Consider the following 72089-nt stretch of genomic DNA (forward strand, 5'->3'; position numbering starts at 1 on the left):
CCATCTGCTTGGAAATCTGCCAACATCACTGCCCTGCATAAAAAAGGTGCAAAAACAGATCCCTATAACTACAGACCAATCAGCCTTCTCCCAATCATCAGCAAGGTGATGGAATCCATCATCGCTTCAGACATGAAATCCTTCCTCTTCTCCAATGGCTTGATTTCCAATCATCAATTTGGTTTCAGACCAGGTCACTCTACCCTGGATATGCTGCTTCTGCTCTCCCATCAATGGATGGAGGTCCTCAATGCCAGACAGGAAATCCGAGCCGTATCCCTGGACATATCACGTGCTTTTGACACAGTCTGGCACCCTGCCCTACTCACCAAACTCTCTTCCCATGGTATTCAAGGCCATCTCCACTCATGGCTCGCAGACTTCCTCTCCTGTCGCAGTCAACGTGTGGCCCTAAATGGAGTTCTTTCATCCCCTCTTCCTGTGCAGGCTGGAGTTCCTCAAGGTAGCGTTCTGGGCCCTGTTCTTTTCTGGTTTTCATCAATGATCTCTCGGACTCTCTGGAAAATCCTCTATTTCTCTTTGCCGACGACTCCACCCTCTGCCGTACCATCTGTCATCCCTCAGACCGGCAAGCAGCAGCTTCTTCGCTCACTGCAGATCTGGATAAAATCACAAACTGGTCCAACACGTGGAACATGTCTTTCAATCCAGACAAATCTCACACTCTCACTATGTCTCTTCGAAAGGACCATTTACAAAACCCCCCATCCACTTTCTCAACAATCCTCTGGAAGAAGTCTTTTCTTTCAAGCTTCTAGGTCTCACTATCTGCCATGACCTTTCCTGGGAAAGTCACATTTCCAACCTCGCCTCAAAAGCCAGTCGCCGACTGGGAATCCTCCATCGTGCTAAGTCCTTCCTCGGCCCTCTTGAGCTCCTGACCACTTACAAAGCTTTTGTCCGTAGCCTGATGGAGTACTGCTCTCCCCTCTGGGCTGGTGCTCCTGCCTCCCACCTTTCTCGGCTTCACGCTGTCGAAACCAGGGCATTTAAGATCATCGGCATCTCCCGCAATGAAGCTGAGTCTTTGGGCCTCTCACTCAATCACCGCAGGTTGGTCGGTGGTCTTTCTGTCTTCTACCGACTCCTCTCCAGCCTTGCCCCCCTGCTGTCTCTGCGATTTGTCCCCACCACATTTCCACAGGGCGCTCAAGGTCCGCCAACAACCCCCTTCTGGTAAAACTACCAAAATCACGAATCACTGCTCATCTTCACTCTTTCATTCCTCTTTTTTCCCGCCTTTGGAATAAACTTCCTCACTCTATTCTTTCCCATTCTTCCCTCCAGGCTTTCAAAACAGCTGTTCACCACCACCTCTTATCTTCCCCCATCCAAATCCTCGATCTTTTCTACCCCCGATAATCCACCCAAGCCCACTTCCTTCATTTCTCCTGCTTTCCTTCCTGAAAGTCCCTGAAATGTCCATCTTCTCTTCACCATGTTCCCCGTCCCATCCCCATCCCTCTCCCTTCCACAGCTCACCTAATGTGTCTGTTCCCCACTGTTTTGTCCCTTCCACTCCCGCCCCTCTTGTCTCATGCCTCCTTGCTGTGAGTTGTGTGTTTGCTCTCATGCGAGCCTCGACCAAGGTATACAAAAAAAAAAAAAAAAAAAAAAAACACACTTGGTCCATTTTAATGCCCTTAACCCGACGATAGAGAACCTTTAATCCCAGATATACTGTAGCTCCCTTGCAATATTTTGTATCCATCTAGTCTCCTGTAAACATGCACCCTCTCCACCCCTCCTTCACCAATACTCCTCTTACAATCAGAGCATCTTCCTCTTAAGCTACCAACAGACCAAGACTCAAATTTCAACCTTCTCCTTTCCCCCGAGCTGCTTGAACAGTTGCCAAATGAAAAGGCTGTGCCTGCCCACCCACTTCAGCTATGCTTGCAGTCATTGGACCTCATAGTGGCAATACCTACTCTACCATACCAACCGTGCTAGCACAAAGCCCAGCCCGCACCTCCCATTTGGAATGGTGCCATTAATGCTGTTCACTCTTTCTTGTGAACAACTCGTGTTCATGATTGTTAATTAACCTGAGTGTTTTACATCCTGGAGGCCAGCCCTAATGATAATCCCCAACCAAGGACTGATGAATTGAAATTGGAGTTCCATGTCCAAGCCACCTGTTGAACAAGCTTTTTTGGCATAGAGTCCTCACTCCAGTTATTTTATTTTTTTAATCAGAATTTCTTTTTCTTAGTTCTTCCAAACTCATGCAGCATAACAGGTTCAGCACACACGTTTTAGGACAGACTCGGATAATGGAACTGTCCCTGGGATCTGGGGACCAGTGTCCAAGGAACAGCTCTATTTTTGCTATACTCAAAAGGTGTTACTGCTTGAAAGGTGCTACCACTACAGAGCCCTTGAGCCCAAGCCTTTTATGGGACCAATAAGCTAATAAATGATTTTTTTCCAAATTTATTTCCACAATAAATTTAACTGATCTTTACATCAATCAAAGGTTTATGCCGATGCAGCAACGTGCTGCTCTGGCGCATGCTCCCATACCTGACCTAACCTGAAGGTTTATAGAGTCTGTGTCCAACAGGATGGTGCAGATGCAGTGCACTTACATTTGAGATGTTTGTAGTTTGGATTCGATTCCTGACCCAACAATAAACTGTCAGATTGGTGTTTCCCAAGCAGGGCGTTGCATCACAAAGTGCATCATCCCTCAGAGGGTGTCCCATATGCTAATAGGAGTTGGTGAATGTAAAACATCCATGGCAAATATTTATCCCGAGCACATTGAACGAGTAGCATTAACTCATAGTGGAACTTCCACAAAAATAGCATGCAGGACAAAGACATGAGTAGACATCAATATACTTTTCACAACAACCACGACACTACTGTATGGGACCCAAGATTTGAAATAGGGTTCCATGTCCCATGATGTAAGGATTCAGATGGGAAGATTAACATGCCAAGCTACCCATTTGTTTTTCACAATAATTGTTTTTTTTTTTAAACTGAACAATCTTTAACTTTATTTTGACTGCAATGTGATGATTTATATTGGACTAGCAGAAGTACTGCCAGTTGTTACCTGGTCTATTTTTTTATTTTTTTGTGGGGGCCAAAAAAAACACTTCTCCACACGCACGAAGGAATGGGGTCGGGGATCATTTAATATTACCTTTCACATAGTGACAAAGGTTAGGCACGACAAAGCGATTTTAAAAACAATCCAAAAAAAAATCCAACTTTTTTTTTTCAAAATTGTTTGCTTAAAACACTCCCTGGCACTCACTGATGAACCTCTCAAAGTTTGATGACAATCTATTTGACCATCTCTGAGAAAAATGGTGACACACACAGACAAACACATACACAAACAGCTCTCGAAAAGTGGATTTATTTACTGACATTTCATATAAAAAATATTTTTTTAAATGAATGATTGAAAGGCAAATGGAATAAGTGGCCTCAGGTAAAGAGTTGGCGAAGTTGAAATACTTCACAGTACATAATAAACACCATGTATATCTCCATATATCATAATATATAATTCCTTTAATCTTTTATTCAACCTTTCGACATCTCCATAACGGGAACAACATCCAAAAGATGAAGAAGGGGGAAGAAGCTCGAAGGGAGGAGCAAGGTTTTGTAACCGAGGCAATTCATCAGCATTAGAGCATGTGTTTGCTCAATCAAGAGCACAGTGACAAGACCTGTGTTTTCAATCCTTTAAATGACAAATAGTCCTTCGTTCAGAGTACAACCACGGAGGTGAGAACAAATCATCTCTGTGCCTGTGGTGGTGGTGTGGATGTTACACCGTTGAAGAAGCAATATTCTCTCATTGAATGTGTGAAACAAAGACGAATGATGGTTGAGTAGGAATTGCGATATAAAGTCGTTTCTCACAGTCACACGCCATCATGGTGTTGAATTAACCCAAGATCCAGCACTTATAACTTTCAGGAATACCATCGCTGGGAGTTTGAAACCCAGCCACGTGTGAAAGTCCCTCGAAGGAGAAACACGAGCCATTTTACAGTGAATAGGATGCCCAGGATGAATGTGTGTGTGTGTGTGTGTGTGTGTGTGTGTGTGTGTGTGTGTGTGTGTGTGTGTGTGTGTGTGTGTGTGTGTGTGTGTGTGTGTGTGTGTGTAATCGTATATACATGCATAAATATATATATATATATATATATATATATATATATATATATATATATATACATAAACATACATATACTGTATATACATATGTATAAATTTATATGTATATACATATGTATACATGTATAATATATACATACATATATATATATATATATATATATATATATATATATATATATAGACACATATATAAATATACACATATTGTTACGGGCCGGGGATACCGGGCGTAGTGGCGTGCACCTGTAATCCGGCTACTCGGAGGCTTGGGTTGGAGGATCGCTTGAGGACGGGAGCTCTGCATTGGGCCGCGCTATGAGAGGGTATAGGACAGCCCGGAGTCATGGCGAAACCCAATCCATATCCCTGTGTCGTAAGAGGTGACCAGGGTTGCGTCAGGAAGGGCATCCGGAGTAAAACCTGTGCCAAATCAGTATGCGGATCATAACGGATGATCCGCTGTGGCGACCCCTAACGGGAGCAGCCGAAAGACGAACAACATATTGTTGCGGGCCGGGGTCCGGTAACGAGAACGACCACGAGGTGGGGGAAGTTACGTCGTCTCCCAACAGACTCCTGGAATTGTGGGCCGTCACTCACGGATAATTCCATGACACGGCGGTTGCTTAACCGACCGTGGATGCCAATACCTCAACCGTAGCGTAGGGTCTTCCTTCCAGGTGTAATCAGTTTACCGAATTAACCACGCGGTTTCGACTACTGGGGGATCACGCCCTTGGTACGCCTTGCCCGAACTGGATCACTCTACCAACTATGATAGAGTACCAATCACCAACTACCAACTCTGGATCGGATGCAGCCGAGAGGAACTGCCAAGGACGTACCGGCTCGAATGAACAGATTATCGGGGATAAAGACCTGGCTAAACTCAGATCCGAACCATGCTGGACCAATGAAGGAAAAGACAAAAACGAGCTGGGAACATTTCTACAATGATTTATTTACATCAGGCGAGGAAAAACATGTGGCACATAAAAAGGTTTATTGGTTATGTTATGCAGGGGGAAGATGAGAGAGATGTAGTGCAACAATTATACAGCAACTTAACAAAGTGGACACAGAGCAGACTTAAAGCGAGAATAATAAAAGCAAGAATTCCAATAATCAAAGAACTTATACAGTTTACTTATAAGACAGGCGCCACACACTCAGACAAAATAAACCCAATTAAAAGAAAAGGGGACCTTTTGCAGCCAGGAAGGGAGGGAGCTGAGGTCGCAGTTCTCGGGACCTGAGAGTTTCAGGGGAAGGGATGCTCTGTGGTGCGGCACCTGACAAAGGTTGAGTTGTTCAGCCACAACCGTACGTGTGGAGTTCGTGTCCGTGAAGGAACTTGAGTGGAGAGCGCGGGCTGCCAAGGCGAGAAGTGGGTTGACACTTCGCAACAACGCCAACGAACCCACCGGACTCTCCGACCACCAAAGAACCAACGACCTTACCTCTTTCTTACTCAAGACCATTCCACCAACTCAACCACCCACCCTACTCTGAGGATCACTTTGTACTTTATAGATCCCCTGGGCGGGGAGGGGCCTTGGCGAAGCTGACGTCATCGTCCGTCCCGATTGGAGAGGGCCTTCATGGGGTCCGCCCTTTCTGGGCAGGGTTTCGACCAGGCCGGCAAGCCTGCCCACTCTACGCTAGAGTACCTATATATAGAGAGTAGCGACATAGGGGGACCAGAATTTGATGGTCACGTGACACATGGGCGCCATTTTGTTTCACACTCTAGCGCCAAGCTACGCATCGAATCCAGATCTTCACCGAGTGAGCTCGGAGAGACCGAGTTTGAAACTGAGTGAAACTTTATTAGTCAAAATGACGGGTTGTTGCGCCTTTGAGTGCAGCAACAAATCTGAGAAGGGGTACAGGATGTATAGGTTTCCAACCGATGCAAAAAGACGGAAGATATGGGAGCAAAAAGTGAGCAGAGTGGGATGGAAGCCTACTTCTTCATCATGTTTGTGCGAGGTAAGAGAAGGGCTGTATCAGTCCCATGTATTAATATCAGCGTATGTATGAAGGAAGTGACTGTGTCTGCGCACCTTATTCATTGGAATTCCATTATTATTAATCATTATGACATTGTTATGAAAATCCAATTCTTTGTAATACATAAAAATAATTCAAAAAACATTCCTTCATATGTTGTGAAATTGTGTTTGAAGGTCATTCATCAATGTTGGCCGTGGGTCTCAAAAACTAATGGAGTCTAGATCTACTAGTAGTAGATCTAGAACTTTTGCAGCATTTTTATTTTTGGTTCAAACTCAAAGTTGGTCCAAAATGTCAAATTTGGCTTCAAATTTCCACTCATACTTTCATAGGCCCATTACTATCTTGGTGTATAGCGAAAATGGTGCATGCCGTGGCTCGACAAGTACCAATCTTAAGTTAGAATACAGTTATTTTTCTAATCTAGCAGCATAGTAGAGAGTAGCATACAATGATGAAATGTGTAAACTAGATCTTAGAAATGAATTTTGAGAACTATTCTATTTTGTTATAATAATGTTTTCTACTTCTATAATTTATTATTAGGACTAAGAAATATTCAAGATTAGAAATATTGTATCTTTTCTTCTGCAGGTTCACTTTGATGAGTCCCAGTTTGAAAACAAGAGAGTAGATGGGAAGAAAAAACTGAAGTGGCAGGCAGTACCAACCATATTCTGTCATCGCAGTGTGCCAAAACCCAGGAGGCCTCTAAAACGCCTTTCCTGTACACCAAATACTGCTAGTGCTACCAAGAGATTCAAGTTAAGCAGAGTTACCTGTACTTATAATTTGTAGCATTTCTTTATCGGTCATCATCTTGCAAATTTATGGAACACTGTTGACAGAAATAAAATAGCAAGTCAAACCTACTGCGATTTTTCATGGACTGTTTCTTCACAAGATTGTACCAGTTGAATACTTAACATAAGCATTTTGACATGAACGTGCTTCATACATTCATCCAATAATTGCATAGCAGGCCTGTGCAATTAACTATTATTTGCCCATAAAAAAGGGTCATTTCAATTGTTAAGATATTTTTGAAATCTGATACAATCATTTTGGCATAGTCACTTTTTGGTGTGTTTGAGAGCATGTTGGGTGGTAACTATGATGATAAATTACATGTAGGTATCGGTGTTTGTTGTTTTTGTTTGTTATGGGTGAGATGATAATGTGGTGAGATGAAAAAAGTAAAGATGGGTGAGGTGGGGAGGGATGGGTAGGGGCAGGTATGGATCAAATTGAGGCCCCAACTTAGGCCTATGGACTCGAGATTTTTATTTGGCTCGACTTCATGTCATAAGCCTACACAGGCCGAGTTTCTCCCAAATGTCTCGTTCTCTGGCAAACTTACTCTGAGTTTCCCGTGTAATGAGTACATGCATTTTAACATTTTATCACTTTCAACCCCATTGATTCTATAATCAAGATCTTTGGCCAAGTAAAACATGAGAATAAATATATATGTCCAGTGATGTATCCCACCCTCCTGATGTATTGCTTCATTCATGCATGCTGCTACAGCGGTCGCGCACGCACCGCGCGTTATCCAGAGTGAAACAAAATGGCGCCTATAGCTGAGTTGTCGCTACTCTCTATATATAGGTACTCTACTCTACGCCTGCCCACTGGACCCGCCAAGAAGGAACTACTGCAAAATTTTGCCTCTAAAAACGACTCTCTGGTTTGGCGAGAAGGCGGTAAAGCGCTTGTCCAGCCCAAACGAGAGTAGCAAGCGAGAGGAAGTTACTGCAGCTCCAACAACAGGGGATCATGCCATTAGATTTTGGACTCGGTCCAAAATCCAATATGGCCGCTATGGTGGCCATTTTGAAAAATATTTGAATTTTTTTTTTTTTTTGCATTTCTACATGTTTTAAGTGATTTCCAACCCCCCCCTAAAAAAAATTGTTTGAGAACATTTTTTTTGCAGCTTTTCTTTCAACAAAATTTCAAATTTTTTTTGCATTTCTACATGTTATAAGTGATTTCCAACAAAAAACATGCCAAAATTATAATTGCGGCTGATTTTGGAACTTCAGGTGGATATACCCACGTAAAATCAATTTCTGTCTCAAGGAATCTAGTTATGACGAATTGAGTATGTAAAAGTTTAAAGTAAAAGGGAAAGTTGCAAACTATAACTCTGTGAGCACTGTTGACGTCAAATTGAATGAATAGGATATCAGGTTCACTTAAGTGGCCCAGCAGTATTGGCGGCGGAGGTTTTGCACTCTACCGAGTGCTCCCCCTCTAGTTTTCTTTGTGTTTTCTATTCCACCGTCTCTCATGTTCTTCATTCTCCAATCTCATCATTTCCTTCATTTTGTTGATTTCCTTTTCCTGTTTCATTTCTTGTTCTTTCACTATCTCCTTGTACTCCAACCTTGCTTTTTCTTTCAATTGGTCAACCTCAAATTCATGTTCTTTTTGTTTTCTATCCCACTGTCTCTCACGGTCTTCCTTCTCCAATCTCATAGTTTCCCTCAATTGGTTAATCTCCCTTTCCTGTTTCATTCCTTTTTCTGTCACTATCTCCTCGTACTACAACCTTGTTTTTTCCTTTTGTTGTTCAGTTTCAAATTCATACTCTTTTTGCTTTTTATTCCACTGTCTCTCTTGTTCCTCATTCTCCAATCTCGCTGTTTCCTTCATTTTGTTAATCTCCCTTTCCTGTTTCACTCGTTCTTCTTTCACTACTCTTTCTTGCATCTCATTCTTTAATCTGGCCTTGGCTTCCAGCTGTTCAATCTGCACAGTGTGGTTCTTTAATGTTTCATTCTCCGTTCTTGTTCTTTCCTCTCTTAACATCCTCAGTTCGTTTTGTAGTTCCCTCTCTTTGCTTTGGTGTTTCTGTAACTCAGAAGCTTTTTCCCATAATTCCCCTCTGGCCTCCTCACCTCTTTCGCATGCTTCCTTACACAATTCGTCCATTTTCTTACCGTATTCCTTTAGTTTTTCCTGCCATTCCTTTTCTATTCCTATCTTCCGTTCTAGGCTCTTTCCCGATTTCCTGTTCTTACCTCTTCCTTCAGTTGTCTCAATTCCAAATCGTGTTCCCGTTTTTCCCTTTTTAGCTTCATTTTCCATTCTTCTTCCAAGTTCTCTCTATCCCAGGAATTACTAATTTGCTCTTCCTCTATTCTTTCGTTCAGCTCGCTCTTCTCTTGTTCCAGATTTTTCTCTCCTCTCTTTATCGTCTCTTTTCGGATTTCTATTATCTTTTTTCCTGATCTTAACTCTTCCTTCAATTTTTTTAATTCCAAGTCGTGTTCACCTTTTTTCCTTTTTTACCTTTTTTCCCCATTCTTCCTCCAAGTTCTTCCTATCCCGAGAATTACTAATTTGCTCCTCCTCTTTCCTTTTGTTCAGTTTACTCTTCTCTTGTTCGAACCTTCGGGTATTCCCCTCTACTTTCCTCATTTCTTCCTGTAGTTCCTGAACTGTCTCGACTTTTCCAACAATTCTTCCTTCCTTTCCTCCAGATATTTCTCTCCTCTTTTTATCTTCTGTTCGAGGCTTTCTTTTATCTGTTTGCCTGATCTTACCTCTTCCTTTAGTTGTTTTAATTCCAAATCGTGTTTCCGTTTTTCCTCTTCTAGCTTTGTTTGCCTTTGTTCTTCCTCCCTCCTTTCTTCCTGTACATCGGCCAATCGTTGTGACGCCGTTCACACGTAATCCTCATGAACCCTGTGTACGTGCTGCCGTGCCTCGTCCAATTCAAAGGAAAACAAATGCAATTCCCCTATACAGTTGTCACCATTCCTCCACCGCTGCAAGGACTTCGACACTTGTCTCCGAAGCCCGTCAATGCACGCTCCGGCATCCTGCCACGCCTGCCATGGCGCCTGCCATGACCACGTGGTCTGAATCGGTAGCTGGGAGCCCACGCCTCGTGTCGTGCCATTTGTTGTACCATTAATAGCAGCCCGTTCCGTGTTGCGCTGAGATGCGGCAGCGCCGCTATTTTGCGACTTCGAGTTCGTTTGCCGGCAAAGTTCATGCTCAGTGTATGAGGGTGAGCGACCCCACTGATTGCAATTAGCGGTGGGGTTATAAAAAGAAGAACCGTCCAGGACCAGGGATTCTACTTCAAAACACAATCCTAAACCATCCTGCACCCGTTCACCTTGAAACGCCATCTTGCTTCTCGGAACAAATTTAAACCGCTCGAAATTTAATGGAAATCGAGGGTCGCTCCACACACCTTTGGTCCGATTCCCATTAATTTAGTTTGGAGGGGAATGAATCCGTTTCCCACTCCTTGACAACAGTGTTACGAATTCGCGCCCGCCGGCGTGCGAACAACCGCTTTAGCAAATGGCGGCCGTCTCGCCCACCGGACGGACAATTCAGTCGCGATTTTCTGGAACAACGCCGAAAACCAGTCACGGATGTGCTCCAAGCGCACACCATGGCCTAGTCAACACTCTACCCGCGCGCGACAGGGTCAATCGCCGAATTATCGATATACCTAAGTATTCGCGCGGGCAGATTACCAAGAGACGTACCTCAACGAAGGCCTGCTTGGACACGAACCGCTTAATCGGTTCGTTCCGTTCTGGGATAACCGAGCGGTATATTATCGCCAGGCCTCGTTGGACCCGATTCTATTATCGGCTATTTAAAAGCCCGCTAAATTCCGAGAGCAATACGGAGGTTCAATGGGGAAAGAGGACACAACGAACGGGTTAACATTTAAACACGCACATTTATTCACACACGTATGCAGTCAGGTATGCAAAACACTAACATGCACGTATACAGGAAAGGAATGGAATTGGCGGGAAGGGACAAGACATGAACAAGACAAAGCACCACAACCGTCTATTATTATTATTCACAAGCACTTACACAGTTCAACTTGAGGGACACGGCGCCACAACATTCACACAAATAAAACCAAGGAAAAGACCCCCTCACAGACAAGGGGGTCAGACTGGGCCCGCAGGCCTTTATTTTGTGGAGCTTGGCGGACCGAAGGAGTTCCACGAGACCGTTGCAGGTTACCTCCACCCTCATGGTGCCTCGATGGGGCTACCCGTGACGCTCCTTCCCGACGGCAGCTAGCGTAACCGCGGTTGCACCCAGGCCTTGCCAAGCGGCCGGGTGAGTCGGGCCTCAGCCGGCGACGCGCTGAGAGGAACAAACGGGTTTTGATGCTCTTTCAAAGTTGATGCTCTTTGTAAGAACGCGTCCGTTCCTCAGCGACGCTCGGACTGTCCCGAAGCCCGATCACCTCAGACCGTTTGGCGCTGGCTGGCGAGCTCTCTCCGGCTCTCCCCACACGAACGCGCAGGTCTGCGCGGCGCAGCAGGCTCAGCCACGCTCTCCGTCTCGCGTGTCCTCCGCTCCCCTGGACTTCGCCCCAGGCTGTGTTCTCCCGACTGCAGACTTCAGCGACTGACTCCACCGACCGCCTCCAGACTCGAACTGGCGCTCTGCGCGCCTTTTATAGGGTTCGAGAGACGAGATCTGACCTCCGCTCTCTGACCTCCACAGGCCCCGCCCCTTTTTCTCCTGTGATCCGAATTCCGAGGCGAAGCTTCCACAGAGCGGACGTGCGCGAAATCACCCAAACTTGCTCAGAGAGCGGACGTGCGTGAAATCACCGTCACTGGGCCAACTAAGAAACCCCCGCGTCTGTTTGCAGCGACGCTGTTCGCTGGGAATTCGCCATGGCTGGCGCAAAGATGGCGGCTTCGGGGATGAAGGTGAGGCGATGTTATTCGGTTGGGGGAGATGCGGTTTAGGAGATGGTGGAGAGATGTCGTCGTTATGAAGGCGGTATGGAGAGGGTGGTTGACGTGGTAGTTGGTGGGTGGCGTGGAGAAGGTGGTTGGTGGGTGGCGTGGAGAAGGTGGTTGGTGGGTGGCATGCAGAAGGTGGTTGGTGGGTGGCGTGGAGAAGGTGGTTGGTGGGTGGCGTGCAGAAGGTGGTTGGTGGGTGGCGTGGAGAAGGTGGTTGGTGAGTGGCGTGGTGAAGGTGGTTGGTGGGTGGCGTGGTGAAGGTGGTTGGTGGGTGGTGTGGTGGAGAAGGTGGTTGGTGGCTGGCGTTGTGGTTGGTCCAAAATAACGATAGTAAAGAAAAACGGCGAACTCAAAGTTCACAGCCAGGGTGACACGAATAATTCCCATTAGACAACGGTGGGGAAATCTATCTGAACACACACTTAGCGATATAACTGATCTTGGGGATATCCTTTATGGTGTCCTGCGAATTTCCACAGCCGTAACACTATATATATAATATATTATATATACAATTATACATATTATATTATACTGTATATACAATATATATATATATATATATATATATATATATATATATATATATATATATATATATATATATATATATATATATATATATATATATGTATATACTAGCCGAAACCCCGTCACAGACGGATTCCGTTCATTCAACCACCCTCACCAGCTCACCCACACTCGAGGGACATGGACTGAACAGGGCGTGCTTGTCCCCGCCTACTCATCCCCGCCCCTGCCCCACTCCCCCCGCCTTCAACTTGCGTAACCCCGCCCAAATATATAATTACCCCGGCCCCGCCTCTTCACTCCGCGCCCCACTTGCCCCTGCCCCCTGTCCACCCCTCACACTCAACCCCGCCTAATTCACCCCAGCCCCCGCCCCATCCCCCCCATCTCCCGCTTTCAATTTGCTTACCCCCGCCCAAAAATTTGCTTACCTTGCCCCCCCCCCGCCTCTTCACTCCCTGCCCCCGTCTCTTCATCCCCCGCCCCCGTCTCAACGAAAAGTGTTTATTCTGCTTCAGAGTTGAAAGTTGACTGTTGCCACTATGTGCGACGCACTCTTATAGGTACGAAGTGTCTTTCAGTCCAGGTCCCAGGACCGAGAAAAAACGTGACTCGACCGCTAGGAGGAACACAAAATTGATACTTCAGTATTAATATTTAGAAGATACAATGTTTATTGTGACATTTTTTGTGTCAAATTCACATTCTGAGGAAGTCAGCATGTGCAGAAGAGGGTTTTACATTGCAGACGCTATTTTCGAGGAGTGGAATTGCACCTCTCAGCGGTAACGGTCTGTCGACGACAGACGTAATAACGTCAGCGAATGACCGATGATGTCATGACGTCCTGACGCCTCTCAGCGGTGACGTCACACGTCGCCATGTAAACGAATGTAAAACGAAAAGTGTTTATTCTGCTTCAGAGTTGAAAGTTCACTATTGCCACGATGTGCGATGCACTCTTACAGGTACGAAGTTTCTTTCAGTCCAGGTCACAGTACCGAGAAAAACATGACGCGATCGCTCGGAGGAGCACAAAATTGGTCCTTCAGTATTATAATATATATATATATATATATATATATATATATATATATATATATATATATATATATATATATATATATATATATATATATATATATATATATAATACTGTTGCGGATCCGGGGTGGCGGGAACCTGACCCGGTCCTCGGTGCCACCATCGCCACCGCAGTCTCAGGGAGTCTACAACGCCAGCCGGCTCGGCACAGGCCTCGGGTCACACGTCTTCAATCGCGATACCAACGTAATCCTGCAACTTACCAGTTGGGGAAATAGAACCCCTAGTTACAGACTGGCTTTGTCAGTGACCGAGCGAAGTCTACCAGCCTGTAACTAAATAAGACTGTCGTAATCCTCTAGTAACCATTTTTTGTCTTGTATGCCAATCGAACGGATCGTTCCTCGACGCGACACGCATTAATCCATCACGGCAACTGCATAAAAATTAACCAGATTTATTGGGGAACATTAGGGATCACAACACAAGCAATAAACACTACAATGGTTATACTAACTATCACTAACCCGTTCTTACCTAGGGAACCACGGTCTGAAGGTTTCGAGGGGATTCTACGAAATATGCCTTATACAACACGTTCAAACAAACAGCATGCAGGACAAGACAGAGTGCTTGGTGATGGCTCATGGACGAGAGGACCGTGTCCCAAAAGCACGAATATCGCTCGTAACAAGCGGTGGTGTCCACGGGTTCGAACTCCCACTCGAACGTGCTGCGCGGCAAGATGGCGGCGCGGTGTTCTCCCTCCTTCAGTCTCCGCGCGTTTTGACCTCGCGTAGGGTCGAACATGGGCCTCAGCCGATCTCTCACGGTCCAGCACACAAATCCCGGCCTGGCCTGTTCTCCATACAAGGCCCAAGTCGAGGTCCGAGTTCCACAGGCGGATCGGCAAACGTGACGCGCCGTTGCCGTTGGTAAGGACCGTCCGAAGGTCCGGCGTCTCCTCTCCGGCCTTCCCGCCTCGAAGCCCGACTCCAGCTTCGTCCCCTCAGTTCCTCTCTCGGTCGAATCACCAACGTGCAGGTCGGGTTAGCGTCTCTCCCGGCAGATCCAACACGGTGCCTCCTCCGTTCGCTCGCCTCGAGAACCCAGCCGTTCCTCACACACAGCTCTCCTTTGTTTGCTCGTCTCGAGACGCGAGTACTCCTCTCAACCGCCTGCAGTCTTCAAAACCGCCAAAACTGACTTGATGCTTCCCTTCTTTCCTTTCGTTCGGCTCTCTTTTCCAACTGAGAACTCCTTTTTCTCTCGTTTCCTTTTTGCCAACCCCCTGTCCAGGCGACTCAGTGACCAAAGGCCCCGCCCCTTCGTGTCACTTCCTGTCAAGGCCACACCTCTCTCTCTAGGCCACACCCCTTCCTCTCTTGCAGGAGAGGAAAAAGCATCATCTCTCGTTTCACCACCGTATGAACAGAAAACCCAGTCTTCTACACCTCCCGACACACACATACCGTCCCTTACACCACACAACCCATCTATACATGAATTTAATGGGGGAACTGAGCTAATCCTATTTAGTTGTCCCTTAAGGGCCATTTCTGTAACAATGCAAACATATTGTACTGAGCAAGAGTTTGGGTTATTTTCACTTTTGTGGAGCTATTCCCCATTAAACATTTGTGGGAAGTTCGAAGTATGCAATATGGGTGGTTATTAATTCAAATTTCTGTGAAAGTCAATTAAAAAAAAATCACAGTTACCTTTAAAATAAATCAGGAAATTTAACAATTTAGTTTTTGTTAAACATATTATTTTATCATGTGTTCATAATTTCCACTTACAAATAAAATGTGCAGGAAACAGTTTGTGGATAATTGTACAGTAGATAATAATACATTATTGAAATAATCAATACTAGTTGCAAAAGCAAATTACAAGAAACCACAATAAAAGTTGCACATTGGTGAATAAGTGAAATTAGTTTTCATCTGCTTGTTCCCTTGTTTGAAAGTCAATGTGTGTCAGTTGAAAATGACACCAAGAAAGCAACTTTCATCAGGAGTGTGTGAAGATCCAAACTCTGCGAGAAGGGCACAATATGAAGAAAATAACAGAAAAGTTGAATATTTTTTTTACAACGTTGGGAGGTACACTTTGCAACGCCTGAAAGAAACTGGCTCGGGACAAGAAAAGAAAAGACTACGAAGACCCAGAAAAAACCAGAACCTCCCCAAGGCCAAAAAAGCACTGGAAGTTTCTCAGTTTATGCAAGAGGATAAAATCAAGTGATCAGCTGACAAATGATATGAGAGCAAGCCTGAATATTATCCTCACCAAATATCATTTCGATTGCTCCAATTTTGATGGTCTTCAGCTTCCAGGATCTTTTCACATCATTTTTGAGATAATATTTGGTCATTTTCTTGATTTCTGCATTGTTTAGTCCAAAATCACTGGGTACTGAAACCTCAATTAACAATGCCTTAATTTCTTTGTAGAATCTGAGTACTATGTCTGGTCATAGTCATTTGTTGCGTGTGTATATGTATCAATGCAAAACCTTAAACATAGGAGGGACTCCCCGTGGACAATATTTTTTGATAACTCTGACATCATAAGTCACACATGTTATGGCAGTCAGATTGAAAAAAAGGGAAGAGATTGGACATAATTTTCTCAGAAATCGCTCAACAAACAAAATTGAAACTTGGCATATGACATCAACTCCCTTTGGGGTATATAGGGTGATGACAATGACGTCATCAGTGAAGTGGTATACCAGCCATAATTTGGTGAATTGAAATCCTAATTAAAAAAAAAAATGTGAACACTGGCATATATCTAATCCATGACCCTATGTGAGTGAAGAATTAAATTTATGATGTTCATAACCCATGCCAAGAAACTATATAGCTGTGGGTCATAATATTCACATGTTCAGTTACCAATGGTATTTTTGTTCAGAATAAACGTGCGAGGTGAGACTATGTGCTCTACAAATGCCGTCCAGTTGTGTTTTGATATCCACTCCAAACAGCACACAAAACCTGCATGAAAGTGAGGTTGACCTTTCATTTACCAGAAGGCAGATAATGACGATTGGATGTGCTCGAGCATGCACGCATTTATACCAAGAGTCCTGCAAAGCCAAAGGAAGTTTATTGTCGAGGGTGAGACGTTTGAAGTTTGCAGCACAGGCTGACATGCTGGCATTGCTTTGAGGAGCCTCTGGCATATGATCCAGTCCACTTACCACTGGGCCTGCAGTCAAAGAGATGCAAACAAAAGGTTTAGACTGAAGGCTTGGCATGTACAGGCATGCTAGGAATAGTTGATGAACTTGCAATTGGCTTATATACTATAGTCCTGCACCCTCCAGACACCAGTGTTCCAAATAGTGGATCATGCAGCTGGTGCCGGTGGCTTGATCTCTGCATATTTTTTTTTTCCTTTTTGACCATGATGGGCCATTTGGAAGCAAGCTTGTCTGTCCCTGGATTGCTCAGTTCTGAGTCTGATGTAGTGCCCGCACAAGTGTGCATCATAAAACTCACTCTTATGGAGCAGGTGTAAAGCTGGCTATCCCATCCACAGTTAGACGTGATATTCAGGTCTACAACCGCTGCAGTGATTCCGTGAGGAGATTAGATAAGACTGCTGAGGAATTTGTTTAGTTGTAAAACTGAACAAATTGCTCTTGAGATATTCCACCATCCTGTAAAGTTAGATATCATTATATTGAAATTTTAGAAAACTGTCTCATTTTCAATGAGCAGCAAGCGTTACCTTGTTGTAAAAGTCAAATTTACACTCTCAGCGGAAATTCATTCCAAAAATAAGTGCATTAGAGTATAAATATGAAGATATTTCGAGCAAAAAAAAAATAATTAAAAAAAAGGTCGGAAAAATAAATAATTAACCAGACTCAGTGGTGTAATGAATGGTTAAAGCGCCTGGTCCGAGTCTGGGAGGTCCAAACCCGACCATGGCCCAATCAGAGCAAACACTAAATATGGTATGTGCTGCTTCCTTCCTTGATGCTTAACATTAAAAAAGGGAAGCAAAAAACAAACGACCATAGGTTGGCAACCATTGTGCAGGCTTTATGGGCATAATGGTCTTCTGTGTTTAAATTCCTTACAAGGAAACCGACATTTATGACCTCCGCCACCAAAGGTTATGTTTTCACCCATTTGTCTGTCTGTGTCTGTGAGCAGGATATCTCAAAAAGTTATGGACAGGCTGGGATGAAACTTGGTGGACAGGTTGGGTGTGTGAAAAGAACGAATTGATTCGATTTTGGTGAAGATCCGGATCCGGATTTTTTGTTTTATTATTTTTAAAGTGATTCTTTTGATCACCAGTGAGAGATGGGGCCCAAAAAAAGAGAAGATACATAGCACGACATTTAAAAAGGTTCTGGACTGGACAGATTGTAACAAAATTTGGTGGATGAGTTGGGTAGGTGACAGAACAAGGCGATGAGATTCTGGTTCAGGTCCGGAGCAGATCCAGCCTATCGGTGGGAAACAAAACGTAAACTGTTCAGCCTGGCGGAGGTATTTGCTCTTGCGAGTGCCATTCTACAGGGTGGCCACAATGTCCGGTCACCCCCTTGTAGAAATTGTGGCATTGCCTTTGTGTGCAGTGTTCATTTGTTTCCTTTTTCCAGATTGAATGAATGCAATTCATGGGTGATTTCAGCAATTACACCATTGAACAATGGATTGTTGTCAGTGTCAGTGTCAGTGTTCCGGAAAATGTCGCACAGAACATGCAGCACAAAATTATTCTCCAAGATGACAATAATAGAGTACAAACAGATCCAGTGGACACTTATGGCTTGTGTCATGTGCTGAAAAATGTGTAAAAAGTAAAAGAGTACTGCAAAAGTATGTGGTATAACTTGTAGAACCCTTCAGTGTCGTCAGCTAATATGATAAAAGGCAATGTCACAATTATTACAAGGGGTGACAATAAGACATTGTGGCCACCCTGCAGTTTCTTTGATGTAGTGCAGACAAAAGGGACATTAAAAGAGGACATTGAAACAGAAATGACCAACGCAACACGACGAGTTAAGAAAGGAACCAAAATCGTGTGATACAAGCAATTATAGGTCTTGTTAAGGCCTTGGCATGGATACAAACCCAAACAAAGCAACAGGAGAGAGAAGAGGGCACAATATTTCAAAAATGATTTTTCTTTTTATTTCGAAGTGGAAATACTTCACAACATCAAGAAATATTTACAGTTGAACACATGCAAGAAAAGAAAAATTAAAATAAAACAAACAAGCAAACTCACAAAATGCAAACAGGCAAAAGTCTCAGTAAAAAACAACTCGGATTCACCGAGGCCTTCAATGCCAGGCTATGTAATGCTCTTTGACGAAGCGGACATTTTGAGAGCCATTTTGTTGTTGAAAACCCAATATTGCTAAGAGGTCGCTCCTTCCGCATAAACGGAACCATATATATAATACTCTGTAGCAACGGTGGTAAGTTTGTTTGCAAATCTCTGTGATGAATTGCGTGGAAAGCAAGCTGATGGTCATCAACTGCCGAGAACAAATTCGGGCCGAGTTGCGATCCGGCGGCGAGCTCGCAGGCGAGTGGCGACATGCCCAAAGCACAACCGATACGAATCGCCTATGGAGAAGCAGCAGGCTATTTTATTGTTTTTTTTTATTCTTGAAGGCACCTGCTGGCTGTTGCTGTTGGAAATTACAACAGAAATATCCCTACCCCACCCCTCCAAAAAGGTTTGTTCCACAAATTGTGGGGAAAGCTGGTATTCAATAACAACAGCTCCATCGTAATGATTTCATCACATAGCTAGACTCTACCCCAAAGGTCAGACATCCCATAGAGTATCCGCAAAATACAAATCGAGAAGAACCTGACAGTGATCCATCAGGGCTGTATCTAATGTGGAAGAAAAGGTCTGAGATGAACGTGACGGGAGCTCGTTGAAAGTCCCCCAGGGTGAACATAGCCGTGGAATCGATGAACATTTCTGGCTCCCAGGTCACTGTCGAGCAAGATTTGGGTGTTATCAGGCCCGGGCAGTTGGATAAAGCTTGGGATTTCATAACTAGATATCGAGGTTAGGAGAGTGTTTCGCCGCGGATGCTGATAAAAATGACATGGCAAAAGTAAAAATGATCAGGTCAGGTCTGAATTCAATTTGTTCAATGACTACACTTCTGTATAATGTTGTAGATTGCATATTAATAACTACTTCAAAATAACTCTACAACCCCCCATCCCCCCCCCATTCCCTCCCCTCCCCCATTCCCACGACAGTCAGGCAACAGTTCCCAAGAGGATTTTTTTTTAAGTTTCTGACCATCTGCTTGAAATGATATTTGAAAAGATTCCTTAGCAGATTCAATTATATAAAGAGCAATCTCAGTAAAACGGCAACTTCAACTACTGCCAGAAGACTCCCTGGTGTTTGATAAAATGCAATTTCACGCTACAATCGAGTTCAATCAAAGCTGCAGGACCTGCGGTCCTATCATGGAAGGATAACAGCTTCACAAACCAAGCGGAACTCAAATCGGTCCACGTCACACTGGTTGCTGGACTGCTCTGCCTCGAGTGGGATTTAATTCGGCCAAGCTCGGCTCTCTCCTATACAACCAGCGTTAACGATTCAAAATTGGCTCTGATCCATCCCGGATAGCGTAACAGAGTCCTCTATGTACAGTGGACCTGTTTATTATGATAAGACTTCAATGGCTATGCTAACATGCTTTCCTCACATTACATCATTTCAGGTTACACAGTTAATTTACAGCATCCCAAAGACATAATATACCAAGTAACTTACACTACTGGTATTGACCATTGTAGCCGAGGGATGGGACATTTCCTAAAGTGACAGGGCAAAAAGGTCATCCCTCGGATGGCCATCACAAACATTCAGTTCAATGGCCCGCAACGATAGATCCTCGAGGCAGTGATAGAGGGCTTTCATCGGGACGGGACAGCGATAATTCGCTTAAAGTGATTACACATTTCTGAAAAAGTGACCATAAAAACGCCTTTTCATTTAAAATTCTCAAACTTTTTGTATTTTCAGAACATCTAAGATATAGATTTATCTCTACCCAGGACATCTTAAATCACCTGGAATGCCAGCATGAAAATATTTCCGGATAAAATTAATTTCACAACACTGCTGGTCTGCCATAGTTCGATACGGCTTTTTTGGATCTCACGTAATGAGTGAGAATAGAGGAAAGGGAGGGGGGCACAGTGAGAAAAGGTGGGGTGGGGGTTGAAACAACTGGTTTGAAATCCAATGTGTAGGGATGTCGCATGGGGTGAATTGGATCGGATTGACAGTCATTAATACACAAATAAAAAAAAAACCCCTAAAATATTTGGAATATCCAATAGTGCACTTTGGGGATAGCAAGATAATACACTTCGGGAACAGTTAGCAAGATAATAAAGTGATATTCAATAAAACTCAATAATTACAATCATTCGAGAAAGAGCAGTATTGGTAAAAGCAAACTGGAATGAGAATCAAAAGCAGCAAAAATAACAGTGATTTGAACAACCACATGAATAATAAAAAGTGTCTAAATTTCACTATGCACAACTAACTACAGTATAAGCATCACATTGACCTCTGACCATTCAGCTATAAACTGTCATCCTGGTGTTTCACAGGCAGGGTGATACATCTGTCCCTTGGATGGACGTTAAACTGGGCGTCCCATGCGCCAGCATTAGATGCTAGATGTAAAATATCTCGTTGGTGTCCTTCGGAGACTGCTGCCGGCATCCTGGCCAAATTACAAATTCCTGTTGTAGCTTACTGGGGCATCAGGAGCACACCCATGACCCCCAGCAAATTATGCTACCCGCTGCCACGAACTGCATATCAAAGAAAAAGACCTCTGACCTACACACAACTAGCAGAGCAAACATGGAATTGTTTGTTGCTATGCGAAGCAGTGCAGAGGGGTGGACCTTACCAATAGCACAAGAGTAGTACTATCTTTCGCTCACTCCCCGGAGACATTGAACAAAGTTGACAACCAAGGTTATCATTAACTATTGAAACCTGGCAGCCATACTGGATGATAGATCCAGCGCTGAGTGAATTTCATTGCTTATTGTTGTGAATGAGTTTGGAACCTTTGAGCAGTGGATTAAAATACTCGAATTAAAGCGCTCAAAATCAAAAGCAATTAGGGGACATATATTAGGTTCCTACATATAAAATCGTGAGCGTAACATCGCAAGGAAACGTGCTGGTGCGAATGCCATCCATATCCCCACAGATGCGGATCCAATTCGAACCGAAAAATTGAATCTGAAAACCGGACGCAAATAAACAATAACGATGCCTCTGCGTTTTCGTGACCGCAGACAGGTTTCACAAACATATCATAACTTTCATTAGTGCAAGTAAAACGTTTAGGGTATCGTGTGCAAGTCCTCATGTCGGATTGACGTCGGCAAAATAGAGTGTTAAAAAAACAAAATAAATAAAATCCTATTGTTTTGATGCTGCTGAATCTCTGTCCCCTGTTTGTATCTCATAAAAAACCTCAAATATAGATATAAATTGTTCTGGTGGTCACACTCGAAGTCCGACTGTTAACGGATGCTTCATGATGAAGCACCAAAGCAAGTTAACAATTTTCACACCAATCACACACTAATTATAACGAACTGTGCCAGGACGCGTTGCAAAGGAACACATATGAACAAAGAAAATACATTTTGTTTATCCAAACATTGATAAGATAGTCATGGCAGGAGGAAGTCGTTCCTTTTTTTGGCATTTCTCATTATATAGTACACTTAAGTAGAAACTGATCTCATCAAGTCAAAAACTTTTTGGACAGAGGTTATATATCATTGGGGAAGAGTTGGGAAGACAATATCTCACAATTGAGCCAGAGAATGTCCCAGTCAGAGTCGGGACAGGGTAAGAAAAAATGAAAGTGTCTGGAGCAGGAAATGGCATGGGGGGTGTGGGTGATGGAATGGGGTGGGGGGTGGAGGGAAATTGTCTCATAGTGTCAGGAGTGGGAGAAAGTAAAAGAAACGTCATGCTGTTCAGGCATAAATCTCTTGCGTTGGTGCCATCTGATAGTCTCCATTCGTCTTGACACCTTTGGGCTCAAGGCCGTAGCTGCCACTGTCCTTCTTGCGTATACGATGAACCAGAAGTGCAACCAGTATCCCTGCCAAAAGTGCACCCACGATGCCACCACCGATCACCGCTGTTGAAGACATGCAGGGGGAGATTGTGGGGCAAAAGGAGTCAGGGCATGAGAATGTTCTTAAGTTTGATCAAAAGGTTAACTGGAAAGCATCTCAAAAGGCAAAGTCCATCTGTGTCTGCTTTGTACTCCAACTAACCTTGATGAAAACGACAGTTAAAAAAAGAAAACTTGAACATTTCACTAATTTGTGTTCTCCATGATCTCATAATAAGGATTTGTTGAAGATTTAATGACAGAAGCTCAATTGGTAAAAATATTATGGCCTGGACAAACACACTGAATCTCAATGATAAACAAGGATTTTGATTGAAACATTTATGGCTGGTCTACCACTTCACCGATAACTTCATCCTTATAATCTATTATTCCTCATCGGGAGTAGAATGAGATGTGCCAAGTTTCAAATTTTTCCGAACAGCATTTTTTTGTGTTTAATTCAAGATGGCTGCCATACCACGTGACTTATGGCATCACAATTATCATTAAAATATTCCCCATGGCAGAGGGGAAGGGGTGGGGGGAGGGGGTCGCTCATATCTTGAAATTTTGTGTCATTGCTAAGAAAAAGAAAAAAGAAAACATGTGGTTGCTAAGAAAAAACATGTTTTAAAAAAAAAGGCCAAATTTTTTTTTTCAAGGCCAAAAAAGGGCCGAAGAATAACAATAGTAATAAAAATTGACGATTTTATGTGACACTGACCTTTTGACCAAATTATTAATTGGTTTTCTCCATGTTTTCATAATAAAGCTTTATTGAAAATTTGATGACAAAAGCTGAAATGGTAATATAACAAAGTTGCGTCCTGGACAGACACCCACATCCACACAAACACACAAAAGTGATTGCAAAACCCCACCTCCCACTGAGTGAGGGACGTGCTAATAAAAAAAACAACAACATCCCAAAGCTTCACTCTTAAAACTTTGAGATTATTTCATCATATTGTGAAAGGCTGATGCATATGATTAGATTTTTCTCCAAAATGATTAATCTCCACAAATATACCTTTTTCTCCTTTCCACTCACCTGCTACAATCTCCTTTTTGTCAAAGATGCTCTCGTCTGTTGCCACGTTTTTTATTTCCGAGCCCTGAATATTTCCAGGTGCGTCTGTATCAGGCAGAATGGTAGTCTGCTTGATGACCTCTTCCACTGGATGTTTGCGCGTTGTATCAGGCAGAGTGGTGATTGGTGTAGTGACCTCCACTGGATGGTGGTGCACTGCATCAGGCAGAATTGTGGTCTGCTTGATGACCTCTTCCACTGGATGTTTGCGCATCGTATCAGGCAGAGTGGTGATTGGTGTAGTGACCTCCACTGGATGGTGGTGCACTGCATCAGGCAGAATGGTGGTCTGCTTGATGACCTCTTCCACTGGATGTTTGTGCATCGTATCAGGCAGAGTGGTGATTGGTGTAGTGACCTCCACTGGATGGTGGTGCACTGCATCAGGCAGAGTGGTGATCGGCTTGATGACCTCTTCCATCGGACGCTGGCGCATCATGTCAGGCAGAGTGATCGGTATTATGAAGTCTTCCACTGGATGCTGGCGCGTTGTATCAGGCAGAGTGGTGATTGGTGTAGTGACTTCCACTGGATGGTGGTGCACTGCATCAGGCAGAGTGGTGATCGGCTTGATGACCTCTTCCATCGGACGCTGGCGCATCATGTCAGGCAGAGTGATCGGTATTATGAAGTCTTCCACTGGATGCTGGCGCGTTGTATCAGGCAGAGTGGTGATTGGTGTAGTGACCTCCACTGGATGGTGGTGCACTGCATCAGGCAGAATGGTGATCGGCTTGATGACCTCTTCCATTGGATGCTGGTGCATCATATCAGGCAGAGTGGTGATTGGTATGGTGACCTCATCTATTGGACGGTGGTGCACCGCGTCAGGCAGAGTTGTTATCGGCTGGGTGACCTCTTCCACTGAATGGTGGTGCACCCTTACCATCTCAGGCACCTGCACAGTTCAGCAAAATCTTTAGAAACAAATGTATGACAACACTTGGGATTGTTTGTCTCTGCCAATCCTGACACTCTGCCATCTATTTCTGATTACTACATGAAGTTACATAATGCTGTATTAAACAGAACTAAACTAGTCTGTAAATACAAATAAAACTCAAATTAGAATAACTGAAAATCATGAGATTGTAATCAAATGGTTCACTCAACATCTTTATATGATCATTAAGCAGGAAATGTATCTTTGTGCATTTCACAATCGTTTCGATGAAGGACAGGCATGTTTTGCCCTTGCACATAAATGATTGGCATTGAAACATCACTGGTTTCCCAGCCAATCAGGAACTCGCAAAGGCAAGATGTGGCTGCCTCCACAGAAATTATTGGGAGATTCACTTCAGTTGTATTTGCTGCCGTGGGATGCATTTCTCAATGAGAAAAGTTTCTGAACTTTCTGCGTACATTTCCCTGCGGCCTACACTATCAAGGTTAAATTCATGGCTCCCCATAATAAGTACAATCAGAGGTTCATGTGGTGAATTCTTCGATCACAAATCTTTTCCTTAACAAAATCTTATAAATCACAAGGAGTTTCAAAGAAAGACCAGGTTTTCTTAACTATCTGTGGATTTTGAGGTAAGGTGGAGTAAGGTTCCCCTTGCTCCATCCCTCCCTTGCCCAATTCATTCTCTATATCTTCCTTCTATTTTGAAGTCAGTTGGACTAACCTGTACAGTTGTAGCTGCACCCTCTGGTAGTCCATCATCTTCAGGTTTGTGTGCGGCACCATCTTTGGGCTTCGATGTGAGAGTGGAATTATCTTTGGGTTTGAGGAAGAAGATGACATCAGCCTCAGGAATGGGGGTGGGGGCGACATTATCCTTTCGTATTGAGTTAGCATTAACTTTAAATGGGAATTTTGTGGTGGCATTTTTGGATGTGGGTGTAGTTTTGGTGGTGGCATAATGTGAGATTATGGGGGTAGAAGTGGAATCATCCCTGAATATGGGAATCGTTTCCTTCTCTTTTGATCCCTCTTCATTGCCATCATCCTGTCCTCTGAGTGTTAAGGCAATATTTTGCGTGTGGCTGTTAGTCAATGAGGGCAACACTTTGACACTGGTCATTTTTGTGGTGCCAGGATCCGCAGTTGTGGCGGACCTTATTTGTAGAGTTGTACTTGATGTTTTGACAATCTTAGGAAGCCATTGTGGTGTATGGTGTTCGTCCGGAGGATGTTGCCCTGTGGTTGTTGGCAGGTGCGACTGCGGTCTTGCTTCTAATTTCCTTGGAGTCGGCAGAATTCCTTCTGGAATTTCCCCTGTTAAAATATGGATGCATTTCAAAAGAATTTGTTTAACAATTCATTCATTTCCATTCTTTCATCAAATTCATGAAATGACAAACATTATGTATCAATCACTTCTAACAATACAGATAATGTTCACGAAGTAATAATGCTTGAATCCTATATGAAATGTATAATTCATTAATAACACCATTTTGACTACATCCTCCCATTTGCTTCACACACAAAGCTTGCCATTGGCATAGTGGTTGGGGTGGCTGACTTGGGATCCTCGGATCCAGAGTTTGAGCCCCGAGGCCGCTGAATTAATACTAGGTGGGGTTGACAGCCTGTCATCCTTCCGATGTCAGTATAGCCACATTTCTAAGCAATGTTGCAACCAGCAGCTTCAAGGCTGCACGTGTGTGTGTGTGTGTGTGTGTGTGTGTGTGTGTGTGTGTGTGTGTGTGTGTGTGTGTGTGTGTGTGTGTGTGTGTGTGTGTGTGTGTGTGTGTGTGTGTGTAGGCACTTCACCAACATACCCCTACCCTTTCCTCCAATCATACTCCTTCCCCTTCCTCCAAGCATATCTCTCCCATTTCCACCCCCCCCCCCAAGCATACTCCTCTCCTTTCTTCCCATTGCACTTTTAATCGTCCAAACCTCTTTTTTCTTCTCCCTACTTCTCACATACTACCTTACAAGTGAAAAGGACGGTGAAAAAATTGGTTCACTTTCTCTCTGTCTGCAGACATCCCTCTACGATCGAGGAACGACTTAATTTCAATTGAATATTATATTTTGAAAACTGCAGAATACAAATTGTAAAATGAGCCTGCAGGTTATCAGTACTTTGGTGATGAACTTGGCAAATTGCTTTCTCAATGTTGGGGAATGTCGAGAATCAGACAAAATTGCAGCTTATAGGAAGTATAGATCATCCTTGGAAATGCAAAGCAAGAGTTTAAAAGACCCTTCCCATGTCCTTTTTCTCAAGACCGCACAGAGTAAGGTGTTCTACGAACTCTCTTGTTGTTCTCAAATTGAATTTTTTTCAAAGTTGACCCCCACGCACCCTTTTCCCCACATTGTGCATACGTACCAAATAGATTGCGGAAACACCTGTTTATTATAGCCAATGGAAAGCCACCACATGAGATTCCTTTCCATTACAAAATGTTGAGGGGTGTGTCGGAAATGCCTACACAAGACAGGTGTGTGCGACCTCCATCGAGCACACATTACAGATTGTACAGAATTGTTCCATTAAGGAAAAAAATGAACTATTTTTCGAAGTTCAGTTTGAAATTCTTTTTCCACAAAAGTCCCTTGATGTAGGATTTGGGATAAATAGGACATGTGTGAAAGGCATGAAATACCATTCCAAACATGCCGCAGGATGGTCATAAAAGGAAAGGAGATGGGAATACGGAAATGAAGTGGTTCGTTCAGTAATTTTTTGGTGCCTTTGGCTGGACCGAACAGGCAATCTACATGACGTTGCACATTTGGGAAGGTTCGGAAGGAATCGAATACGTGCAATGAAAAAATGAGATGGAGTTAATCGAACGATTGATGACTAGCACTACCGCAACAATTGCCTGCATCACCACAGCCTTTGATGTTCATGCAACTCGCAAACAGATTATGTGGTTGGGATGAATTCCGCTTTCACACCAAAGGCCTGCATGAGGCCCACGTTGTTTGTTCTTATTTCACATTGAAGATGTGCTACGTGTGATGCAGCTTCAGCACAGGAGCTTTGGAAATGCAAAGTCAATGATATGATCAAAAAGAATGCATACCATTGAAAAGGTATCATGAACGATGCAAGATCTGTAAATGCAATTGTCCGGGTCAAGAATGACTTTTGTGTTAAAATCCGGCTGAAGGCAGCGGTACTAGGTGTTTGGATTCTACGCTTCAGGAGATCAAGTCAGTTTCAGGAGAACTGACAAGTCACATTCGGATTGTCAGTAAAAACCCTGCCGGCTAAATAACAACTTTCAGGGTGGGGATAATCTGCCTGCCCCACCCGATGTGGTCTGTACATGACGCTAGTGGTCTACATGTGGCCTTACAACTTTAAAAAAACAAAAACACTTTTGGACATGTGCACACAAAACAAACGCACACGCACACGCACACGCACACGCACACGCACACGCATTACCAGAGCCAGAAATCGATCCAGAGCCAGAAATCGATCCAGAGCCAGAAAAATACTCATTTTCTGCCGATGACTCTTCATCAAAAAGCATTTCAAATTTTGCCTCTTCCTGCAAAATAAAACAGCAAACGGTACATATAACCTCCAAATGCAGGGAAACTATAATCACAACACAGGAAGCTTTGTCAGCTATCAGCCTTGACTTTAAATGATTTGAAAACAGGTCGACCACCATCCTGGTTTTGTATAAGGTGAGTCTGCAGTATGATCTCACGATGCAGACCTTCCCTACACAGGACCATTCTCGAGAGTCTGCACCACGGAGTGCGCAATCCCACAAAAAGGGTCAACAATCTTGTCTGCTAAAATTATTTGCATGGGGTGTAGAATAAACAATACATAAAATAAATTTAGAGACAGTAGGGTTCACTTTGTGAAAAGAATACACGTAAAGGCCCGGTCACACCTTGACGTTTTAGCCAGCGATGGCAACGTATTAAAATGTATGTAAAACGCTGGCTGACGTTGAACTTTTGATGTTTTTTTTTTTAAGATTCGGACGTATTCATAGCGACTTGGTCTTATGTATAACGCATTGGTAACGGACACAGAACGTTTCGTTGTGTTATAGATAACTTATACCAACGAATGCTGAACCTGTTGTCGGCCTACACAACCGATGCCCAACGATAGTCTAACTTAGGCATAGCGCGTTGCACGCATCGCCGACGATGTCGTGACGTAGCCTATTAAAAGGCTGACGCACAACGATTCGAATCATAACTGCCGTAGAAATGGAAGTGTCAACATCGCGGTCACACCTTGGCGATCTTGCCAGTGTATGCCGACCTAAGAAAAATGTGTCTAAAACGTTGGGGGCACGTCAAATACGGTATGAGTAAGTTTGGTATACGTGAGTACAACGCTAAAGTACGCTATCATACGTCGTAGTAAGTAGAGTACGTCAAGAAATTTTAAACATGTTCAAAATTTTACGACGTACTCAGCGTATGACACACGTTCCGCATGCGATGGGGATAGGTTGTACACACGATATGTAGACGATTACACACGTCCACAAACGCTACTTATAAGCTACTCATAAGTCGAAACACGTCGCGGTAATGTCTTTTTTACGCGAAACTTATTTCTAACTTATGTTTGACGTGCTTTGAACCAATTCTTTACGTAGTCCCAACACACATCGACGTATGTAGACGTATTCCAATGACGTCTTCCGGTCGACAAAAAAAATAAATGAATGTGTTTCTAACTTACAACTGCCATATAAAGACGTGTTCCCAGCGGTTTTGGGAATTGGTATATAAAAATGCTGCTCATAAAAGGGGAACCCAACAGTGTTTTTGAGTTCCTTTTTGAGTCGATGTCCATGTCAGCAGTAACAGTATCAGTATCAGTATCAGTATTAGTATTAGTATTAGTAGTAGTGTGTTCATGTTGGCAGTAGTAGGTGAGTGTGAGGGGGAGGGTTTGGGTTATGATGGATCGTCCTTGCGTCCGCGTGTCCACGGGTAGGAGACATCTTTTCACCATTGTTCGAAGTTCTTCGCGGCTAATTTTTTATGGGGCTTTTTCAACAATGAGCTATAGCTTGTTTTTACGATTTAGGTCTATTCATAACGGGTTGGACAAATGCACAATGAACTAATAATGTGCATAGAGCGCTTTGATTACTTATAGATACGATATACCAACGAATAATTATCGTGAAGCCGGCGTTCACAAACTATGCCCAACGATAGCCTAACTTATCCATATCGTGCGGCAGTTTATCTTTGCCGGTGACGTAGGGTTTGCTATTCATAGGCTGCCACTCATCGATTTAAATGGCTGCATTTCCACTATTGAAAGTAGACGCTTGCGCTCAACAATTGGATTTTTTTTTTACACTCAATGACTTTTAAACGGTACCACTCAGCTATTTTCATTGTTTACAATGAACGATTTAAATTGCTGTCACTCGCCTTTGTTTTTTGACGCTGGGGTTTTGAAATTTGAAGCGTTTCTTCTGAACGTGTTAAAACGCTCAAACTCGACTATTTTAAATAGACGCTGCCGATGGACAATTGGAATCATAGCCAAGCTAGACATCGAAGTGTGAACATCCTCGTCATGCTGAAGAAAAGTTTGAAGAATGCTGCAAATAAGTGTCCTGGCCATGGCCGTGGACGCTGACGCAAGGCCGATCCATTATACCGACGTCTTTCAGCCAATGAGTAACTTAAAAGTAACGTCTGTCGATGTGTGGCAACGATCGCGTAACGTGCCAACAACACGTTAACCATAGGTTAGAAATAAGTTTCGGGTACGCTAAACATTACCTCGGCGTGTCTCAACTTATGATTAACTTACAAGTAGCATGTGTTGACGTCTGTCAACGATCGCAGACCGTGCATACAACTTGTGGCCAGCGTAGCGGAACGTGTGAGTCATACGCCGGCATACGTCGTGAAATTTCAAGCATGAAAAAATTTAAGGACAACCAAAAAGTACAACGTTTAAAGCCAGCGTACAACGACGTATGGCAGTGTTTTTCAGCGTGCTCTCAATGTTATCAAAACTTACCCATAACGTATTCAACGTGTGCCAGCGTTTTAGAAAAAAAATTCAAAAATCGGCATACGTTGGCTAAAATGTCAAGGTGTGACCAGGCCTTTACCTGTACCCTGGGTAAAACCACCACTCTCAGTACCACCACTAAACTCTTTTCTTCTACGGGATGGTTATTCTACACCATCTTGGAACACCCAATAACCTCACTGTGAATGTAAACTAGAACAAGAGTTTTCGCACTTATCAACTCTTTTGCAACAGCATTAGAAGAACATATTATATAAGAGCATGTAAATGGTTCCTTCCCATTAACTTCGTTTAAACGGTGTGTTTAATGTATAAACACCGTGGCCCAAACAACCACAGTCATTGCACAGAAATTGCATCCACTTTGGGATCAACCCCCTCGGAAACAATCCCAACCACTTGACCCACCTTATCGGGCAGCAAAAGCTGCTCTTCCCAGGCTAGGAAGCACAATAAGACTGAGCTATTAGAGTGATCATCTACAGAATGAGCACACACAACAATTACCGCCCACGGTGAGCCATGGTGACTAACGTTGAGATTATGATACATATAACGACTCGAACAACTCATCACCTTCAGCTTTCTGCTCGCAGTCCAAGGAAACTGCCCACAGGACCCAACCATACTTTGGCAACCACGGCTTGTGACAGCCCTCACATCACCAACAGACAATCACAGGCTTAGATTTGCAAGAGAATCATAAAGTGAATGTGTAACACAGGGATTAAATGATTCATCCACAGCAACACATGATTTAATGAATAAACACAGCTAAACCTAATAAATCTGATCATCAGGCACCACACTTGAAATCACAAAGACAAACTCACTTTCTCAGATTACAACTATTCCCAAAAAACCCATAAAGGCATTTCCCATTTGACTCAAACTGACACACACACACACACACACACACACACACACACACACACACACACACACACACACACACACACACACACACACACAGTTTAAAAACGTGTTAGCACGAGAAGAATTGCTATGCAAGTTTACACTTCAAATCTTCTATCATTGTCAAAGTGTACCAACAAATACTATAACAATCTGGTCCATTTAATCCGTATCATAACTTGTTCGAGGATTCCAATGACTATGTTAGGAGAACTTTGTGTAAATGCTCATGCACACAGTTACGTACTTGAACATGGTGGAACTACCTCAGTAGTACAGTGCTCGATGATAGCCCGGTGGCCTGTGACCAAAAAGCGCACAAGGATAATTGTGAAAATCGGTCTTGGGCATTTAAAGGGCCATGCGAAGGGAATGCAGTTAATCAATGCATCCGCTACGGTTTGATTGATCGATTGGCCTTGCCGAGTCTGGAGCCGAGGCGAGGCTCGATTTTTATCTGCCTTGCTCAGCATCTGTATGACCACACACTGAGAGGGCTCACACTTCAGAGTCACCTGTGTTGCAATCGGGTAGAGTCAGCCAAGCCGAGTCATTCCAGGGGTGTTCGGAGAATGGAATTTCTGAACATTGGCAAGTTCTGCACTCTCCCAAGCCACAACATGTTCTCCCACACCCTCCTAATAGCACCATCATCTCACGTCACGTCAGGCCAAAATGAGTCAGGTTTGCGGTGGGTTTGATTCGGTGCATCAGACGGAGTGCATCAGAACAAGTGAGCGCCGTGGTAAAATTACTCCTAAATTGCCCGACAATGTATGGCCCAAAGGAAAATGAGGAGGTTTTATTGGGCCAGTTAGCATGGGCAACTCATCATTGAGGTAAGCAATGGAAGAGTAGTACAAATTCTTATAAAAACACCCACACAAACAACTTGGCCTTATAGTGCTCTCATCTCAACCACTGATGGCTCGTGATACAGGTAACCCAGGTTCGAATCTTATAATACCATCTGTTTTACCACAATCTGCAAATGCTTTAATTGTCCTGCATGTAGTACATGTTCAAGCTCCTCCATGAAGCCATTTTTGAGGCCAGATGAGATGTTGAAGTTCCGTTGCCCACTCTTCATAAGAATAAATGGAGCAATTTGTCTCAACTGTTTTGTACCAAATTGTTGTGAATCGACCATTCATCCCATAACATATGACGTGCCAATCTTTCAGTGAACACTCAACCAAACAAAATAAATGCAAAATGCCCACATTGTCTCGAGTGCTCTGAAGAGAACAAAAATAAATGTATAAAAAATAAAACACAAAAAAACCCTGAAATCTAAGGACAATCATTTTGATTGCCATTAGCAATTAGTGAGAGTCAATTAAGCAGTGAAGCTTTAATGAATTTCACGCTCCAGTAATCACTGCTCCATACCATCAACCTCAGCAGTTAATATGATAATTAATTATTATTATTATTATTATTATTATTATATCAAACTTCTTTCGTTTTGGGGCACTTTCATTTCAAATTGGGAATTACGTATTAAATCGAGCTAATATTCATGATACAATGTTGAACAAAAAAATAAAAAAAAGAGAGGACATTTACGAATAACAAACTAATTTTGTTGCCTGAGAAGCTTTGACTCACAAGCTCCAAGAATGGGTGCAGTCAAAGACCATGCACAAAGATTCATGTTCACGAGACTCGGCCTTTTGGGGTGGCTTGAAAGATAAGACCGAGGCGAGAGGAGGGAGGGAGGCAGATGGAGATGGGAAGTGAGTAAAAGGCAGGAAAAAAAAAGGAAATGAAAAATATGGAGGAAAACAACAAAGACAACTTGAACAAGGAGCTGATACTCTAGGCCCCCTGCCTTTTGGGTAGTATGAGCATGAGGAATAGATCTGTGTAATATGAAAGTGAAATCTTGAACGGTTTTTTAAATATCATGCACACAAGCCAGGTAACAAAGACGGTTGCCATGGCAACAGAATTCACCCAGTCACCGCTGCGATCCGATCAGGTTGAGATAATATCAGGAGGAATAGATATCTGCAACATGAAAGCGAAATGTTCAACGGTTTTTGAAATATCGAGAACACAAAAGTACCTGGACGAATGATCAGTCGGACGGATGCTCCGACCTTGTCAATGGGGCGGGGGACAAAAATCAGGTGTACTGTGCGCGAGTGAGAGAAATCCTTCCATGGACCACCACTCAAAAGGGACAGTTCAGTTTTATCGATTGGCTACCATTCATGACTAACGTACGTCAGCTTGGAAGGCTGCTTAAGAGGCAAGACATAACGGTTGATGCAGCATGAAAGGAGTATTTGCAGTTAAAACAATCCACTTCGAATGGAATAATGCATCAGGAAGCTAAAACGAGAAATGCACAACATTAAAAAACCATGAAAATTCAAAGGAGGAACTTTGAAATAATTTATACAAACCTTAGGTGTGATATTACAGGTCCGCCAGGGGAGTCTAAGGAGCTTTTGTTTACCTACACTTGTTACTTCACACACTCACAGACCTCTACAGTTCATTTATTTACACATCCTATTGTAGTTTTGATTTATATCCAATTAAATTTATTAGTGGTAAGCAGCCATGATGCTTGACAGGATATTCTTAACTAAAAATAAACATAAATTCAAAAGAGATCTGAAGAGCTCCTTCAGCTTATTAAGCAGGTATTTCAGTGAACATCCGGATCATCAGCTGGGCACCGTCTATCACCGAAGTTACGTCCTTTCAATCTCAGAACCTCTCTAAAACTACAGGTCCACAACTTCAGTTGTGCCTGATGGTCATCCAATCAAAGAGAGGGAGAAACAGAAGATAAGAAGTAAAAGGTGAGTGCAAAAGTGTGAGACTGAAATCTCCAAGAGTGAGAGAGAATAAATGAATGAATGAGTCAGAACCAATTGATGAACATCACAATAAAGTGACTGTTGTGCATTGTGTTCAATTATCATCCTCTCAAGGGTGTTGCGTTTGGGTCCGTTTGTTTGTCTGTCTGTCTGTTTGTCCACACAGAACTTTTGTGTTTTTCTCCGCAACCGCTTATCGCATTGAGATGAAATTTTCACCATATGTGCGACTACTCATGTAGAATGTTTTAATCACAATTATGACGTCATACGTCAAGTGATGTGGCAGCCATGTTGGAAAAAAAAACTTTGGACCTCTGTATCTCTGAAACCGCACCAAGGAAAAAAATTGAAACTTGGCACAGGACAAGTACTCCTTATGGGCAAAGTGATTTTTTGATGATGTCACTGGTGCCTTCGTTATATCGTCATAATTGCATATGTAGAACACGGTGAAAATTTTTGAGGGTCATCTAGGGATAAAATGGTCCACAGAAAAATATTTTTGATGAGGTCATCAGTCACATGATTCGGCAGCCATATTGTTTTTTTTTTAAACCTTCAAAAATCTTCTCCAGAACGGCTGGACAGATCGAGGTGAAACTTAACAAAATGTTCCCCAAACCATGAGTGTACAAGCTTGTTAAGGAATAATTGATACATCACATGGTTTGGCAACCATATTGGATTTAAGAAAAATATTAAATAATGTTTTCTCTGGAACCACTTAATCAATCGATGTGAAACTTCACATTTATGATCTTGTAGTGATGGGGAATACATTCTTGAAATTTCAATTTGATTGGACACATGGTCTGGCAGCCATAGTTATTTAATTTTTGATATGGGTTGTTTTTTAATAAGGCTCGCTTGGCTGTGCCTGGATGGGATTGAGGGTAGTGGAGTAGCAGATGAAATGCAAATCCTATCCAGGTTCCTCCTGATGACTTCATCTTTGCTTTTTGCTTGTTTGGGTTCATTCTGATTACTCCAATGCAGGACTGTACCTATTTGGTCCTCCATTTGAATTGAATTTATTTTAATCCCATTCTAAATTCAATTGAATATTGAATCAAAATGAATGAATAAAAAAACGTCATGAGGCACGGTCAGGTGTCCGATCAAAGTGGGACGTCTTGGTACCGGTCATCACTGCCAGCAGTTATAAAGTGGCAGTTCTAATTATGTCCCTTATTAATTACATTACTCACCAGTACACAAACGCCACACAAAGTAAGTCCTGGTGAGTGGTGAGGGTCTGCAATCTCTGACTGCTCTGTTTCTTGTTTCACGCTTTGTAATCACACGCTGGATATAACGGCAAGATCGGGCAGAAGGAGGTAATGAAAACTCTCAGGACCACCGCATAAAAAGGCAGAAGCAGTGGAGATGGTCTTTGCCCAAGGGCCTCTCAGAACAAGCGGGCCAACAAGTACATTCTTCGGAAACTCCCCAGCTCATGGTGTTTGAACAATCCTAATGCAGGACACGTCGCCACCGCAGCCACAGCAGGACACTGGTCAGATCTCATTTATTTATTCCCATTAATATGCTACACATAAAATGGATTACTTGGTTCCTGAAATTGTAAACAACAGAAACGCAGTGTTCGACGGAGTTTCCAAAGCGAAATGCAATCACTTCAATCATCAGAAACAAATAACTGGGATAGAAAAAGCATGTCCATGATGAGATGCTAACTAAAGGGGTCCAAACAAATTGCCAGATGCCTTTCCAAAGAGTGTACACATGAATCACAAACAACTAAGGTAACATTTATACTGAAGATAAATTAAATTATTTGGATTCATACGTATGCTTATTAAGATGCTTTATTAATTTTTCTTCTCCCCAACTTTGCGCAACCACTGGAGTAATAATTACAGGCTGGCAGAATAGCTTCGAGGTATGCACACTCACCTATGAGGTGTCTCACCTGTGTTAGAATCCAGACCTAGCTATAAACTATCACCCTGGCATTTGTCAGGTAGCACGAGACATCAATGTGTGAGTCATCCATCGGATGTATGTTAAGCCAGAGGACCCATGTACCAGCACTGGGGGCATTGGTGGACGATAAAGATCCAACAGCGTCCTTCGTGAAGAGTAGGCACGTTATCGCTGTAACCATGGACAAATTCCAAATTCCTGTCTCCTGATTGATTGCTCAGAGGGAAGGGCAAACCACCAACATAACCTTGGCCAAAAGACTGCTTCAGCAGCACCGACACTCTAAAATGAGTATGGTACATTGATGATGGCGATTATAATAAGACGATTATTATTACTATTTTAAAGATGAATTGAATTGCCATTATTATGCTTTTATTGTGACCATCATTACGATTCAATTTCAACGGCATAATATAGTAATTTCAGGTGCAGACAATTAATGAATTGAATTCAAGCAGCAACACAGCTAATGCAGGTGCTCAGAGTAGTCGAGCATTCGTCGTTTGGGGATCGTGGAATTACATTTTTCTCTTGGCCATGTGCACATGCCACTTGCTATGTGCGAGAAATCCCGAGGGGGGTCTCTCGAGTTCCTGTGCATGTGACATGTTTGCTTTTGAATGTTCAACATAACGTCACAACCACATGGAAAAATAACCTTTAATTATAACGAGAGGAGAAATAAACGCAAGGGCTGTGAGGAGAGATTCTCACCGACTGCATCAGGAGGTCCCTTGTCAAGTAAACGTGGAGCCCGACTGAGAATTCTGATCAGGCAGAGCAACGCGCCAGATGGCCCTTCATCCTCTGCCTTTGACGCATATTGATGGTTTCTGAACACGTGATCGCCAACCCCTTTGTTTGAAGCCCCATCACTCCTCAAACCATATTTTGCATTTTCTCCAAGCCCCTGCAGCAATCTGAGCTTTCAAAACCATCCACCGAGCAAATCTGAAATCAAAATTATGACCTTAGGTGTTCACTGAAAGAAATGAGCCAACGACACACTCGCCAATGTGGATGTAGTTGTTGGTGTAACAGACAAAGACGCTTCGTACAAGGGCACAGGTCAGTGAGTTCCGTAGGGACTTGAGCAAGGTCAGGTAGGCTCTCATGAGGCTCGCCATGGCTGAACGGCTTGCAATGATGGCCAAGTGTCGGCAAACTCGAAAGAGCTGGAGCGAGCGGAATGGGTGACTGATGGCAGGCAGCGACTGCAGCAGTACAATCAGAATACGACGCCAGCTTGACACAGCCTGGGTGGAACTGCTCATAAAATGAAGGGTTAGCTGTTCCAGACAGTTTGATGCACTACTACTCAGCAACGATTCATGGTCATATGAGATCACAAGACTCAAACGCAATGTTGGCATTTTGATGGCGATAAAAATGGAAATCTGTCCTTGTATTACCAAGGATGGCAAACCCTGTAGGTAATAGTGTGCAAGTCATGATTTCAAGCCCAAGATTTGGACATGTTTCTGCCTTAAGGTTTCATCAGGAAGACAGATTCAGATTAAAATAGAGAGAGAGAGAGAGAGAGAGAGAGAGAGACAGAGAGAGAGAGGGGGAGAGAGAGAGAGAGAGAGAGAGAGAGAGAGAGAGAGAGAGAGAGAGAGAGAAAAAAAAAAAAAAAAAAAAAAAAAGATCACGTAAAATTACTAAAGACAACACCTAATTGGTAGTGTTCAACCTTGCGTTTTAGACACCACTTAACTGTCCTGTACATGTTTTGATGTCCTACCAGCGTGTTGTTCCAAGTATTATTGTATAGGTTCCATGTGTAGGTTATACAATAAGTGGATTTGTGAGATAAAAAACAAACAATGAATGGTTGAACGAGTTTGCAAAAAGCTTGCATCAACAGCCAGACCTGGGAAAGAATGCATGCGGCATTTGTGAAGATTGAATGGTACAAGTCTCTTTTGTATGAAAATGGCTCATACTTTGATAGTACAATGGAATATGAGTTGTCATCCAAAAAATACTGAGAAACATTAACATCTTATCAAAGCATCTCATTCACAAACAAATACATTGGACAAAAGCCAGGTGAGAAGCAGCAGGCAAACAAAGTGCCGGGGATCCTTCCGAGAAGAATTAGCGATAGCAACAGGAGAAGGGATTTGCATAAAGACAAAAGGAAGACAAGAAAGAAAACAAAAGGAATGAAACTCGGGATTTAAATTAGCAAAGAAATAAATATTCGAAATGAACATCGCCAGTTTGTTTTGAAGTTGGATCGTTATAAATTCAGCAAAATCCAAGCTAGCTAATCATCTGAGCTCCTGAAAATGGCTAAGAGTAAAGATAAACTACAACTCCTGCAAATCCCAAGTCTCTCCTCCTACAGCTCATATCTTGGGCTGGCATGATACAGGTGGCAAGTGGTCTGGTCTTCTTGGTGGTTCCTTGACACCTGCTTGCAATCTCTTAGTGTGGTCGCTGTCTGGGCAACAAATTTACCAGGTAGTTTTCCTGTTTCATGTGAATTCCCTTATTTGGGTATGAAGGGGAAATGAACACATCTCTTCTTTGCAAAAGAAAAATAATTAATACATCTTGAGATCAAATTATGTGATTTCACTGCGTTATGACACTCGTCTGCACTTAGACAAAGCACCGTGGCACGACTTCTGGCTGCAATGACCGCCCACAAGTCAGGACAGGTTTGCTAACCACATCTGAGACAAGCACGAGGCGTGCCCCAAATTCCTGGCAACCTCGGCAACACACCGCGGTAACATGGGATGAAGTTTGCCGACGGACCGAGCCGAGGTGATGAGCGTGAAGTGGAGGAAGTGCGTTTGAAACTGGATCCTGTGAATATAAGGAGCCACCTGCCATGATCTTTGACTTTGTTGAGAAGCTCAATGTCAACCAAGATCGATTGGTTCGTTGAAGACCAGAACTCTCACCGGTACGTATTGTTTGGTCCGCTTTAAACAACGCTGGTTAAATTCCCACTTCAGCGTGAGACCAAAATCGTAATGCAAGTGAATACCGATCATAATCCTTGTTCTCATGAAAAGGTTATTCCAGAATATGATAAATAAATCATAATTTCCTCTTCCCAAATCAGTTTTTCAATGGTCCTGTGATTTCACCATCAGTTTTGATTAAAAACCCCTTTTATAAAACCTTTGTCCTTCCCATTATCATTTTAAAAACAATATTGTTGTTGTACTCCCAAGGAAGTGGGATGCCACGATAAACCGCCATTCTCGTGATGCACATTCTCACATCATACCATCCTATCTAAAAAGGCACGAGGCAGGTGGGCTGTCCGCTTGCAGTCGCTCGAGCCTCGAGGATGTAGTATTTACTTAACAAAAGGCCAAGCTATGTTTCGGAACAATGCTAGGCATCTGCCGAATGGGAGGAAAGGTATATTTCATTTGATATTACCGGCATCTTTATATCTTGCAAAGCTTTATTTACCTTAAAGCCACAACAAATAAATTAAACTAACGTTATTACAACTATCGTTGCTGCAAATATTGGTATTATATAGTCATCATCCTTTTGGCTCGATGACCTCGCGCTGGATGAACAGGTAAGAAAGTGGGACAGGTGCAAATGGAATGAATGTATGTGGACGGGGAGGGGGTGGGGGGTGCATTGTCGTTGCACCAAGCACGACGCCAATGGGGGTCCTCGGAACTCCGCCACGCAAAGCCCGAGGATTTAGGGATCCCAACCGGACGGTCTCACTGCGGCTCTGGGTGTCGGCGCTGAGCGGCCGCTATTAGTGATAAACCTGCTATTACAGGGCTCTTCGAGCCACAGGAATCCGCTAGACAAAAACTGGGGCAGATTAAAAAGCCATTACAGATCTTGCATGATGGTCGCAAGCATCGGATTTTGCTGCAATTGCTGAGGGTCACCAGAGACCGTCAAGTAGATTGGTAGCATGTAGTGACAGCAATGTGGGGTGCATCATGGAGTATACGAGAGTGCAAGTTAGTTAATCCAGGCTGTCTCATCTTGGTGCACTCAATTGGTGGGGGGGGGGGGGGTGAGCGGTCTAAAAGGTCCCATTGTGACTGCGTTAGTCTGTTTGGTATTCCCATCTGAGAGCATCATGAATGATGACCCTCGGTTCAAATCCCATGTACTATATACGTACGTCCGTCCTTGAGATTTATGTCAAATCCATTGACGTCTCGATGTCCTTTTCTTACATGTGACATAATGCACAACTCCTTCGATATTAATTGTAAAAGTAATAAATAAATAATAAATACATAGATCGATGAATGAATAAACATATCAATCACACCTTTGGCCGGCGGGTACCCCTGGCCAAACTCACAGTCCCATGGGTTGACCACCTTTGGTCATTAAAATGAATTTTCAGGTCATTAACCGCTGGAGCGGGACACCGAGCCCCTTCCAGGAATCTGGGTCATATAATCACGTGTTGCCAAGAAGACGACCATTTAATCATTATGCCGATCTACCAATACAATAGGAGAGCTCCACACCGGCAAACGGCATGGAGAGGTCACGGGTCGAGTCAGGATGTCCACCTTGCAAAGCGTGCCGAGACGAGGGCCCGTCGGGTAAGTTACCTTGCGGTCCTCGTCACGGCACCAATAACCGGTGGATATGGCGCGAATTGGGAGGAAACGGTTTCACCATTGGAGCGATGATGGGAGCGAAATATCTACAATGTAAACGATATCGACTCAACCGGGTCCGCGCCGTGGGGAAACGGCGGGAAAATAAACACATCGCAAATTGAAGGACGTCTTTGTGCCCGATTTGTAGATTCATGGAGCTGAAACGTCCGTAGGTACGAGGAGGCTAAGGATCGTGGTCGGAAGGTCTTCGTGGTATCGGGGCGCAATTAAACGAAGACCTCCAACCCCCATCCCATTCATAAACTTCGCACGCGAAAGGTCGTGGAGCTCGCGCGCATCGTCCACCGCGACCCCCCGCGACCCCCGTGGCGCACCTCGTGTTGCGTCCGCCGGATTAGGAAGCGGACCATCTCGAGCGATCGGAGCAAAGCGACCTCCATGGTCCACGGAGCGACGTGTTCTGCAGGGTGCACCGCGGTGCATCACCTTGCTGCACAACCGCAGATTCTCGGACAAGAACGACGCAGAAAACGCGGGAAAAAAAACCAGATCGCAGCCGAAGAGGAAGAACGAGTCCCAGCACTGACCGTGAGCACGGCGAGCAAGCACAGCACCGCAAAAGGTGTCATCCCGAGCGATGTCATCGTGACGACGTCGTCTGTCTGTCCCACGCGGCGACTCCCGGAGCGTGTCCCTCTCCCGCACTCTCCAGCAGGAGATCAAAGAAAGGGAAATAAGGAAATCAACGTCGCTGCTGCAAACGGCCTTGACCGGCGTTTCGGACACCGAAGGGATTCAAATAAACGGCCGGAAGGACGACAGGTACAAATCAAACGGAGACACCAAGGTCGCACCGACTCCGAACTCGCACCGCCTCTGAGCATTCCCTCCAATGCATCACTTTATAGTCGGGTCGGAGTGATCGCGCCGACCGCTCCTCCCTGTTATGTCATTTCCTGGGGGGGCTGCGCTTCCCGACCCGTGAACCTCGCGAGGTCTCAACTCTCCATCAATGAGTGCGAGGAGCGACGTGACCCCGCCCCCTGCGCGGAGCCCCGCCCATTGACCACGCGACGTTCACGAGGAATCATTCCGGGGAGATTGCCGGGTTTTCTCCCTACTACGACCCCCACGAACCCCATAACAGGCGGAATTGTAAACTGTTCAAACAGATCAAAAAACCCTCCGCAGGGTCGACCCCTCGACCCCCCCTCCCCTAGTGACGTAACGCGCGACGACGACCGCCGGGTCTGGGAGTTCAGGTCAACACTCGTGTGGACTTCGAGCCGCGGACGACGGTGTCAGACGAGACAACGCGGCGCTCTCAAACAGATACCGAAGGAGTGTCGGGAACACGACGCTCCGAACAATCCACAACAAATCCCGGGCAATCTCGAGTCTCAGTGACGACCCTTGGTTTGCTTCCCGCAAGGGCGTCACGAACACACAAAGTTTATCGGTCGGGATGCTCGCGCGTCACCTCGTTACATGGCCTGGAGACAAAAGGAGGGTTCGGCTGGGATGGTTAACTCAGGTGATTCACTCGACGTGCACCTGGGTTTCCGGTGCGGGTTGGAATCCCGCCCACTGGACGTTCTTGGTTTCAAAAAAATATTTATTCTATTTTAAAACAATCTCGAAACGTGACACGGTCAGGGTGAAAACACCAAAATATCGTCCGTGTTCGGGATACGTTTAACCCCTTGTTGTCCCCAAATATTGCGTCGAAGCCGAGGATTTGTCATCTTGATTATATTTATAATTGTGGAATCTAAGTTCGATGAGAATCAGAAGCCACACTCTATTGGTCCATTTAGATGTGGATCGATAATTATAGTGGACGGAGATAATAAATCGATGAAGGGGGGGTCACCACACACACCTCAGAATGGTGGGGAGCAGCAGGTGAACATGGAATAAATAAGAGGAAGCAGATCGAGAAAGGATAAAACAAATGAAACAAGATGAGGGTAAAGTAATGCAGCTGGCAAGAGGTCGAGAGGAAGCATTATATATATATATATATATATATATATATATATATATATATATATATATATATATATATATATATATATATATATATATATATATATATTGTTGCGGAAATGGCCCTTAGTGTGTTATTAAATATAAGATTAGCCCAGATCCCCCATTAAATAAATGTTTAGCCAGGTTGTTCGGTAAATGGACGTTACATGTGTGTTGGGAGGTGTCGGAAGCATGTTCATTGTTCGTACGGCGGTGGTGTACCGAGAGCTTCTTCTTCCTTCCTTCCCCTCTCCGGACAATAGTCCCCACCCAGCGCTCTGAGAGTAGCAGTCAGCTTCGAGAGAGCGAGCGCCGAAAAGGCGGAGGTGGATCTGCGACGAGCGCAGAGGTTTTGCGATCAGCTGTACAAGGGACAGCTGTGTCTGTTTGCGATCAGCTTTTTGTGAGGAGCGAGCCGAAAGAAAGGCAGGGAAGGGGCTGCATGAGGTCTGTCGGCCATCTGCTGAGGGAATAACTGAACCTGAGGGTTAGTCGCGATCTACCAAGGGAGTAACTTAGCCTGAGTGTCGAGTGATGATTCTGCTGTATAGAAACGACTAGTGGGAGGCTGCAATCTGCTTCGAGAGGAACTGGCTGCTGTGTGAGTCGGCGATCGACTTTATGAGGAGGTCATCGACAGGTTCAACCTGCGTCTAATCACGGAGCCTCTGTCATTACGGCACGGCCCGACACGTCTCGACACGTCTTGTGGTCCCATCGATCCGCCTGCGGAGCCCAACACCCCAATTTGGCCTAACCTGGTGAACAGGCCAGGCCCGGACTTGTATACTGGACCTTGTGAAAAGCCAGCTGGAGCATACCATAGATCTTTCGTCTTGTGCCGTCGACCTTATGGGGGCTGAACACGCTGAGGCTGCGTGCGTGGGCGGTGCGACAAAAGGAGGACGATGCCGCCATTTTGCCACGCTGCATGCTCGAGCTGGGTGCTCGAATCCATTGACATCGGCTTGTCACGAGCCGCATTCGTGCCTTTGACACTTTTCCTCTCGTCCATGAGGCATCACCAAGTACTCTGTGTCTTGTCTGCATGTTGTCTAAGGTTTATCTCGCTAGGGTTCCCTTCAAAACCCATAATCCGTAGCTCCTTCGTTAAGAACGGGTTATAGATTAATTATAACATTGTCGTGAATGCTTTGCTTGTGTTGTGTTCCCCGATTTGTCCCCAATAAATCTGGCTGAGTTATACGAGATTTGCCGCCTTGAATTTATTCGTGCCGCGCCGAGGAACAATCCGCTCGATTTGGATATAAAAACCAAAATGGTTACAGACTGGTAGACTCCCCTCGGTCTCTGACAAATCCAGTCTGTAACCGGGATCTATTTCCCCAACTGGTACGGCCCAGGTGTACGTTGGTATCGTGATCCGAGACATGCAACCCGAGAATTGTGCCGAGCCAGCCGGCGTCATAACCCCAGAGACGGCGGTGCTGTTAAGTGACGCCGAGCCTTCAACATTTGGCTGTCGAGAGTAGGGTGCGAAAACCCAAACTGGTTACGGACAGTGATTGACGCACTCGTCCAAATCCGAACCCCCCCCCCCCCACAACAATATATATATATTATATATATATATATATATATATATATATATATATATATATATTGTTATGGTTGTGGGGGAAGATGGAAGAATTGAAGAGGGAATATAGCATTGTGTAGAGTTGCTTGGTCCGTGGACGTGTAGGTCAGAGATAACAGCTCAATGTAACTAAGTCGGGAACTTGTGAGCTTAAGTATTACGTGTCACTACACAAGGGGGTGGTGTCGTGGTAATTAGCTCGGGTTTAAGAATAAGCTTCCCCAGTATGTAATCGACCCTTTCCCCCCCCCCCTTTGTTTTTATATTTCAAAATCGGCAATAAAGGTGGGGAACATGTCCCGAAAACCACAAGTGGGCAGAAAGCCCCGCCTTCAAAGGGTGACAACAGGCGAAGCCATGCCCCCGAGGCTCATGATTGATGGGCATGACATCAGAAGCTAGCCGAGCAGGCAGAAGCCCCACCTTCCCAGGTTTTGTGCAAGCAGGCTATGCCCCGGAAGCGGAGGTTACATAGGTGTTATCGAGAGGAAGGTGGGCTTTCACATTTTGGAGAGCCATGATCAAAGAGAAAGGGGTTTGCAGATTTTAGAGAGGCAAGAGCGGAGGTGAGCACATATCGAGGAGGAGGACACGCCCCTGTATTCGTGTTGAGTCGATTTGGCTCGCTTGGTGAAGGAAGATGCTGCCCTTTAGCTCTTGGTTGGATCTCTGAGGACGATCGACGCATGGAGCCGTTTCACTGGGTCTCTGAGCTTTGGAGTGAAGTGCGGCTTGTGGATTGACTGGCATGCGTTTGTCCCGCTACGAGAGAAGCGCCATTTTGTTGCGCGTGTGAATAGAAGCGCCTCGATTCCAAGTTCCACAAAGACCAGCTCTGGGCCAAGCCAAGTACAAGAATAGTTGAAAGGAAAGGTTTTCTTTTTATTTTGTTTCCCCGTTGTCTGTATTTGAGTCTGTGTGAAGAGGCGCCTCGACTGTAGGATTTATTCACTTTGTTATTATTAACTGTTGAATTATTGTCCTTTGTAAATATGTTTATTTTTATTAAATGTATTCCTTTTAAGTAGCTGTAGCCGTGTATTTGTAGTGGGGTTGCAGTATAAACCCCTTGTGCCGAACTTCCCAGTGCCTCCTTCCCTCTGTCATTGCCTCATGCCCTTCAAGCAGGAATGATAATCTCCGAGGATAAACTTATCTGTCTCCTATTAATAAGGAAACACTCAGCCATCTGGAGACTGGCAGTGTTAACCGCCCGTCACCACAATTTGGGTCGGGGGGTTAACCTGGTCCGGTCACCCTCGCGACAACATATATATATATATATATATATATATATATATATATATATATATATATATATATATATATATATATATATATATATATATATATATATACATACATATTTGTGCTTATGTGAATAGGGGGTAACTGGTGTAAAATAAACTAGTTATATCATTTTAATGTTTTGCATAATTATATGGTTTATGTGTGAAAATGACAGAGCATGTGTTGAAGTTTGTTTCAGAGCTGACAACTGTCACCCTCCCCACCATAATGTGTCCACAAGTTTCCCCACTGTTCCCCCTCGTTAAGTCGTTAAATCGTTCCCTCCATAATTAGTCAATGTGATATACGGTATGCTGTCTTCCAAATTCACTAAATTTTTACCAACTGTGCACGCCCAGCAAAACCCATTCCCTGCAGCAAAAATCCCCCCATACCCCCACAAAGATGGCAAAAGCAATGCCTTGTGACTGCACACCAAGGTCAGAGTTGCAGCTGCTGAAATTTCCTGCAACCGCAGGCATGACCAGAGGCTTCGGGAAGCCGGACAGGAAACCAATGAGCGCATGGGCACAAGGTAAGAAAAGCCAAGGGGCTGAAACAGAATGGGAAGTTGGGACGGTGCAGATCAGGGTGAGGAACTCAGCAGTTGGTTCAGAGAAGTTCTGCAGGGACAGCACCAAGTGAGGAGCGGAGAGCATGTATAATAGTGAGCGCGAGATGTCCTGTGGAGCCTAGCAAGTGTACACAACAGACAAAGGGAGACAGAAATTAACGATGCTGGACAAGCATGCATGTGCCAAGAGATTACGGAGTCCAGCAGACATGTCTCCCTCTTGCCAAGGACTCGCCATCTCGCTCTCTCTCACCAAAGCCAGCACCAACACCACAAATGCATTGCGTGGAGGCCAGGTTTCTTTCTTTCTGTGGTTCTTACATTTCCCTGTCTGAATCTTCATGGTATGAATGAGTGAGACATCGCATAAGTTGTTGAGATATTGTGGGCCCATGGGAATAATTGTATAAAGCATAATTGTCATATGTGTCCCTTCTCTTGTTCTCTCAATCCCTCTTTCTCATTTATTATTAAACCTGCTGATCACGGTTTGGGATTTGTCAATTATAACTGCAGAGCAAGTTAAACTTACGGCTGTTGGGAATTTAGCGTAAACCTCATTTGGAAGGTAAAATCACGGTATGTTTTCCCGGGGTTTCATGCATAGCTCAAGTCATTTTTAAGCATGGAAATTGCTGTAAGCGACAGATCTCGTTCAAGGTTCTGTATGTCGGAAATCAAAGAAAAATCTGTTCGGCTTTCTTAGCAGACGGCATATGGTTTCTGAGGACAATCCATTGCTAAATTGGTGATCATCCACATGGAAGATTTGACCATGTGTCCACCTCACGGTCCACTGTTATATTAGTGTCAGGAATGGGATCAGGACACTGATATATACATATATATATATATACATATATATATATATATATATACATATATATATATACATATATATACACACACACACACACACACACACATATACAGCCTGGTGTGTTGGCGCAGTGGTTAGGGCAGCGGCTTGGGATCCAAAAGGTCCTGAGTTCAAGCCCCGTTGGGCCACTGAATTAATACACTAGGGGGTTGACTCAGCCTGTCATCCTTCCGAGGTCGGCGAAATGAGTACCAGTGTACTGGACCGGTGTATACCCTGGTTAAAATAGGTGCACCATATCCCTGTGTCATAAGAGGCGACCAGGGTTGCGTCAGGAAGGGCATCTGGCGTAAAACATGTGCCAAATCACGATGCGGATCATACGGATGGTCCGCTGTGGCGACCCCTAACGGGAACAGCCGCAAGAAGAAGAAGAAGAAGAAGAAATATATATATATATATATATATATATATATATATATATATATATATATATATATGCATACATACATGCATGCATATATATTGTTGCGGAGCCGGGCGTCGGTTGCGAGCACGACCGCAAGGTGGAGCAGTAGGGTCGGCTCGACCGAACACCGGGAATCTAGATCGTACCTTTCGGAAAACTTCGAGGGTACGGGTCTCTGACAGGACCGTGAATCGTCAATAAATCAACCACGTGGTACAGGGTTATTTGCCAAACTTCAAAATACCTAGAGGCCCACGTGGCGAACTACCGAGTATTCACAACCTCGATGGAGCTCGAACGGGACGAGTCGTTTCTGTGCTCGACCCGTGCGTAACCCGAGCGGATGGTTACCGAGGTCCCGTCGGTCCGAATGCACACAACTACAGCAACAACGGCCTTCTTTAATTCCCCAACACGCACGTTGTTAAACCAATGAAGAAAACACAGAAACGAGCTGATACATTTAACAGAGGATTTATTTACAATAGGGAAAGGGGAAACACAGAGCAGAACTAACACCGAATATAGTCATGCAACGTACAAAGAGCAATCACTTAACAATTTCTACTTACAGACAGGCCCACAAATACACACACACACACACACACACACACACACACACACACACACACACACACACACACACACACACACACACACACACACACACACACACACACACACACACACAAAAGAAACGGTGGCCACAGCCTTTGTTGAGGCCTCCAGCTCAGAGGGAAAGGCAAGCTTAAGACTAGAGCCTGCACTCGGACCTATCCACCTCGAGCAGGTACGTTGAGCTGGCGGGACTCAGACCTGTAGCAGCCCAGACGTCCACACGACCGGGCACCCGGCGAACGGAGGCCGGCAGGGTGAAGACTGGTAAGACAAAACTGGCTTTCAAAAGAAGAACCACCACACGCGAAAAACGGAGGCTGACCTTTTGTCCTCCCCCCCCCTCCGTCAGCCAAACCTCGGTGTCGTGGTGTATGTCTTTCCTCATTGGCTGGGTTTGGCGCGCAGAATTGCTCTTCGCCTTCCCCAATGGCCAAAACGAGCGGCAAGTCCGTCGATTGGCCCGGGATTGTGGTGACGTCACGTGGACCGCCTTTCTCACCGTGACGGGGTCTGATTGGCTGAGCGGCGGCCACCTCATTCGCTGCACGCTGATTGGTCGAGGGCCGCCGCGAGGCTCCTCCTTGAACTCCGCCCACCACGGGTGCCATGACCTCGGCCAGAGCGAGGTGAAGGTGAGGGTGATGCTGGTGTTGTCGAAGAAGATTTATGGATGCAATTCAATCCTAACTATCAAAATAACTTCGCAGTGCATGTATGCAATTCCCATTAGATACAGGTAGGGGGCCCTAACTATAAACACACACTTATCGAAATAACTAATCTACGGCGACGGCTGTCTGTCCGTGTGCACAAGGCTTCCACATTCGTAACAGTATATCTATACAAATAAAAGGCAGTGTGTGTGCGTGTCAGTGTGTGTCTCCTGCATAACTCCAAAACTATAAAACCTCGCAGCCTGAAAGTTTGCATGCAAACCAAGAAAACTCCAAGGAAGTGCAAGATTGAAATTTGTGTGTTTTGGTTAATTAAAACACCCCTTTTGAAGATAATTAACAGCCTTATTTAATTATATCCTTCATCAGGTGATATTCGGTCACATCGCTGTCTGGGTCTGTTTTCTGGCCTGCTCAACCATGCCTTGACTTGGAACAGGCCACAACGATTTCTTAATGATAAAGTTGGTGTTTTCACTTTCCTCACTCATATTATCGAATGCATGTTCATCATAACTACGAATCGCTGGGTACATTGCAATGCTTATAAACATCTGGAGATGTCAGCATTCGTGGCTTGACATTTCAGGTGTCTCCGGGAGATGTACGTTTAATGTATTGCTAATTGCGTGCCAAACTAGCCGTTTCTTAACAACCGTTTCGTTGAAGTGCTTGCTTGAATCCTTAAGCCACATGGCGAGCACTCTCCAAGCTGCTTGTTTGTTCGTTTCGGTAAAAGTATCCGTGCTCTCAATAGGCAAGTGGCCAAATGAGGTTTTGGGTGGCATTCCCCTACCCAAGGTAGAACAAGTGACAACCTATTTTTTCTTGAAGAGGGATGTTTGGGGAGTTAGAAAATCATGGTTGTGAACCTGATGATTGCACAACATTTTTAAAATCACGTTTACATATGTACCACTGCAGACTGCAAAAATGGATTTAATCGCCACAGATTTTGGCTCATATATTTGTTAATCCTGGTGCTACAAACACAAATTTGGTACCAAAATGTGAGGAATGATGACATATATATTGTTGCGGTTGTGGAAATTCGCAAACCAACAGTCAGGTCCCGTAGGTGAGATATCTCTGTAAGTACATGTGTAGTTAGCCCCAAACCCGTTGTTTAGAGGGAATAAATGTGATTCATTCGGGCTGCGACGCTTTGAGATGGCCGTTTTTCTGTTCTATCTTTATTTTGAACCAACCACGTCTCAACCACCATCACACAACAACCACCAACCACAACGCCGCTTCACAACAACAACAACGCCAACAGCCACGATCTTTACCTTCACAACTCGCTCCCGCAAACATCGCATCACCGCCATTCCAAACGGCACCATGGCCATCAGCCACCGCCGGAAACCCTCCACCACCTTCACCTCTCTCCTTCTACGGCCATTTCCGCACCACCTGTGAGCACCGAGCATCGGGCTGTCCTGGGCTCATACAAGATACGCGCCGAGCCGCGAGTGCAAAATGCGGCCTTTCCGAGGAGAATTCGGATCAGGAATGCTACATGCCCACTTCTGATCCGTCCAATCAGCAAGCGTGGGGCAGTTTGGCCCCGCCTCCAGGCGCGTCTGTATGGAATCGAGATCTGCAAATTCTAGGATCAGGGGAGATTCACGCCCCTTTTTCTCCGTCCAATGGGCGAGCGTGACTCCACCCGCGAGCTCATCCGGATCCGGAAATTTGCATATGGGTTCTCCTGTCGGCCGATAAAGCGCCGAGTGCAAGGCGAATCTGGGGAGAGTCGGTTTTGGAAGAGCGGAGAGTGGCAGAAAAGCGAAGAGAGTTTTGAGGCAGAGTCAGTTTGGAAGAGCGGAGTGGAGTCGGGAGGCGAGGGCGTCCCGGTGGTTTTCGGCAGTCGGCTGAGGAGAATTGGGGGAAAGAGTCCGAGGAGCTCGGGTCCGAGGCAAGGAAGACGGCGGTTGGCGACGAGGTCGCGGTGGAATCGCTCGTCACGGGACCCAAGCAAGCCAGCTATACTCTTTCCCCAGAGCATCAACAATTCTCCCCCCCCCTTTTTTCCCCCGCGCTGAGATGGTGCGACAAGGGGGCCCCGTTCCCACCCCACTCCAAGCGATGCCAAGGAAACCCGCGAAGGAGCACGAAGACGGGGCACTGTCGCGCTGCCACATTTGCGGCTCATCACGAAGACGCGGGTAGGACCCACCCGGTCTCGCGGACCTGACCGCTCCTTCAGGTCCCGCGCAAATATTGGCCCACAGGCCCCGTCTGCCCCCTTGTCTTTGAGGGTGGCCTTTTCTTTTGCTTTTGAGTAAATGTGTGTCGGCGCCGTCTGTGAAGTAAAACTGTTTAAGTGTTGCCGTGTGCTCGCGTAGTCGGTAGTATCTCTGCGTCATTGTTTCTCTTGTTGCATTTGATATATGTGCATTCTGTTTGGCTGCATATGTGTGCTCTCCGTGTGCCGCGGAATAAATGTGCATCATGTTGAACTGTTTTCCAGTTTCGCTTTGTCTTTTCTTTAATTGAATCTCCATCTTGCTTCACGTAAAGGGTTGGTAGTGGGCTTAATACGTCGGATAATTAATCGGAACCGTCGAGGCCGACGATAACAACACTTGGTTATCCCGATAGTACGGAACGGATCGCTTAAGCGGCCCGTGTCCGGAGTCGACCTGCGGCCAGGTGCGATCGCCGGTCTACCCTCCGCGTGGGTACTTAGGTAGGTCGAGTTTGGCGAACAACCCTATCCCATGCGGGTGACCGATTGGCACGATCGTGGTGAGGCCGAAAGGCCCACCCGTGACTAGCTCCCGGCGTTAGTCCGAGAGGGTCACGACAGAATTGTCCGTCCCGTGGGCGACGTGCCGCGATTCGAGTCACGTGGCCATTCACACGCCGGCGGGCGCGAATTCGCAACACTGGTGTCAGGTCGTGGGACACAAACCCATCCCCCTCCTCGCAACACTGGTGTCAGAGAGTGGGAAAACAGGCTCTCCTGTCTCCAGCTAAATTCATGGGAATCGGTCCAGGGGTGAGAGGAGCGACCCCCGATTCCCTCCAAATTATGAGCGATTAAAATTAACTCCTTACGAGAAATAAGATGGAGTCTCAAGGCGAGCGGGTGTCGGGGGTAGAAATGTATATGTGTGGAAATGTAGCATCCATGGCCAGGGTCGGTTCTTTTTATAATTATAACCCCACCACTAACTGTGGTCAGTGGGAGCGGCTTGAGCACGAACTTTGCCGGCAAACGGAGTCGCACAATGGCAGCGCGATCGCACCTCAGCGCAGCACGGAGCGGACTGATATTAATAGCACAACTAACGGCACAGCACGAGGCGTGAGCTCCCAGTCACCGGTTCAAGCCACTTGGTCACGGCATGTGCCATGGCAGGCGTGGCAGTATGAGTATGCGAGCATTGGCAGGCTTCAGGCACAATTGGGGGATGTCTTGGAAAAAGGTGAAGCGTTATGAAGAATATATCGAGGAGGTGCAAAGTGGAGTGGACGAGTTACAAGGGCACGCAGACGAGCTTCAGAAAAATTACGTGTACGGGGGGACACAGCGATTGGACGATTTACTGGAACGAATTCGGTGGCAAAAACATGACTTGGCCAACAGAGTCGACAAACTATGTGGGAAAAAGAATTTGGTTGTGTTTTATCCCCGTCAGTTGGAATATGCGAAGAGCAAACTGAACAAAAGAATAGAGGAACAGCAGATTGGTATCTCCCAGGATAGGAAACAATGGGAGGAAGAATGGAAAACCGAGCTCGAAAAGAAACAAAAGGAGCACGACTTGGAAGTAAAACAATTAATGGAAAAATTATTGGAGGAAGCAAGGCGGTTCAAAGAACTGGAGGGGAGAGTGAGGGAAATACAGTTGGAAGAGAAAAAATGTGAACACGATGGGGAGTTGGAACAATTGAAGGAAGAGATAAGAACAGGCAATCAGGAAAGAGAAAGCCTAGAATGGAAGATAAAAAGAGGAGAGAGACAGCTGGAGGAAAGGACAGAGGAATTGCTGGAAAAGTCAGAACAGTTCAAAGAACTGCAGGGAGAATTGAGGGAGGAAGGAGAAAGGAAAACAAAGCTCGAAAAGGAAAAACGCAAACAAGATGGGGAATTGGAACTACTGAAGCGAGAGGTAAGGGCAAGCCAGTTTAAAAGAGAAATCCTGGAAGGGGAGATAAGAATGGGAAAGGAATGGCAGAAAAAAACTAAATGAATACAGTAAAAAAAAAAGGGGACGAATTGAGGAGGGAAGCGGTGGAAAGAAGAGATGAAATGAGTGAAGAAGCATGCAAATTGAGGGAGGAATTAGAAACAAAAACTTCTGAGATACTGAAACACGAAAACAAAGAAAGAGGATTACAAGACGAACTGAGGATGTTAAAAGAGGAAAGGAAGAGAACAGAGAATGAAACGTTAAGGAACCACACTGAGCAGATTGAACAATTAGAAGCCAAAGCAAAGTCGGAGTGTGTGGAGATGAGAAAGGAATTGGAAAAGAAAGTTTCTGAGTTACAGAAACACAAAAACAAAGATGGAATTTGCAAAACGAGTTGAGGATGGTGAGAGAAGAAAGAACGACAGCAGAGAATGAAATGTTAAGGAACCACACTGTACAGATCGAACAGCTGGAAGCGAAGGCCAGATTAAAGAATGAGATGCAAGAAAGAGTAATGATGGAAGAACGAATAAGACAGGAGAAGGAAGTCAGCCAACTGAAAGAAATAACGAGATTGCAGAATGAGGAACAAGGAAGACAGTGGAATAGGGAATACAAAGAACAAGGAACGAGACAGGAGAAAGAAATCCGTCAATTAAAGGAAACGATGAGATTGCAGAACGAGGAACAAGAGAGACAGTGGAATAAAAAACTGAAAGAGTATGAATTTGAAACTGAACGACAAAAGGGAAAAAATAGGTTGGAATACGAGGAGAAGTTGAAGGAGCAAGGAGTGAAGCAGGAAGGAGAAATCAGGAGATTGAAGGACACAACGAGATTGGAGAGGGAAGAACGAGAGGAACAATGGGAAAGAAAACAAAAGGAACATGAAGCAGAGGTTGACCAATTGAAATTAAAGGCGAGGCTGGAGTGCGAGGAGATAGACAAAGAACAGCGAATGAAACACAAAATGGAGATGAACCGAATGAAGAAAACCATGAAACTGGAGAAGGAAAGACAGGAGAGGAAACAAGGAAGGGTAATGAGAGAACAGCGAATGAAACACAGGAAGGAAATTAGCCAATTGAAAGAAACGATGAGATTGGAAAATGAAGAGCAGGAGAAACTGTGGGGCAGGAAACAAGAACAATGTGAGTTGGAAATTGAACAACTAAAACGGGGAGCAAGATTGGAGTCCACGGAGAATGAAAAACTCTGGAGGGAGAATGAAGAACTCAGGAAGTTCCGAGAGGAGGAACGACTCAGGAGCCAGGAAGCAGAACAACGCAATAAAGTGGGATGTGTGACAGCACCACAAGGACCAATGTCGGTGGTGCAGGACCTAATCGACACCACTCGTCGGATGAAAGAACAATTAGGACCAACCTGGATGAAGGAGACACAAATAAAAATGGAGAACAGGGTAGAACAATGTAATAAGGTGGGATGTGTGACAGCACCACAAGGAGCAATGTCGGTAGTGCAGGACTTAATCGACGCCACTCGTCGGATGAAGGAACAATTAGGACCAACCTGGATGAAGGAGACACAAATAAAAATGCAGACGAGGGAAGTAACAAAGACAAAGAAGGAAATGAAAGTATTGCCAGAGACACGGAAGATAGAGAGTGAATTGGATGGGGTTAGAGAACACACACACACACACACACACACACACACACACACACACACACACACACACACACACACACACACACACACACACACGTAGTGGAGGACCATGAGGGGAGCTGGCGGACTGTTTCGTGACCCAGTGCGAGCAGTTGGATAGCCTCCTCCAGGAACGAGGGGAGGGAGTATGCTCCCTTGAAGCGAATCACGACCAGGTGAGTTCGGTCGTGCTTTGCGAGTTCGAGGGGACGGATGCTGCGAACGTGTGCACACGAAGCTTGGGGGGTATAGAGGCCCTGGAAACCCTTGTGGGGACACGAATCCGCAGTGTGGTTGTCACGGTGTGTGTGGTGCAAGGTGTGAGTGCGTCCCCGTGTGTGGAACCGACCCCGTGTGTGAGTGGTGTGGTGGCAAGTGTGCCGAAGGGCGTGCTTCCCAGCACGCCATGTATAAGTGAGACACCGCGGGCGAGTGTCACCACGTGTGCAAGGGAAATGGCATGCGTGAGTGAACGGCCGAGTGCAAGGGAGACCGAGTGTGTGAGAGAGCGGTATGTGAGGGAGATGACGGTGGGCATGTGTGAACATGCAGCCGCGTCTCCCGGTGTGAATGTAATGGAGTGGAGAGTGAGCGTCGTAACACGCAGGTGTGCGTGGGTTAAATGGCGACGGAGACTGCGACAGAGGAACGAAAGCCGAATAGCGGCCGTCGAGGTTTTGAGAACCGCGCCGGGTTCACCCAGCAGCAAGCGTGAGGTCCGTGCTGTGCAACGCACGAGGCCCCCACGTGCTCGCTTGCGGGAGTGAAGCCCGTTCCGGAAACGAGCGCGGTGAATGTTGCCGATCCCGCGACGGACAAAGTTTAGGCAGGATTTCGGATTTGGACCGGACGGGTTCTCCACGCGGGCGGGTGTGTTAAGCTCCAACGGGCAGAGCACATGTGTTCGCGTAGGGAGCCCCTCGGAGTGCGAGGTTTGCTTTTGTGGTGCGCACGGTGACGTCATGGCTGCACGTGTGGTTGGAATCCGGCAGGAGGGTGAATCCCTGCCGGATGGTACCGTCCAAGGAGGGACGAGGTACACGTGCAGCTGCATGACGTCACGGGCAGGCGCAAAGTGCGCGAGCTGTGAGTTGGCGCGCTGGTGCTGCGAAAAAATTGAAAAAAAAATTAATGAACAAAAACCAGCCTCGCTTTCGGGTGAACAGGATTCCTGGGCAGGGGTGGAAGACACCCTGGCCTGGGCACAGGATGACACTAGTTAGGGGGAAGGGTTAGCTTAGCTAGACCGGCTCCATGGGGCAGGGGTAAGTCCTCATGGGGTCCGTGGAATGGATTCGTTCGAGGGTTTTATTTGAGCTTTAGGTTGGGAAATGGATAGATGGAAATGATTTTAGGATTTGGAGACAGAGACAGACTTTGAATGTGTAGTGGGGACGTAGTTTAGCTACGTAGTGTTAAAAGGAACGTGCTACTAGTTTAAGGGACGACGTGGGAGCACGAGTTAGTTCGGGGAGGTAGATAGAAGGATGGCAGTGTTCAGCGGTGTGTGTGTTGAAGGGTTGTGAAGTGGAAACGTGTACATGTTGAGTGAGTGAGGCCAGCGGGTCTGTGTGAATGGAGCGAATGAGGAATGCATGGTGTGATGAGTGATTGGGGGGAGGAGTGACTCCCGCCCAAGGGACCCCCGGGGTCAGTGTAGAGTGAGTTAGGGGTTTGGTCAAATTGACAAAATGGAGGTCGTTTTGTTGTTGGTGGGAAAGTAGGCTCGAAATCCATTTGGAGGGGTGCAGGAGCCCTGTTGACGGGCTGGGAGCGTAGCTGCGAAAGGTGAGTATCGCTGAGTGGGTACCCCGGGCACCAGGCTAGTCGGCCGTAGTAGGCCAAGGGCCCATGGGGGGGGCGGGATAGCGTAGTGGGCACGGGTGCACCCGCATGATGCGGGGGCCCGGGGCACCGTTAGCCGCGTGGGCAGTGTCGTGGGCACGGGTGACCCTCGGAAAGGGGCCCAGGAAGCCAGCCTGCCACGTGAGCGTTTCAGGGGAGTCGCCATGGAGGGCACTCCCCGGTGTTTAGGGAGCTGGTAGGCTCGGAGGCAGTGTAGTGCCCGGGGGTGCCATAGCTGAAGAATCGGCAGAGGGTCGTGCCTACCAGAGGAGCCACGCGTCCCAGCCATGAGACAGTGTGAGGGCACGGAAATAAAATTGGGGGGGCGAGGCCCGAAATTTGAGAGGACACCAACACAGGCGACGGGAATCTGGGTTGTTGGAAACAATAGTTAAAGCGCGAGGCGCTTGTTGAAAGCCCCGGGGTAGTTTAACAGTTAAATGGTTAGGGTAGAGAGGAAGTGTACCCCTCCGCACCATCCATCCCTTCGCTCTCGTTGTGGGTCGCTGGACCCACTTTGGGTTAGATCGCTGAAGTCTGGGGAGGCCATCCTGAGGCTTCGTTGGGCCTCGACACAGGACGCTAACTCTCCCTCATTCCCATTCGGGAAGGGAATGTAGGGGTTGGGAGTAGGCTAGGTGACAGGATAGGTTAGCCGAACAAGGACGATAAAGGGGGTGAGGGGACGAATTATAGTGGGAAAAAAGGAAAAAAAAAAATCAAAAAATTAATTAATTGGGGCAAAATTGGTTTTGGACAAATTAAGGGAGTGGGTATGGACAGTGACAGGCAAAGGCGATAGGTTGGGAGGGAGACCGTAGGGTAGGTCCGAGCCCACCTTCCGAGTGGCCAGCACCACCGCACTCCCTCCAGCAACCTCCACTGCAAGGCAAAGGCCGGCCCACTTCATCGGCAGCTGTTGTTTTGCTGCAAGGCCTGTGCCGGCTGGATCGTCTGCAGCTGCTGTGCTTCAAGGCCTGTGCCGGCCACTTCATCTGCTGGCTGTGTTACTTCAAGGCCTGTGCCGGCCATATCGTCTGCCGGCTGTGTTTGCCTGTAGCGGCCCTGTTCTGCCGGCTTTGTTTGCCTGCTGCCTTTGCCATGCCATGCCCACTGCCCCTGTTTACCAGGCCCGTTGAATTTTGCTTTGCCCCCCCCCCCCCTGTTCATTTCCATGTGTGCCAGGATCAAGGCAACAGTTTGCAAGCTGCGAGAACTGCCCTGTTGGCAGCTACAACACGGGCCTGCAGTGGCGGCCCATGCACCGTGTTTGCGTCCATCCATTCATCCATCCATCCATCCGTTGTGTTCATTGCGTGTGCCACTTGAGCTGGCACGGAGATTGCGTTTGTGCAGCCCGTGCACCGTTTTGTTGCTTGCGTCAGTGCCCGTTCAGTGTTCTGCAGGGACTGCCTTGCGGGCAGCCACACCAGAAGACTGCGTTTGTGCAGCCCATGCACCGTTGTGGTTCACTGGGTTCATTTTAAAAAGGGAAGGCCTAGGACTGCGTGTGAGCAGCCGGCCATGTTCCCTGTCACCTGCATTGCTTGAGCCAGAGACTGCATGCGAGCAGCCTGGCTCCCTGCTTACTGCTTTCTTTTTGCAGAGTCCATTGATCCTGGGCCATGGTTTAGTGTAAAATTTGTAAGTTAAGGTTAAGATGTACTGTACATATGAGTGCGTCCCCGGCATGTCTGTCTTAGCGCCGGCAATTTTATTTAAGTCGTCCGTGTGAGTGGGTTTGTTTCGTTAGTTACTCAGCCCTCAGGTTATTTATTTTGGGGACACGAATACAATGAATGTCGCACTCAGGGATCCGTAGGTAAAACGTACTAGGGGAGAACTACACATGATGGCACACGAGAATTTGACGACTCGGGACGAGTCTGTAAAAAGGGGAGGGGGTAGTGTTGCGGTTGTGGAAATTCGCAAACCACCATTCAGGTCCCGTAGGTGAGATATCTCTGTAAGTACATGTGTAGTTAGCCCCAAACCCGTTGTTTAGAGAGAATAAATGTGATTCATTCGGGCTGTGACGCTTTGAGATAGCCGTTTTTCTGTTCTATCTTTATTTTGAACCAACCACATCTCAACCGCCATCACAACAACCACCAACCACAACGCCGCTTCACAACAACAACAACGCCAACAGCTACGATCTTTCCCTTCACAACTCGCTCCCGCAAACATCGCATCACCGCCATTCCAAACGGCACCATGGCCATCGGCCACCACCGGAAACCCTCCACCACCTTCATCTCTCTCCTTCTACGGCCATTCCCGCACCAACTGTGAGCACCGAGCGTCGGGCTGTCCTGGGCTCGTACAAGATACGCGCCGAGCCGCAAGTGCAAAATGCGGGCTTTCCGAGGAGAATTCGGATCAGGAATGCTACACGCCCACTTCTGATCCGTCCAATCAGCAAGCGCGGGGCGGTTTGGCCCCGCCTCCAGGCGAGTCTGTGTGGAATCGAGATATGCAAATTCTAGGATCAGGGGAGATTCACGCCCCTTTTTCTCCGTCCAATGGGCGAGAGCGTGACTCCGCCCGCGAGCTCATCCGGATCCGGAAATTTGCATATGGGTTCTCCTGCCGGCCAATAAAGCGCCGAGTGCAAGGCGAATCTGGGGAGAGTCGGTTTTGGAAGAGCGGAGAGTGGCAGAAAAGCGAAGAGTTTTGAGGCAGAGTCAGTTTGGAAGAGCGGAGTGGAGTCGGGAGGCGAGGGCGTCCCGGTGGTTTTCGGCAGTCGGATGAGGAGAATTGGGGGAAGAGTCCGAGGAGCTCGGGTCCGAGGCAAGGAAGACGGCGGTCGGCGACGAGGTCACGGTGGAATTGCTCGTCACGGGACCCAAGCAAGCCAGCTATACTCTTTCCCCAGAGCATCAACGATTCCCCACCTTTTTCCCCCGCGCTGAGATAGTGCGAAAAGGGGGCCCCATTCCCACCCCACTCCAAGCGGTGCCAACGAAACCCGTGAAGGAGCACGAAGACGGGGCACCGCCGCGCTGCCACATTTGCGGCTCATCACGAAGACGCGGGTAGGACCCACCCGGTCTCGCGGACCTGACCGCTCCTTCAGGTCCCGTGCAAATATTGGCCCACAGGCCCCGTCTGCCCCCCTTGTCTTTGAGGGTGGCCTTTTCTTTTGCTTTTGAGTAAATGTGTGTCGGCGCTGTCTGTGAAGTAAAACTGTTTAAGTGTTGCCGTGTGCTCGCGTAGTCGGTAGTATCTCTGCGTCATTGTTTCTTTTGTAGCATTTGATATATGTGCATTCTGTTTGGCTGTATATGTGTGCTCTCCGTGTGCCGCGGAATAAATGTGCATCATGTTGAACTGTTTTCCCGTTTCGCTTCGTCTTTTCTTTCATTGAATCTCCATCTTGCTTCACGTAAAGGGTTGCTAGTGGGCTTAATACGCCCGATAATTAATTGGAAGCGTCGAGGCCGACAATAACACCGCTCAGTTATCCCGATAGTACGGAATGGATCGCTTAAGCGGCCCGTGTCCGGATTCGACCTGTGGCGAGGTGCGATCGCCCGGTCTACCCTCCGCGTGGGTACTTAGGTAGGTCGAGTTTGGCGAACAACCCTATCCCACGTGGGTGGCCGATTGGCACGATCGTGGTGAGGCCGAAAGGCCCACCCGTGACTAGCTCCCGGCGTTAGTCCGAGAGGGTCACGACAGAATTGTCCGTCCGGTGGGCGACGTGCCGCGATTCGAGTCATGTGGCCGTTCGCACGCCGGCGGGCGCGAATTCGCAATATATATATATGTATATATATGTAACAATATATGTAACAAAGGCTTTTGTGTGACCTACAGGCAAAAATAGTGGAATTTTACTCAACAAATCGGCTTTGTCAGGTCAGGTATGGGAGCATGTGCCAGAACAGCGCGTCGCTGCGTCCACTTTCCGCCGGTACTCCAGGGGCCTCCGTCTGGCCATCCCCCAGGCAGATGCCAGGCCCATCCCTATCTCCTTGAGATGATGGTCAACCTGCTGCAACCATGAGGCACGTGGTCGGCCCACTGGCCTCCTCCACTCATGAGACTCCCTCGCTGAGAGAATCTGGTGAGCAGGATCAGCGTCAGGAAAACGAGCCACATGTCCATACAGCCGCAGCTGACGCTCACGGACTATGCAGGTAACAAATCTCATCCGAGTCTCTCTCAGCAACCGCTCGTTGGACACAAAATCCGACCAGCGATAGCCAAGGATTCTCCGAAGAGACCTGGTACCAAAGGAATTAAGTCTCCGTCTCAGATCCTTGGTCAAAGTCCAAGTCTTGCACCCATAGAGCAAGACTGGAAGTACCAAGTACCTGAAGACTCGGACTTTCGTCCTCCCGCACAGGTACCGGCAGCGCCACACCCCATGATCCAGTGAATCCATGACTCCCCAGGCCCGACCCAGACGTCTATTGACCTCTGGCTCACAACCTGCGGAGACATGAATATCACTGCCAAGGTAAGTGAATCTATCCACGACCTCAACATCCTCACCACAAACAGACACAGACAGGACAGCAGCATCCAAGATGTCACCGAAAGCCTGGATCTTTGTTTTGACCCAAGAAATCCGTAATCCCAACGGCTCCGACTCCTCATTCAGCACCTCGAGGGCCCCCAAGAGGATGTCTAAAGTCTCCGCAAAGATGACTGCATCATCTGCAAAATCAAGGTCCGAGATCTTGACATTGCCAAACGATGCACCGCAACTTGATCTCTCCGACATCCTCCCAAAAATCCAGTCCATACAAGTGCTGAAAAGTGTGGGGGCAAGTACACATCCCTGACGAACTCCAGTAACAACTGGAAATAAGTCAGAGGCGGTACCACCACACTTCACAGCACTCTCAGTACCAGAGTATAGTTCAGACATCAGATCGATCAGTTTCGGTGGCACCCCACGAAGACCAAGAATCCTCCAGAGGACATCCCGATTCACTGAATCGAACGCTTCACAGAGATCAACATAGGCTGCAAGCAGCCCCTGCCGAAACTCTCGTCTGCGTTCGGTGAGGACACGAAGTGCAAGGATACGGTCAATCGTTGACCTCTTTGGTGTAAAGCCTGACTGCTCTGGACGCTGGTGCTCAAGCAGATGGTGGCGAACCCTATCAAGAATTATCCGAGCAAAGACCTTGCCCGGCACTGAGAGCAGCGTCACCCCTCGGTAGTTGTTGCAGTCTTGGCGATCACCCTTCCCTTTCCAGAGAGGGACAACAAGGCCCCTCTTCCAGTCAGTTGGGATGATGCCTGTGTTCCAGGCAGAGCACAAAACTGCATGCAACGACGCGAGTGCAGCATTTCCACCAGCCTTGAGAAGTTCGGCATGGATGCCACAGATCCCTGGAGCTTTGCCCCGTTTCAACTGGTTCACCGCAGCCCGTGTTTCCACAAGCGATGGTGGACCACAGTTGATTCGAGGGTCAGCAACAGGGATTGTAACACCCTTGACGTCCAACTCGACAGCTGGGGGATCAGCCTGGTACAACCGCTCGAAGTAACCGGCCCAGCGGGCCTTCACTTCAGACTCCTCTGTCAAGAGCCTACCACTCTCTGCTCGAACTGCAGTGCTCCGAGGGATGGGCTTGGATGAACGTAATGCGCGAATTTCCCTGTAAGCGGGACGAGAATCACCTGTCCACAGGTGATGCTCTACCCCCTCACAGATTCCTCGCACATAGGCCTCCTTGTCCACCCTCAGTGCACGTACAGTTTTACGCCTCAGCTCCCTGAACAGCTCAGCTCTGCCATTCAGCCTGGCCCTGCGACTCTGGTCAATGGTATCCAGTGTCCCTTGAGAGACAAAATTCTTCTTTGCCCTGCGGTGAACTCCAAGGCATCCACCGGCAACATCAAGGACGGTGGTCTTGAAGGTGTTCCACAGCTCTTCAGGACCCCCCAAAGCACCCAGACCCCCCAAGTGTCCACTCAGCCTGTTCGCAAACTCCTCAGCTACTCTCTCATCCCTGAGCTTGGCAACATCCAGCCTAGGCTGGGATGGTACCATTCTCCAGGATTTAAGGTGCAGCTTTAGAGTTGCTACAACAAGCCTGTGGTCAGTATTGAGGAACTGAGCACTCCGGTAGACCCTGCAGTTCTGGATCATCCTCCAACGACCGTCAATGAGGACATGGTCAATCTCCTTTGCCACACCGCCAGCGTTGGAATACCAAGTCCAGCGATGAGCTTGCGGGCGCTGAAACCATGAACCAGCCACCCTAAGTCCATGACTTCTTGCAAAGTCAAGGAACTTAGTGCTATTCTGGTTCATAGTTCCTGACCCATGGGGACCAACACACACCTCATAACCATCCCTATCAGTTCCAGTCGATGCATTGAAATCCCCCAAGACTAGAAGTGTATCTCGTCTGGGGCACTGATCAACCACAGACTCGAGTGTGGCGTAGAATGTGTCCTTCACGGTAAGATCACTCGCCTCAGTCGGAGCATAAATAGAGACCAGGGAAATGACACCTAAGGAGTGACGAATCCTTAATCTCATAATACGCTCGTTGACCGGTGTTACCTCAATTATCATTGGGGTCAGCTTATTGGACACAGCTACAGCAACTCCTTGGGTATGGTAACCATCAGAGCGACCAGACCAATAGTAGGTGTAACCACCCACCATTATCTCGCCGCAATCCGGTCTCCGAACCTCAGAGAGAGCTGCAATCCCGATGTCCAAACGCTTGAGCTCAGATGATAACAGAGACAGGTGATCATCCTCTCTTAGGGATAGGACATTCCAGGCACCCACCCGAAGGGACCGCCTCAGGTTAACCCAAGGAGACCGCCGTCTGGTGGACGACACCTCAGCACCACTCCGACACACTCTCCCGCAATCTGACCCAGGGATGTTACCCCGTGGTTTCCCTCCTATCAAAGATTGGGGGTCCCGAAGGCTTTGCCCCAATCCCATCATCCGGTGAGCTGCCCTGCGAAGGGAAGCTGCACAGGAGGTACTCCCACGGAGTGGGTTTTCAGATTTTTTTGCGTTTTTGCGTTTTGCGGAATGAAGCGTTTTACGGTGGCTGGAGTGCAAATCCTGCCACCAACCTCCTAATAAGAAGTAACCCAACTGCAGGAGGACGTCCGCAGACACAGTTGGGCACTAGATATGGATGGCCGTTGGCTCACAAGGAGCTCCTCCGCCCTTTGACAGGTTTTGTTTTTAATCCTGCTGGGTGTCCATATCCAAACACCCTCCTCACCAGAAAACCTGGTGGGGGAGACGGTTTAGTCGCCGACAACCCGACCATGGAACAGGTTAGTACAGGTTTACATGGTACCTGTAGCAGGTCACAGATCGAACCTGACCTGACGAACAGGTAAACCCAATCGGCTTTGGGTTTACCAATAAATATCAACTAAACAATTAATTTCTTCATAAGTATTTGAGTTGTATTACTACATATTACATCAAAATAACCCTCTATCATTCTCCTTTTTAGAAATATAACTCATAAAGATAAATCAGTTTAATTAATAGAGTTATTACCGAAACCATATGTCACCCCCCCTAAAAGTAACCGACATTGATTAATTTATAATACATGTATATGCATTAACTAAACAAGAATGATTTTAAATCCAGTTGCAGAAAATCAATTTTGAGCTTGATTGCCTTTTTCTAAAACTACTGATATATACTTATATTTAATTATTTCATTTCAGATGCTTGTGCTGACAATTGATCTGCAATTATGGATCTGGAACTACCTGTTGTGAAGCGTCGTAAAATTGACACTGACCACTGTATCATATGCTTTAAACCCCTCAACCCTAAAAAGCAAGAAATTGTAAAGAACCCAACATTTAATGGTTTGAGTGCAATCTTCAAAGCAAGTCAAATCAGAAAAGATGACGTTTACGAAAGTATCTGGCCTTTGCAACAAGACATATTGAGTCTTGATTTGAAAGTATCATTCCACAAATCGTGTCGGGCTAAGTATACCAGCAAGTCAAATATCTCCACATCCAACCCCAGTGAGAGTTTATCATTTATCGTTTCTAAAAGACGAGTCCAATAATATTTTTTTATAAAGCATTGCAGTGAAGTGTGATCGAAATAATTTTGAAGCAATATATGTATTTGTATATTGTAATCAGTAAAAAATAGTGTGGAAGATAAAAACATTAGAAAGGAAATAACTTGAACCAAAAACTTTAACATTTTCACGCTCACGCTGACGCTCACGCCGGGGGTATAGCTATAGCTCTCTGTTCTTCGAACAGGCGAGCTAAAAACAATAAGGTCCATCCGACCAGGTGTTTGCCGTGATCTGGCTGTGAAGGGATAGAGCAGAGATCGACATTTTGTGTTCTGTGACTTGATTTATTTTTCAATTAAATTTTGCTAATTTCCCACTTGAATTCTTCTTTCAAAGAACTCTGCTTAAAGGTGAATCTTTGTGTTTGTCATATTTAAGTGTGTGTACGTATATAAACTGTATTACCATAATTGAACGTGTGTGTGTGTGTGTGTGTGTGTGTGTGTGTGTGTGTGTGTGTGTGGGTGTGTGTGTGTGTGTGTGTGTGTGTGTGTGTGTGTGTGTGTGTGTGTGTGTGTGTGTGTGTGTGTTTGATTGGTATCTACCTACATATGGAGTCCTTCCAGGGTGGGCTCAAAGTATCCACCTTCATTTCAGTAAGGGGTCACGATTCACGAACCAAGCTGTGAAATTTTCTGTTCTCAAAGTTTTGTGCCGAGGACTCTCTTCAGGATCGTTACTGAGCCCAAGCCCAACTTCCAATTGTAGTTCGTTACCTTTGCAAACTTTGTTGCGAAGGTTATGTTTTGATCGCTGTGTATTTATTTATTTATTTGTGAATATGTGTGTTTGTTTGTTTGTTATTCGCATAACTCCAAAAGTATTGAACTGAATCGCAGCAAATTTGGTGGGATGATTGGTTATTATCCGAGGACCATTTGATTAGATTTTGGGAGCGATCGGGTCAAAGGTCAAGGTCATGAAAAGGTCAAAATCGTCTTTTTACCATAGCGTGGTCAATTTGTATCCAATTTGCATGCAACTAATGCCAAAATGTTCAGAATTCAATGCCCCATCTTGTGATATGTGACATAACACAATGACATAATAACCCTTATTAGCGGTTGGGAGTCAAAGGTCGGGGGGGGGGTCACGGCATTGCAAAATGTGCAGTTTTAGTCATAACACGGTCAATTCTTATCCGATTTGCATAATACCAACACCAAAATGTTGACTGTTCTGTTCCCCACACTCGAATACCAATTACAAAATTAAGAGTACAAAGGTCAAGGTCGAGGTCATGAAAAGGTCAAAATCGTCATTTTGCCATAGTGCGGTTGATTTTTATCCAATTTGCATGCAACGAATGCCAAAATGTTGTGACTTCAATGCCCAATCTTGTGATATACGATATGACGCAGGAAATTTAATGTTTTTAAGCCATCATAACACATGAGATGGCAGATGTGGTATGGCATTAAATACCCTCACAATCAACAGTTTCTGGGGGGGGGGCAAAATGTAGCGTTGGCGAAGGTATGCGCTCTACTGAGTGCCCGTTCTAGTTTGTAGTGATATTCCCAGGGATGGTTTTTAATATCTCTGGGTGGTTCTTCTTCATCACTGGTACAACTTTGGCATTGTTTAACTTCTCAGATCTTTTCACTTCATGCTTGAGGTCTTGGTATTTGGTCATTTTCTTGATTTTTGCATTTTTTAGTCCAAAATCACCAGTATTAACACCTCAATTAGCAATGCCTTCTCTATTTTTTTGCACATACATATGATATCTGGTCGCAATGCTTTGTTTTTGATGTTCATGCCTGATGGGATCATAAGGTCATGCATAAGCGGTACTTCATTGTTTTCAGTGATTGCTTCTGGTTCATTTTCCCACAAACTTTATGGAATTAAAAAAAAATCAAAGTTTTTGCAGATGTGCCAGCGGATTACTTTACAAACTCTGTTGTGTTGTTGTGTGTACAGCTGTTCTGACACATTTTATTTTAGTGTTCGGACATTCAGTCACACATCATTCTCTTTGCTAACCCCACCTCCACCCCTCACCTATCTTCGTTTTTTTTTCCTCCTCTCCCCTACCCATTTCTCTCCCTCTGTCCCCTCATAAAATGCAGCACTCTCCTCCCACATCTCTCTCACACTCCTCTCTCCCACAGATTGGTGAGGTCTCGCTCTCCCCACCTCCCCCCTAACTCCCATTCCTTCATCCTCTTTGCCTCCTCTTCCCCCTCACACCCTACACCTGCCTCCTCTCTCTCTCTCCCCCCCTTCCCCTCCCACTTTATTGACCCGTCAGCGAAGCAACGGGTTGTATTTGCTAATATACATATGTAATAACTGTAATGGTTGAAGTGGGACTTTTATTATAAAAGTCGAGTTGAGTACAAAATTGACAAGTTATGGTGTTTTTATTACCTTCGCAAACTTTGTTGCGAAGGTTACGTTTTGATCGCTGTGTATTTATTTATTCATTTGTGAATATGTGTGTTTGTTTGTTATTCGCATAACTCCAAAAGTATTGAACTGAATCGCAGCAAATTTGGTGGGACGATTGGTTATTATCCGAGGACCATTTGATTAGATTTTGGGAGCGATCGGGTCAAAGGTCAAGGTCATGCAAAGGTCAAAATCGTCTTTTTACCATAGCGCGGTCAATTTGTATCCAATTTGCATGCAACTAATGCCAAAATGTTCAGAATTCAATGCCCCATCTTGTGATATGTGACATGACAATGACGTAATAACCCTTATTAGCGGTTGGGAGTCAAAGTTCAGGGGGGGTCACGACATTGCAAAATGTGCGGTTTTAGTCATAACACAGTCAATTCTTATCCAATTTGCATGAAACCAAAACCAAAATGTTGACTGTTCTGTTCCCCACACTCTAATACCAATTACAAAATTAAGAGTACAAAGGTCAAGGTCATGAAAAGGTCAAAATCGTCACTTTGCCATCGTGTGGTCGATTTTTATCCAATTTGCATGCAACCAATGCCAAAATGTTGTGAATTCAATGCCCAATCTTGTAATATACGATATGACACAGGAAATTTAATGTTTTTAAGCCATCATAACACATATGAGATGGCAGATGTGGAATGGGATTAAATACCCTCACAATCAACGGTTTTTTGGGGGGGCAAAATGTAGCGTTGGCGAAGGTATGCGCTCTACTGAGTGCCCGTTCTAGTTTTAAGCTGTGGCGGGCAGGATGGCTTAGGCCTTAGAGGTAAGCCCACTCAGCTCGAAGCCATACAACCTAGGTTTGATTCCTGACCTGGCTATAAACAGTCATCCTGGTGTTTCATAGGCAGGGTGATTCATCAATGTGTGTGCCGACCCTTGGATGGACGTTAAATGGGAATTCCTTCTGCTGACATTCGTTGCTGGACATTAAAAGCCCTACAGTGTCCTCGTGAAACGTAGGTGAGCTATCTCCAGCACTGTGGCCAAATTTCAAATTCCTGCTCTATCTACTGCTGGGAAAGCAATGGCAAACCACCCAGCATAACCCTTACTCAGGAAGTTTATTCAGCGTCACCGACGGTCTGTAAAGTGCATTGTACATAAAAGAGAAAAAAGAGAGATACGTGGAAAGATTGGGAGAGTTAGGGATATTTCTGGTTATTTCCGGATATTGAACCATCTTGTGTAAATGAGCAATTTCTAGCGGCTTCTGGTTGTAGAACCATTGATTAATTACAAATACTTTGTGGAGGAAGGGGCTTTCACAAAAGCTTTTGGACTCAGTATATACACATGGAAAAAAAAGATAAGCACAGGCTGTGTTTTCCTGGATCGTAGCAAAAACCGAGAAAATTCAGAAATCCCAACTTTAAGAAAAAATATAAAACCATATATTAGTAAAGAGTGCATGATTGACAAATGACTTGAGACCAATTCAGAGGTTTGGCTAATTTTTTTTAAATCACAAAACGAGGATGTCTGTAAAGGCAGTGTTTTCTACCAAAAACACACCGCCTTTAGAATGGGGCTGCTGGCAACATCCTGTGATGTAGGGCTCAAGACCAGTCATAATGACATCCAATGATGTCACAACAGAATGTCTCAAAATTTCAGTAATGTATGTAAGTAAGCATCATTAGAACGAATGACTGCTGCAACCCTCCTTAGCATCCCCTGAAGAAGCCAACAGAGAAAACCAAAGGGAGTTGTTGCCATTCCTGGTGCAAAGCAGCCTCCAATTATGCCAGAGTTTGCACGGGGTGGGGGAGGGGGTCTATTTTCCTAAATCTACACCCAAGAATGTCCCAAACACACTCAATTGGGTTAAAATCAAGACTCCTTGCTGGCTAGGACAATGTTGTGATGGCAAGAAGTTAGATGTTAGACCCCACTGCACAATAACAGTGGGGTCTAACATCGTCCTCCATACCGTTTGAGAAGTATAGGTGGTTATCAAAAATGGAACATCATAACTTATTGTCCCTGTCAGGTTACCCTGTACAGTGGAAAGGTTAAGCTTACAATCGTAGCAGGCAGCCACATATTGTAACGGATCCGTCACCAAATAGGATGGACTCAATATCCTTGAGTGGAGAGGCTGTGTTAGTCTAACACCAAACCCAAGTTCTACCACCAGTCATGGACAGGAGAAATCAGACCAATAGATCTTCCTTTACAATGCGACATTCCAGTGGCCCCATGTCAAGCAGACTGCTTTATGTTCTGGGGTGAGAAGAGAGAGTCTTATCAGTTTGCTGGTTTTGTAGCCTGCAGCATGAAGCTAGTTCCAGACAGTTTTTGTGGATAACCTCCGAGGGAAATTCCATTCATGCCACAATCATGCTCGTGGCAAAATGAACACATCAAACAAGCATGATCATTGCTGCATTTTTTTGTTACAAGTCACCCAAAGTCGTCCAGATTGAGGCCAATCTTATCATTGGTTTGTTGATGTTTGTGGACCAATCTGCTGATCACAGTCCAATGAAAGCCAAGCTGATGTCAAATTTCAATATAGAACATCCCAGCATTGTTTATCTCAATAATTTATGATCTTTGGGCTGAACCAAGTCTTCTACTGGCCATACTAATACTACTACTACTACTACTACTACCAATCTGCATGCCCAGCGAAGAGGAGTAGCGTCTCTCTTGGGGGATCATCCTTTTGCACTTTGTTCCCTTTGGAGAGGGTAACGTGAAGTTAGGGCTGGAATTTTTGGATTTTCGTTGGCCAAGGTTTGCTTACCTACTCTTCTACTGGCCATACAGTGCGGTAATGGAACAGCAATATTGTTACATTCTCCAAACATTGAAAAGGTGAAAGTGTTTTATCAAGTCCATACCCTGAGCAAGCAGTATGTACTGGGTGTGCAAAATTATCTTGGCCTAGTGACGATTGGAAAATAAAGCCTGTGCTTGGAAGGATCTTTCATTTATATATATATATATATATATATATATATATATATATATATATATATATATATATATATATATATATATATATATATGTTTGAAAGAAAATTTGAATTATTCATTATTTTTTCACAAACAGTAATATTTGGTCAGTGTGCTTAACCTCTTTCCCAGTGTGTATAAATATTAAAGCAGAATGAGAAGGGAGCAAAGAGCCAATCATCCGTTTCTGAGCTGTGCCAGTATGCATATGCCTTATCTTTTGAATAAACACAAGTTTGGACTCCATCCACCTGCTGGTTTGGCATTGATCGATCCAAGAACTTTGGGTTTTGTGACACTACTCACTAGGAGATTGAACATGAAGAGGCAAAGAACGTTTGTGCAACAGGAGAGGAGAATGCCCTGAGATGAGGCAACCTATGGGTTCATGACCTAAAGATCAAGGGCTTTTGATTCGACTTTATCAGGGAGTCAAAGACGTCATGGTGGTACTCCAGTTCCCAATGGAGAGGCATACTCCATTACACTATACAAATGCCTTGTGTGCAGAAAGAAACTGGTAAGAGTTTTAAGAACCAATTAACACAGTTTACCAAATGGAACTCAGCTTTAATAGCCAGTTTAGAAATATGCTCAAAGTATGGTAATTTTTCATTGATGCTAAGTCTTAGAGACAGACCATACCCTTGACTTCTGTTAGGACATGGTTCTTTAAGGTGAATGAACAATCCATTCTGATAGGGTGAGGAGTTTCGACTGATGAGGGTCGAAAGTCAGGGTCAAAGGGCCAATTATGAGTACCTATTCTGTACAAGGTTGAATCATAATCAAAGTGGAATGAATGGTGAGTTTTCAAGGCAGGAAGACATGAGAGATGAGGGATGTGAGACAGTATCATCCGACCACAGATTTAAACATGCAAGTGGAGAAAGTCAGTGAAACATGCATGAAGCTTCCTCTCAATGCAATTACCAAAAGGTTTAGGAAGCAAGAGAGCATTATAAAGACCCCAAAGTTGTCCAACTCTCCTTACTGTTTGAGGTTCAGGGTATCCACCATTATGTGGACAGAAGAAGCAGGTTGTGTGTTGAATAAGCAGAACTGAAACCAAACTGATTAGTGGACATCAAGTTGGTGAAAATAATGTAACTTGGCTTTTTCAAATATCTGTTGTATTGACCCGATTACCTTGGTAAGAGGTTTCCAGAACAAGAGATTAATCTTCATGCTATTTTTCAAGAGTGTGACAATGACCACTTGACTGAGTGGAGGTTTTATCTTGGTTAATGAGCTGCATGAAGAAGTCTTCAGACTTATTTTATTGATCATTTATGGCAACAGGGGTTATGGAACTACGGCTGTGATCATACAATCCCTACAAAGAGTCTTACATCATTCAATGTGGCTGCACTTTCACGAGTAGATGTTTTATTTAGTTGACATTTAGTATGTTCATATAATGGATCATAACCGCCTTTATGAGATAAGCTTCGAAAGATGTCGATGAAAACCTCTGACATGTTAAAAAAACAAGCTGAAGGTGACATGGCTTTCTTCCGTTAATGAACGTTTGAACTGTGGTTTTCATTTTCACCGTGAACATGCAGACATCACATGCCAAAAACAATCACCAGTTTTAAATCTGGAATTTAAAAACCACACAATGCATCCTGAATTTGTTCCTGGAGTGTTCTACATTATCTATGAACCACATCCAATCAACATCACCCACATCGAGATTCAAACCCAGGCTAGACAGATCAAAGGGATTGCGTATACCTCCAGACGATCCTGGCAACACCATTTTTTTTTTTAAAGCCTCCAGACACCGAGGTTATTTACATATTGTGCTGCCGGATTCATTTTAAAAAAAAGAAA

General features: G+C 45.3%; 1 protein-coding gene across 2 annotated transcripts; it reads right to left on the minus strand.

The window, feature by feature from the left end:
- Window positions 1–18668: 18668 nt before the first annotated feature.
- Window positions 18669–41979, minus strand: LOC147017290 (uncharacterized). 2 transcript variants are annotated; one of them, XM_085846765.1, is made up of 5 exons: window positions 41647–41979; window positions 28171–28276; window positions 25438–26030; window positions 23768–24704; window positions 18669–22737 (listed from the first exon to the last, which is right to left on the minus strand). In XM_085846765.1, exons 1-5 carry the CDS (start codon window positions 41701–41703, stop codon window positions 22571–22573), a joined length of 1860 nt encoding a protein of 619 aa, XP_085702891.1. In that variant the 5' UTR covers window positions 41704–41979; the 3' UTR covers window positions 18669–22570. The 2 variants fall into 2 exon arrangements, with proteins under 2 accessions (XP_085702891.1, XP_085702892.1); XM_085846766.1 differs by lacking the exon at window positions 41647–41979 and adding an exon at window positions 31931–31955.
- Window positions 41980–72089: the final 30110 nt, after the last annotated feature.

The sequence above is a fragment of the Eptatretus burgeri genome, chromosome 11 (assembly GCF_056783735.1).
Source record: "Eptatretus burgeri isolate ZD-2024b chromosome 11, Ebu_testis_v1, whole genome shotgun sequence".
NCBI classification, from domain to species: domain Eukaryota; kingdom Metazoa; phylum Chordata; class Myxini; order Myxiniformes; family Myxinidae; genus Eptatretus; species Eptatretus burgeri.

Coding starts and splice junctions, on each gene's coding strand:
- LOC147017290 (XM_085846765.1), bottom strand. CDS start 41,703: ATGACATCGCTCGGGATGACACCTTTTGCGGTGCTGTGCTTGCTCGCC. Junction 24,705..25,437: donor GTGCAGCTACAACTGTACAG/GTTAGTCCAACT, acceptor TGAACTGTGCAG/GTGCCTGAGATGGTAAGGGT. Junction 22,738..23,767: donor CAAAAAGGAGATTGTAGCAG/GTGAGTGGAAAG, acceptor TGTCTTCAACAG/CGGTGATCGGTGGTGGCATC.